Here is a 72,089-nt window from a genome sequence, read left to right on the forward strand (position 1 = left end):
CAGCCAGAAGGAGTGTGCTGCTGCAGCGGTGAACGGGTCATGGCCTGCGGTGTTAGGGAGGCCCGGTGACACTGTTGTGCGATTGACCCTTCACGACTGGCACTCAGTTCGGATGTAGCACTGGTACAGAGGTGTGTTGCGAGATCATCTTGAGCACTGGGAAGAGCGGCGGTACCCCCGCTCACAAAGATCGAACTGCTTATAGCGGAAGCGCATGACGATCTCCCAGCTCAGGATGGTTTGGTTACAGCAGTGGGGCGGTGGTCGCAGTGAGGTGGTTAACCTGTTGGACAGACAGGGTGCTGTTTGCCAAAACCAACAGGCCGAGTGGTATTAGCCACTGCAGGTGGCGGGGAGTAACGAGAGCGCCCCCACAGTGAGTGGCGACCACTGTGATAGGCACACTATGGCGTCTGGGTGCAGCAACTGTACGGTTGTGCAGGCCAAGTTGGAAAAATGTGCCTGGCAAAAGCAACAGGGCGAGGAGCGAGGTGAGTCGTCAGCCTCGAGCGACAGTGCAGAACCCACAAACAAAGATATCCTGGAGGACATCACTTTGGTAAGGACCTCCCTCGAGACCCGGATAGATACAGTGGCTACGGAGGTGGCTTTGATCCGTGAAGATATGAAAAAAATGGCAGACCGAGTGGGCACAGTAGAGAACACTACCAAGGAACTGGTTACGGATACCGCGTTCTTTAAAAGACAGGTGATAGAGTTGCGTACTTCTCATGAGGCGATGGCGCTGCAACTGGACGACTATGAAGGTAGAATGCGGCCCAACAACGTTCGCATTCTTGGCGTGCTGGAGCGCGCGGTAGGGCAGGCCGCAGATCTGTTCGTCGAGTAACTTGTTCTCAAGCACTGTTTTTCCATAGAACATGCTCATCGTGTTCCTGGGGGCCGCCCAAAGCCCGGGGCACCGCCACGGCCGCTCATCGCCTGGGTGTTTAGTTTTCGGGACTGCGATGTTATCCTGCAGATTGCGAGAGCGGCCCCCCGCTGAGCTTCGGGAATAGCAAAATAACGTTCTTCCCAGATTTTACCCTGAGAGTGCAGAAACACCGCCGCAGCTTTTTGGAGGTGAAACGCGCCCTCAGGGACCAGGAGATTAAATATGCTATGTTGTTACCGCCACAAACTCAGAGTTGAAGCCAATGGTAAATCATGGTTTTACATGAGGCCGGAGGAGGCCTGGGACTGGTTTGAGGGATGGCGCACTGTTGGACAGAAGTCACGCAAGATCCCCTCCGCAGCCGATGAAGGAGACAATTGGCGACATCAAAGACGTTCCCCTCTGCATTCTGACTCAGACTCTCAGGGCCATACAGGAGGGTGCTAAAACTGTGGTCTGACTTTGATTTGTTCGACAATTTCAGGGCGAAGGGTGCTCACATGGGTAATCTGATGGTAGGGTGATGGTTGTGCTCTGCACTTGAACCTTGATTGAAGCTTGTACTGCAGCTGGGAGGGCCAGAAGGTACTGGTGAATGTTAAGGAATAGGCCAAAAGTTTTTCTGCTTGGGCCAAGATTGTTCCCAGATCCAAGTTAATTTCGGGGGCGGTGGGGCCGGGGTGGAGTCTGTTTTATTGTTCCGGGGTGGAGGTGCTCACGTTCCCTGAAGTTGTTTAAGGGTGGTCAACAGGCACTCTTGATGTTGGGGGTGGCGGGCGGTTCTTGTCCCGTTGTGTAGGAAGGCAAGGAGGGGATGGGGAGTTCAACAGGATTTGTGGGGTGGACTTGTTGGAAGGTTTTTTGTTTTTTTGCATCGGGGAGAGATAATCTTTAGCCCGCTAATATGTTTCGCGACATTGTTATGCATTTTGATTGCTTTGGCTCTGCTCTAAACATTGGGGAGGCAGGCAGGGACGGCTGATTTGCATATTGGTTGCACAACTGCTGTATTCTGATGGCCCCAGGTCGGGGACTTAGAGTGTCCACTTGGAACGTAAACGGTCTGGGGGATAAAATTAAGAGGGGCATTGTCCTGCAATATAGTCACAGACATTAAGCATGGGCGGATCTAGCGGATCTCGCGTACGCGAAATTGCGGATTTACGGATTCGCAATCCGCGAAGATCCGCGAACTCTAGCGGATTTGCGGATTTTTCCGTTTTTTGTGTTGGCGCGTGTTCGCGCCGATTTTGGGACAAGTTCGCAATTGCGAACTTACTTTTCGGCTTGCAACGGCCGCGACTATGTTGTTTCTACGTCTGGTTTATCATCACAGGTTCACAGCACCCTCTGTTTCACCACTGCCACCCTCTGGGACACCCATGCCACCCTCTAGTACATCCTCACTGGCACCTATTAGGTTTATTTATCACTGTAGATTATGGTGGTTGAAAAAAGCAAGCACACCTGCCCTTCTTCAACTGCCATCAATTAATTTGTGTTTCATTAATGTGTCAGTAATTTTGAAAGTTCCAGTCTGGCTGGCACCTGCTTCCTTCCTTATCTGTAATTTGCTTTTTGTTGCAGTGAAATTTTTTTTTTACAGGACCTTTATGGTGCTATTCTATGAGCCTGCTGTTTGGGTCATAGCAGGGTCATAGAATTGTTGCAAACTCTGGAGGGGCCCATCAGGAAGCACTACCTTGAATGTTACTAATGTTAAGTTTGAACTTTTGCACCTGCTCATTGCTTTCATTTTAGCTAAAATCGTTTTTTTTGCAATTTCGCGCGTTATTTGGGGCGCGAATCCGTGCGAGATCGATTTCGGAAGCCGCGAATACGTGCGAATACAAAATTGTTTTTGTTGCGACGTGTATGTTCGCGTGATCTTGCGCGTGTTCGCGAGGCGCTTCTAGCTATTTGTTTGCCAAGTTACCCTATCGGTCGTACACGGGCGCGGCCATCTTGTTGGCGTGACGTAATTCCGTTTCCGCCCGCTATGTGTAATCTCGCAAAGTGTGCTGCTCGCTAGTACAATTTCGCGCGTACTCGCAAGGAAAATCTCGCGCGAACTTACCCACGCGGTCGTGAACGGGTCCGGCCATCTTGTTTCTCATTCATTGCTATGGTTCTGGGCATGCTTTCTGTATCCTCTCTCAATCTCTGCCATCCTTTGCTTGTTTGAAGTTTTTTTGATCTAATTTTACTTATTATCTAACCCTCTATTTTTCTAGCTCTATATTTTTGTGTTTTCTGCAGCTTTTATTTACTTTTAAACTACTTTTTTAAACTCTTTTCTTTTCTTCTTCACTATTCTATTTCTTCTTTATCATTTAAGTTTATTTCTGCCCAGACCATGGTAAAGGGAGCCGGGAAGCACCCTGAGAAGGGGAAGGGTCCCGCACCCCGTGCCCGGCTCCCGTGCGGGCGTTTAAGGGGGGAGCAAGTGGTCCCGAGGGAGATCTTCAGCGCGGAGGAAGTGGCGGCACTGATCTTCCACGTCCAGCGCCGCCTCCCCAAGACGATCCTGGGAGGCGGCAAGATCGCGACCGGCTATGGCATCCGGGAGCGCCGCCAGCGGTGGGAGAAGGTGTGCCGGGCCATGTACAAGATCTCTGGGGTCCGGCGCACATATAACCAGGCCACCCACCGCTGGACCGATGTCATGGACCGGGAGCGGGACTTGCTGGACGCGCTCGGCGTAGAGGTCCCCGGGCTTGGTGAGTAGTAGTAGTAGTACATTTACTACTCTGTTTTATCCTGCTCTGTTATTTGCAAATCTTTGTTCTTTACCAAGAGCAATAATGCTGCCGATTACATTGAGGTAAATTATATTTCAAAATCTTCTATGCATTTCATTTTCAGGTGCACTGCTCTCCTTCTCAGTAGCCTTGCTTGCTACTATGCTTCTTTGTTTTGTATGTTGTGTTCAGAAGCATTTCATTGGCCTGAGAAATTATGTATGAGTGTACTGTAAAGAAAAGAACTGCGTAATGCTAGACAGTAAGGGTCATATTTTCAATTACCGGCGCATCCCTGCAAAGTAGCAGGGATGCGGCAGTAATTGTGTGCCATGCCACCACCACCCATTGGCCCAAAACGTCACAGAAGCCTTACGCATCTGTGCCGTAAAGGCAGCGCATTGCTGGAGTTGCGTGCCAACGATGGCGCAGCTCCAGCAATGCTCTGGGGTACCCTATCTCCCCAATGCTGCATCAAGCCGTACGTCGGCTTCAAGCGCGCAGGGTTTGAGTCATGCATCATTGTCCTAAAAATGACTGATTGACATCTTGTAGATTTCCCTCAGCCACTTTTAGGATTCGTTCCTGCGCAGGTACGCCCTCCCTTGCGCCGGAACGCCCCCTGATGGCGCAGGGCTTTACAACGTGATGCATCGCCCATATGCCCATATGTGTTTTTTTTTTTATATATACGCCGCACCAACACCATGGCGAGTCTTTTGTTCTGCCGCTGCGTCAGAAAAGGCACGCAACAATGGAGGAAAATCAGCCGCAACTTCCGCAAGGGACTTATAAATCAGCCCCAACAGACTGAAGTCCAGTCCTTCCTTTAGACAGTCACATGGCTATCAGAAGAAATAGTGGCGGTGGTGGCGGGTGGATTGATAGTTTGAGTATTCACTGATCTGCAAGCAGGATGGACTTTGTCTGTCACGTGTTGCGCACTGCTGCCTGCAGTGCCAGGCCTAGGCAAACCTCTTTAGTAGTCTGTTTATTGAGTTACATAGGAACTTTCTAAGTCAACGTTCCGCAAATCAGGCAATACGAATAACGTAGTATACCACATGAGATAGATCCCGTGGAATAGTTGTCTATCTATTTGCTATTTTTCCAAAATATGTTGTTATTGTTCTTTTGAAATGTTTGATTTGGTTGAAAAATCTCATCCATGTTTTCTGGTTTTTCTTTCTTTCATGTTGTACATCAGCTCCCCCCAAGGGCAAGAGGACACAGGAGGAGGGTGCTGAGGATGCAGGCCAGGATCGGGCAGGCGAGGGCTCCTTTGCTGGCCCCAGTAAGTTTACATTTTAATAAACAGTACCTATTTTTTCCTAGCGTTCCTCATTCGATTTTTTCTAAATCGTCTTTGATCTTCTTGTAGACTGGATATAAATTCTTATCCTGCCTCGAATATGACTCCCTGTGGTATTACTAGACTATTCTTATTAGTCTGTCTGTGTAGCTAACTAAGATTGGACATTTGGCAATTCCATTGGACTCCCATTATATTCAGCAATACCTCTATGCACTGTCTCCTTACTGACTAGATAGTGTGGCAGAGTCATTCAGCTCCCGAAGTCACCGATTATAGATCCCCAATGATCTCTAGATTATCGTACGCAGGACAAGAGAGTAGTACGGAGTCACAGCACAGTCAAGAAGTGTCAGAGGCACTCATGCTTGCAAAAATTCCAAAACCTTTAGCTCATCCACTCTAGTCTAGAGGAACAAAAACCACAGAGTCTATTTAAGTGTAAAAGCTTTATTAAAAGTAAACACATTTATTAAAATCTACTTTGTCATAAAACTATTTAACTGTAAACGGAAAAGTGGTTAGTGCTGACGATTAATTGGACACATTTCTTGTGGTCGAGCCGAACTCTCACCTAGTTTGAACTTGATCCTGGTCGTGTTCTTAGGACTCAGGAGTCAAGCTTCTGTCTGTTAGGAGAAAAAGTGGTGCGTGTTAAAAATCAAAAGCAAGCATTCATCAGTTGTGCATAAAAGTGCAGCAAGACAACAGCCTTCCCTGGAAAATGGGACATTTTTACTATGGAGTAGACAGTCACAAATTATTACATTGTATTCTGTTTTTTTTAACATTTCTCCTAGACCAAATATTATATAGTAGTGAGTGGTGTATTCTAACATTCTTAAATGTACTTTGTAGGTGTAACATCTGGTGACGGGGCCAGCGCGGAGGTGGCTGTGTTGGACTTGGACTCGGAGGCCTCTGGGGAGGAGGCGGCGTTAGAAGAGCTGGTGGCCGTTCCTGTGGGGGATCAAACGGTGGTGGCGGAAACAGGTAAGCTATATATTTCTTACTTATTGAGATTGAAGACTGCATAGTGTGCTTTCTGCACGGGTGTATTACAATTACAAATCAACCAGGTAGTAGCCTCCTCGAAATGTACTTCGACTTAGCTGTGAAGTTTTTGGTGAGAAGAATCCCAATAAGTTCTTAGACGAACGTGATGGATGGGATGAACGAAAAGCGAAAGAAGGGTGTAAGTAAGTGGGACGCGAACTTGTATGATGGCTGGCAAAGAAGAACGATATGTGTTTGCTTGGACCCAGAGGTGGCTGGGAAGGAAAGAATATGGTATGGTGCATGGCTGGGTCAATGATGAAGCAAGGATGGGTGGAAGGACAGCAGCCTGGGTGGGTGAAACAGAAACTGTATGTGTGCGTATACTTTGACTGAATGGATGCCTGGAGCATGGTATTCTCTGACTCTTACATAGCACATGTGTATCTAGAGAGAGTAGATGGTCGCCAGGTGAAGTAAGTGTTACCTTGAAGAGCATGTACCACCGCACCCGCACGTCCGTCCCAGTGCAGGGAAGGCAAGGAAAAGAAATTGTAAATGTGTCCAATACTACCATGAATAGTAGCAGTACTTTGTATTGCGTTTGCATTCACAGCATATATCTGGTTATTACGGTGGACACTCCGTACCTCTCTTAATAACTTTAGTTTACTTGTAGTACGTCATTCATGTGTGGGTGTATCACTGTTCACTCAATATTAAGCAAAGCACCTAAAGTCATCTCATCTGTCATTAAATACGTCCCATGTGAAGTGATAGATAATCAAATTAGTTAGCTTCTTCAGTTTCCTTTTCTAGTACTCATTTGCACTGTAGGGTGAAAGGTAAATTAATTAAGCAGTAGCCCTTGTAACAGAGTATTCTCAGTGCCACCCGTAATAGAAAAGTAATAGCTTCACCACCTGCATGTACTGGACCGGTACAGTAACGCAAGTCTGTCTCCATCATCATGGTGTGCAACTTTTTTTCTCGGGTGCAACTTCACTGTGCTGTGTCCATGTCATTCTGCCGGCTTGCATAAGATAACGTACCCATTTCCCTAAACAAGAGAGAAGAAGAAGAATAAGACTGGTGTACTGTCATAGTCGACTGTAATGGAAGTCCATAGTGGTCGTAGAATTAGTTCATTAAACTACCACTACTGTTAGAGCAAGGATGCAGAAGTGGGAGGTTACATAGATACTGTCCTCAATAGTTATGTACTGTGCTTTCAATTTGCTACTTGTACTCTGTGACCCAACTTTCGGCTCAATCACTTTGTGTTATTAATAAGGAGCATTGGTTACAGACTATGTCTTTCTTTCTTCATATAGTTGCTCCTTCCAAATCAACAACAAGGAGGGAGCAGGCTAGATTGGCCCGGCAACGGAGGCTGGAGGCCACAGTCGCCGAGTATCGGCGGCTGGTGGCCCTGGAGGAGGAGGAGGACACGCAGTCGAGCGGGGCAACATCTTCGACTGTGACCACTGCATCCTCCTCCGTGACTAAGCCAGCGGGACCGAGCCGGGCTAAGAAAGCCGACCGCCACCGCCAAGCAACCGAAATACCAGCTGCCCCCCACAGGAGCTGCAAGGAACGCCAACGCCGCCTACGAGTCCGCATGTCCAACCTGGAGCAGGAGGTCCTGAGGTATAAGACCTTGGTTAAGGGCCTCCGCTCCGAGCTTGCCACCCTCCGCAAGGAGTATGATGCCCATGCCGCATCATGCACCAGCACCAGCACCCTCCAGTAGTGGAGTGTCCCTTGCCCTTTTTTTATAGACTTTTGGGGGGTGGGATTTGGGAGTTGGGATCGTTTTGGGACGTTTCAGAGACAATCGTTGGGGTTAGGGTGGGTGAGGGAGATTATTTTGTTAGGGATAAATAAATATATTTTTCAACTTTATCTGACCATACCTGTTTTTTACTGCTTTTCAGTCTGGTGGGTGGGGGGCGGGGGTGTAACAGTAACTTTGTTTTCCTGAACAGTCGTAGGACTTTAGTAGTACAACCGTCAATCTCTTGTCTACTCCGAAATAATACTCCATTATACTACCTCCCACCAAACGCTTATCTTACCTGTAATTTGTGTTAGAAATTAGGGCTAGGCCCAGGGCTGGCTCCAGGTGAAATGGGGATTAACGTTGTCATTCCTGGGCGGGTGACATTTCCTCATTGCGGTGGTACTAGTGGTGTGACACAGTGGCAGTTGCATGCCTATGGAAAAAAAGAAAACGAAACCTTGTTTGTACTCCTTACTGTAGCATTACAACGGTTACGGTACGATCGAGAAAATAGCAGGTGACAGTACACTAGAACAGTGCCATAATGTAGCCTAACAAATGGTAAAGTATTGCAAGTATAACTAGTACTTGCGTTGAATTTATTTGACATTGGCTACTACTACTAGAAGATATAGTACTGAAGCTGAGTAAGTCTAGAAGATATCCTCGTATTCCTTCACCAGCCTGTTGCTGCTATCACCTTATCCTCCCCAGCAAGTGTGTGGAATTATTGATGTCATTTTAGTCAGACATCAAGCAAAACAACACAGCCCGGGGGAAGAGGGTTAGGGTTTGTAAAATGGATGGGAATGGGGGTTTCTTTTTGGGTAGGTTTTGTTGAGAGAAGAAAAAAAAAGCAGAGCATGGACAAACAATAATTGAAGATACAGAGTTTACAGACAATCTTTGGTTACAAACTAAAGGTAAGCACATGCAGTCACACTCATAGAATAAAAGACAACAATGGATACTGTATCTGTATTGCGTATGTTGTTGGAGTTGTCCTGTTGAAATTGGTAAGTAAGTTGCATGCAGCAAACAATTCCTCTTATTGGCGGCACTCCTCCATTCCAGCTGACGCTTCGTCCATCAATGTGGTGGTGACCACTGACAGAAGAGACACCCTGTCCACTGCCTGCCTGGCGGATGTTGACTGAAACCCGGCCTGTAATTATTGAACGGAAAACAGGAAGTGCTATTACAATACCACTGATAAATAAATAAAAGGTATGTACGCTGTGTGGTTCAAAAAGTGACACTTTGATTTCCCTAATAGACAGTACAATATTTTTGAAATTGCGTGCTCTGTCTGAGTCACCTTTTTAAGGATCAATAAGTATGGCCAAAATATTATAGCGGATCTTTCCCCTCAAGGTGGGTGTACTACTGTGTTTTAGAACAAAATTTGACCTTCCCAGCAATGCTCCCACCAAGACCCTTACTAAAGCCAGTCGCAAAAATGTAGAAGAACCCAATCATATCTCCAAAAACGATGCCTAGCAGAAAAATGGTTACAAAACGTACTTTGAAAGTAACAGTAGACCCAAATACAGACCGTGGATTGTATTCAAACCACTTGCCTGCAAGCAAAAGTATCCATAGCCAGCATCGCTCCAACAGTGCTCTACAACAACAGAACCGCGTTGCAATAGAACCCCCCTAAACACATGCAATCCTGCTGCTAGGGCTAACCCTAACGAACCCTAACTTACAAAAAGTGCCAAAACTGGTGTTTCCTTATGGATTTTGTCCAACAAACTTCTAGCCGGTATTAGACCTTCCCAGGAATGCCCCAGGCAAGACCCGCCAACCCACCCGCAAAAAAACACGCGACAACACCCCCAAACAGCGAAAAAGCTAAATCTCATACTTACAATATCTCTCGGCCTTCGGTCCAAAGTAACGCGCTGTGCAGCTAGGTCATCATCAATCATCATAACTCCTGTTTTCCACCACGGATTTCCTGAAAAGCAAATGCAATCAAGATTAGACTGTCGCAGCAGTGCTTCGACAGAGACCCCGGCCGCAACCCACCCACCAACAGCAGGAAGCCCCCCAAAACGCTACATTGAGCAAGATGTCTGAAGAAATGGCAAAAAAAATGCTTTTCCTTAAGGATTTTGTCCAAAACACTTCTATCCGGCATTAGACCTTCCCAGGAATGCCCCAGCCAAGACCCGCCAACCCACCCGCAAAAAAACACGCGACAACACCCCCAAACAGCGAAAAAGCTAAATCTCATACTTACAATATCTCTCGGCCTTCGGTCCAAAGTAACGCGCTGTGCAGCTAGGTCATCATCAATCATCATAACTCCTGTTTTCCACCACGGATTTCCTGAAAAGCAAATGCAATCAAGATTAGACTGTCGCAGCAGTGCTTCGACAGAGACCCCGGCCACAACCCACCCACGAACAGCAGGAAGCCCCCCAAAACGCTACATTGAGCAAGATGTCTGAAGAAATGGCAAAAAAAAGGCTGTTCCTTATGGATTTTGTCCAAAACACTTGTATCCGGTATTAGACCTTCCCAGGAATGCCCCAGGCAAGACCCGCCAACCCACCCGCAAAAAAACACCCGACACAACACCCCCAAACAGCGGAAAAGCTAAATCTCATACTTACAATGTCTCTCGGCCTTCGGTCCAAACGCGGCGCTGTGCAGCTAGGTCGTCATCATCATCAATCATCATAACTCCTGTTTTCCACCACGGATTTCCTGAAAAGCAAATGCAATCAAGATTAGACTGTCGCAGCAGTGCTTCGACAGACACCAAAAATTACACACAAACCCCCGGAACCCCGCCAAAGAGCACCTCAAAGGCAAGCAAGTCAGCAAAAACGGCAAGAAATTTCCACCTCATATTTGGTCCAAAACACTTTTGTCCATTATTAGAGCTTCACAGCAATGGGCCCAAAACCGTCAACTCACCCGCAAAGAAGTACAACACCCCCACAAGTGCTGAGTCTTTCTTCATTGTGCGTAATCCAGCACTCTGCTTGGAGGGAAATCGCAGTCTGGAGGAGGAGGATAGAGGAGCATGTTCTTCAGAACTTGTGAACCTGAGGAATGTAGACTGCGGCACCTTCAAATCAATAAGCAAACAAGTGAAGACAGTTCTGATGATGGTCTTGTTTTTGGGATTAGGTGATTAAAGTTTGAATTAAATTAACTGTGCAAAACAAAGAAAGAGAGACACAAAGCACACAGGAATAAAAGTGAATAAGGACGAAAAAGAAAGTTCTTGATTGATTGTCTCATTTTCAGGGCTCGGTGTCAGGGAATAAGAACAAGATTTCGTCATCATACTCTGCGAATTCAGGCTGGATGAGGTCAGTGGCACCGAACAGAGAAAAAATCCCCTCATCTACGTTGCTGTCCTCCTCGTCTTCATGCGGCGTGCTTTCTCGTACTTTGTAATCTGGTGGTATGAGGTGCTGATTCATCTTGATCATTGTCAGCCGCTCCACATTTTTGGGCGAGAGGCGGCTCCGTTTGGGAGTTACAATGCCACCAGCAGCACTGAAAACACGTTCAGAAGACACACTTGCGAGTGGGTAAGACAAATAGTTTATAGCCAGGTTGTAGAGCTGTGGCCACAATTGTTTTTTGCCATGCCAATACTGCAATGGCTCCTCATTAAGAAAGACCACTGTTGAGTCATTCAGATAGTCCTGCACCATCGACTCAAGGTCATCAACTGTTCCTCCACTTTGCTTACTTTTTGCTGTGCTGGCTGTGACATTTTTTCGAGAACCATACCCCATCAAACTTAGCCAATCCTCCTCCCCAGCCACTGTTAGTGTTGTCATTGTGTGTGGTGCAGATGATCCAGTTGCCGGTGTCTTTAACGGCTGAGAGGTCACTTGTGCCCCAGCCACAGGTGCAGAAGTGGATTCTTGTGACTGCGGATGGCCTGCTGATGCTGATGCTGATGTACTGGCTTCTCCTTCAATAACCTGCCGTTCTTTTTCAAACCTCTTGGCTGACCAGGCTAACCAATGTTTGTACTTTTGAACATCTGCATCAGCGAAAGGAAAGAATGCGTTGTCTGCCAGCGCCTTTTTGTAGCGTGGATCCAGAATAGTAGCACAAATGTAATGCTGATCTGAGTTGATGTTTTTAAGACGTTCATCACCACGTAGGCGATGTAATAATTTCTCAGACAAAATGAAATGGTTTTTTTTTTTTTCATCTTTTTGAAACTCAGAAGAAACCGCCATCAGTTGGTGCTCCAGTATGCACAACAATGGGATAGCTTTTCCCAAATTACAGTCCTCCTGGCTGACTGCACGCGTGAAGAACTCAAAAGGACGAAGCATGTCTGTCAGGCTTTTAACTATGGCCCATTGCGCCTTACTCATCCGCAGGTCCTCCTTCTGAGATGTAGCCTCTGTCAAGAAATAGTGATCGAGTACCGTATACTGCTCATACAGACGCTCAAGCATGTAGAAGGTTGAGTTCCAACGTGTTGCCACCTCCTGGATGAGTGCTTTCACTGGCATTCCACGTTCAAGTAGCAGTCTCCGCAGATGCTTCCGGGCCTTAAAAGAATGGCTGAAATGGTTGCACATTTTGCGGCAGGTGGCCATTACCTCGAACGCTGGACTCTCTTTATCACTCAAGAATTTTTGAACTACCAGGTTGATACAGTGCGCCAAACACGGCACTCTAACATGGTCACCCTTCAACATGGCCTTAACTACATTGGCGCCATTATCCGTGGAAACATAACCAATCTTGCGTTTTAGGGGGGATAGCATTGTCAAGACCTTTTTGTCAAACTCTTCCAAAAGGTTTTCTGCTGTGTGACTTTTCTCCAAGCCAAACATGGCTAGTGTTGCATGTTTCCGAGCAGCTTTGAAAACTTGGTCCGGGTCAACACCTGCGTTTAGCTTTGCTATAACACCTGAAAAAGAGACCCAGTGTGCAGTGATGCACATGTAATCATCGCCTGGGCCACTGGTCCACATGTCTGTTGTCAGATGTATTGTGTGAACAGCACTCTTCTGCAAAGCTGCCCCAATCGCCTGCAGCACATCTTCATGTAGTGCTGGAACCGCAACTCTGGCAAAATAGAACCGGCTCGGAACCTTCCATTTAGGGCAGAGCGTTGCCACTAATTCAAGAAAACCTACCGCTTCTACAAAAGAAAAAGGTAGAAGGTCCACAGCTAGCATTTTAGCCAGCTTAGTGTTATACAGACGCGTCAGTGGGTGGTTGCGTTCATATGGCACGTCTGAAGTAAGCATTGTTCTAATGTTGCCCTGGACCAAGCATTTACGGGCTGATAATGACTTCGTTGACCCAATTTTGCTCGCTGGTGAACTTTTGTGCGTTGGTGTCTCACTCGCTCCAACACTCTTAGTGTGCCTCACATTGGGTGTGCTGCTGACAGGGGTACTGGGTGTAAGGGAAGTGTTTGACACGTCTTCTTCCTGCTCGTCATCATCAGATGAAACATCAACGTTTCCTTGAATTTGGCCTTTCTTGATCGCATCTAGGTGCGCAAACCATTTGACAGTGTGCTGTCTCCTAAGATGACCTCTCTGGCCTCCGGTACCATAGTTGGTACCTGGCTTACCACGACTAACTGCTTGCTTACAAATGGTACAAATGGCAAACTTTGGATTTTTTGGACAAACAGTAAAGAAGTCCCAAACTGGGGACTTGAAGTGTCTGTGGGACATGGAGGAGGCGGCGATACTGGTGGTGGTGGTCATGAAGCTAATGCCAGATGAAGTGGAGGATGTGGATTGCCCAACTTTTGTACGTTTTGCACTTTCACCGCCACTAATTAAGGTCGAGATTGACGGAGGTCTCTTCTTGCCAGAAAGAAATATGGAAGCGGGACGAGTTGGTGTACTACTTAACTCCAATGATTGTGGTGTTTCCACTGCCTCCTCATCGACAACATCATCATCACGCTCAGCAGCTCTTCGGGCTAGGGTCAAAATGTCTGTTTGCTGCATGCCCGCTGGGGCTGCAGTGACCTTTATGATGACTGGGTCGTCGTTGGCAGAGTCTTCATCAGCAGCAGTATCCGCCACTTCTTGTTGAGACTCATCACACTCCATAACTCTGAGACTTTGGACGAGCTTCCTTTTACGCTTAACTACCTTTGTTTGTTCCCAAGTTTGATCCGTATCATCAGAAGGAGGTGTGCTTGAAGAGGATGTAGACACCACCCTTGATCTCTTCCTTGCTAGGGGTGTGGAAGACAATGAAGGATCATCAGGAGGAGTGGCTTCCTCAAATGATACCTCGCCTTGATTGTCGATTTCCTGATGTGCCCCTACTTCGGGAGGAACAACTATTGTGGGCACTTGTTGTGACCCTCCATGCACCTCTGCTTGCGCATCTCCTTGCGCTGCCTCTCCTTCCACATGTACTTGGGCTTGTACTTGCACATGTGATTGTTGTTGCCGCTGTGGTTGTTCAACACTCGTCAGATGAGCTACAACAACCTGTGTTGATTGAGGGACATTGCTGCTGCTTTCTTGCGATGAGCCAACATCACTGGTCGATGGTGATTGAAGAAGTATACTGGCTGCCTCTGCAGCACTCAAGGGCTTGGACTTAAGTTGGCGTGGTGGTGGTGGTGGCACTGAGCCCAATGGAGCGGGGGTGCTGCTGCCAGCTTGGTCCCCAGCAGATCCCGCTGCAGCTGCTGCAGGCATACTTTTTTTTTTACTCACAAAAAAAGGGGCGGGCGGCACACCAGTGTCCTTGGTAACTTGCTTCTTCTGCTCCTTACTGGCACCTTTCTTGCTAGAGGAGCTACGGGTTACTTTTTTTGGGGCCATCTTCTTCAGAGCAGGTCAGCAGGCAGCAGTTGCACGAGTTGCAGAGGGTTCTGTGTCCAGACGTGACGTCGCGTGACGTTATGCTGCACACACCGCTGCAGGACTTCTTCCTGGCACTGGTGGTTCTATTGAGTCTTCTTGTGCACCTAAAAGCAATGGAAGACAGAGGAACATCAGTTCAGTTATACACCCCAAAAAATCGACAAAACACAGAAAAATGAGCACAATCCCATGCCATCCATGATGTTTACATTGAAGACACCCCACAGAAAGACTAGGGACATGCAAGTATGCAACACTCACTACCCCTGGGCATAAGGGATGAAAAGTAGGCAAAATAAGTGCAGGCCTCAGACACTGCCTCTCCTCAAAATGGCCCCCTTACACCCCAAGCACATGTTGCCTGTACCAGCCAGCACTCAAGATGGCCACCACCACCACCCACATGGCCAGTCCACATCAACAGTACACCCCCAAAAAACAGAAAAACAGCCAGAAATCACCACAATCCAATGCCATCCATGATGTTTACATCAAAGAGAGTGAGACCACACCACAGGCACACTCAGTCCATGCACCACCACCACCCCTGGGCAAGCAAAAGGCCACACCAGCAGCCCCCCAAAAACGACAAAAAACAATAAAATAAGCACAATCCCAGCCCATCCATGGCCTCAATTATGTTTAAATTCAAGAAGACACCCCACAGAAAGACTAGGCCCATGCAACACTCACCACCCCTGGGCAAAGGGCCACACCAGCAGGCCCAAAAAAACGACAAAAACCAATAAAATCTGCACAATCCCAGCCCATCCATGGCCTCAATGGTGTTTAAATTCAAGAAGACACCCCACAGAAAGACTAGGCCCATGCAACACTCACCACCCCTGGGCAAAGGGCCACACCAGCAGGCCCAAAAAAACGACAAAAAACAATAAAATCTGCACAATCCCAGCCCATCCATGGCCTCAATGGTGTTTAAATTCAAGAAGACACCCCTCAGAAACACTAGGCCCATGCAACACTCACTACCCCTGGGCATAAGGGATGAAAAGTAGGCAAAATAAGTGCAGGCCTCAGACACTGCCTCTCCTCAAAATGGCCCCCTTACACCCCAAGCACATGTTGCCTGTACCAGCCAGCACTCAAGATGGCCACCACCACCACCCACATGGCCAGTCCACATCAACAGTACACCCCCAAAAAACAGAAAAACAGCCAGAAATCACCACAATCCAATGCCATCCATGATGTTTACATCAAAGAGAGTGAGACCACACCACAGGCACACTCAGTCCATGCACCCCACCCCTGGGCAAGCAAAAGGCCACACCAGCAGCCCCCCAAAAACGACAAAAAACAATAAAATAAGCACAATCCCAACCCATCCATGGCCTCAATTATGTTTAAATTCAAGAAGACACCCCACAGAAAGACTAGGCCCATGCAACACTCACCACCCCTGGGCAAAGGGCCACACCAGCAGGCCCAGAAAAACGACTAAAAACAATAAAATCTGCACAATCCCAGCCCATCCATGGCCTCAATGGTGTTTAAATTCAAGAAGACACCCCTCAGAAACACTAGGCCCATGCAACACTCACTACCCCTGGGCATAAAGGATGAAAAGTAGGCAAAATAAGTGCAGGCCTCAGACACTGCCTCTCCTCAAAATGGCCCCCTTACACCCCAAGCACATGTTGCCTGTACCAGCCAGCACTCAAGATGGCCACCACCACCACCCACATGGCCAGTCCACATCAACAGTACACCCCCAAAAAACAGAAAAACAGTCAGAAATCACCACAATCCAATGCCATCCATGATGTTTACATCAAAGAGAGTGAGACCACACCACAGGCACACTCAGTCCATGCACCACCACCACCCCTGGGCAAGCAAAAGGCCACACCAGCAGCCCCCCAAAAACGACAAAAAACAATAAAATAAGCACAATCCCAGCCCATCCATGGCCTCAATTATGTTTAAATTCAAGAAGACACCCCACAGAAAGACTAGGCTCATGCAACACTCACCACCCCTGGGCAAAGGGCCACACCAGCAGGCCCAAAAAAACGACAAAAACCAATAAAATCTGCACAATCCCAGCCCATCCATGGCCTCAATGGTGTTTAAATTCAAGAAGACACCCCACAGAAAGACTAGGCCCATGCAACACTCACCACCCCTGGGCAAAGGGCCACACCAGCAGGCTCAAAAAAACGACAAAAAACAATAAAATCTGCACAATCCCAGCCCATCCATGGCCTCAATGGTGTTTAAATTCAAGAAGACACCCCTCAGAAACACTAGGCCCATGCAACACTCACTACCCCTGGGCATAAGGGATGAAAAGTAGGCAAAATAAGTGCAGGCCTCAGACACTGCCTCTCCTCAAAATGGCCCCCTTACACCCCAAGCACATGTTGCCTGTACCAGCCAGCACTCAAGATGGCCACCACCACCACCCACATGGCCAGACCACATCAACAGTACACCCCCAAAAAACAGAAAAACAGCCAGAAATCACCACAATCCAATGCCATCCATGATGTTTACATCAAAGAGAGTGAGACAACACCACAGGCACACTCAGTCCATGCACCACCACCACCCCTGGGCAAGCAAAAGGCCACACCAGCAGCCCCCCAAAAACGACAAAAAACAATAAAATAAGCACAATCCCAGCCCATCCATGGCCTCAATTATGTTTAAATTCAAGAAGACACCCCACAGAAAGACTAGGCCCATGCAACACTCACCACCCCTGGGCAAAGGGCCACACCAGCAGGCCCAAAAAAACGACAAAAAACAATAAAATCTGCACAATCCCAGCCCATCCATGGCCTCAATGGTGTTTAAATTCAACAAAACAGTTGTATCATGCACCCATAACCAACCCTGGTCCTACTGGATACTGTGGCTACCCACAATATAATTTATTTAATTTTCTGAAAAAGTTCCAAAATTGTACTTGCAGCAACTGTAATGCCCCAAACAAACTTACTTGTGAAAGTTGATTTCTAATCCAAAAGTGATCCAAAGACAGTCAAAAAGGCCTCAAATCCAAATATCCAGCAGCACCCACAAAAAGTAATCCTTCCAGCTCCAGATCCAAATGAAAGTGACCAGGAGATGGACAAAGCACTGGGAGGAGCCTGCTGGACAGGAACAGGAAGTTGGAGACTGTGGGGCACTTCCTTCCTCCCCCCCCCCCCCAAAATGGACTCCTTGCAAAAAAAAAGGCCATGCAAATGTCAACCTGAGGAGTGATTCTGATAAAAATCATAATTTTCTGAAGGTTTATCCTGTTTGCTGGTGATTTTCTTGTGCGAAATTGCAAAATCTCTATTTCGCAAGTGCGAGATTGTTCCTTTCCGCCGCAACTACGTGTTCGCAATTGCGAACTCTCGCGAGGTGTGCTGTGCAAGGTGGCAAGCCGCGAGTACGTATTCGCGGGCGACAAACTCCCGCGGGAACACGCAGCAAGATCTAAAATGGCGCGTCACTCGCAAAGAAAAACAACTCGGCAAACGCTAAAATGACGGAAAGTGAACGCCGTGCACCACGCCGCGCGCCGCAACCAAGCAAAAAATCCGCCGCGAGCGGATTCACGGATTTTCGACAAATTCGCGAGAGTTCGCGGATTGCGAATTTGCCGAAAATCCGAAAAATCCGCGATCGGAGCGGATTTTACGCCCATGCTTAACAGACATGCCTTCGACATGGTATTTTTACAGGAGACTCACTTGATAGGGAATTCCTACATGGCACTGAATAGGAAGTGTTATAGCATTTTTTTTTGTAAATATATTTTTATTGCAGAATCAGGAATAAACACGTCCAACAGGCCAACCTATACACCGACGGCACCCAACATACAGTGTGATAGCAATACAATACACAGCCGATAAGCCCACATCCCGGAGGCTGGGCGGCGCTTCAATGAGCCAGTTCACTGGAGGTACCTCGGTGCGTGCCCTATTCGGGTCATAGGTCAATTGTAACACATCGTATCTGCTTTTACCCCAGAACAACCAACCCACCCTCTCCATCTAGTCCTAGGCCACTCCAATGTCACTTCTCTAAAGCAGCACGACTACCTCCCAGGGCCACCCAGTTCCGGGAGGCTGCCGCTGGCCGGCAAACCCCCCCCTCCTACGACTCCCTCCCAGTACCCTCCCCCCCAACTGCTGCTAATGCGGGTTCCACCATCCCCCTCCTGCTCTAGGGTGACAACTATCAGGAAGTTCTGACAATCAAGTAGTCCCATGGAATCCCTTCCTATATCTGATCAGTCTCTTCGCCTTCAGTTAAGTAGTCCCTTAACGCCTGCACTACCAGCTCCCAGGACTGCGCCAGTTCCAAACTTTTCTCGTTACCAGTTCTAGTCGCCTGACGCATCCTTAGCACACTCTCACAGCCCGACCACTTCACCAATTCATTCCTCCATCTCCGCACAGACGGCCCCTCTTTAGATTTCCAATGCCAAGTGATTTCACGCTGTGCCAGTATTAAGCCCAACCCAATGAATTTGCTCGTTACCTTGGTCTTTTTGGTGTGCGGGAACCAAAGAAGCAGACATGCAGCCATGTCAAAGTCTACCTCCCGATCCGTGACAGCATTCAGGAGTTCCCCCACCTCAGACCAGTAGTTCCCTAACTTCGGGCATCCCCACAGCATGTGGTCTAGATCCACCTCAGGTTCTAGACATCGTGGGCACACGACATCAAGCACCTGGAAGTGTCGACGTAACCTCTCCGGGGTCAAATATGCCCGATGGAGAACGAAAAAATGCACCTGCTGAAATCTCGCATTCCTCGTCCCTTTCCAGGTCCTGTGCAACACCTGACCCCATACGGAGTCCGGGATTTGTTTACCGATACTGGCCTCCCATCGCGATTTCAACTCAACTAACGGCACCAGTCCTTCATTTAACATTCTATTGTGGAGGCAGGTCACCGCCTTGACGGTGCCCGCTGCCATCACCACATACTGGCACACCATCGTCACCTCCGGTTCCGCCAGTCCACCCCCCCAATGCCTCTGCAGCGCTGTGACAACCGCCGCATGCAACAGGAAGGTACCACTCGGCAGGCCGAATTGCTCTTGTAAAGTCTGGAATGGGGCCAACGTCCCGTCCACATAGAGGTCTCCTACCATCTGCAAACCCAGGTCTTCCCACGCTAATAATTGGGACCAATCACCTCCGTGCGGTAAGGCAGTCAGCATTCCCAGCGGAATCTCCGGTGCGTACGGCCGGCGCTTCCCAGCCCTCTTCAGGTTCCTATTCCAACACAATCTAAGTGTCCTTTCCTCCATCGTTAGGTCCCTACCAGCCAGTCTCTGTTGCATCACGATAGACGACAAGACATGTCTCTGAATGCCGACCCCTCGGCCGTCATCAGGCCCCCTAAATTCTCTGGCCACGTTCTGCGTCAGGACCTGGAGCTGCGCTGCCAGATAATATAACTCATAGTCGGGGACAGCCATCCCTCCCTCACACTTGGGTCTCGTCAAGGTGGTCAATGCCACCCTTCGGCGACCCTGGCCCCATAGAAAGCCAGTCACCAACGTCCTCATCTCTCTAAAGATACCCTGCGGGATCCATACCGGCAACGTTCTAAAGTAATAGAGTAGCCTCGGGAGTGCCACCATTTTCAACAGCGCAACACGACCCAGCACGGACAGCGGGAGAGAGGCCCAGAAGTCCATACTGCCCCTCAGCGCTCGGATGCAGCGCCCCACATTCCCCTCAAGGAGGTCCGCTGCGTCATGGTAGATGCGCACTCCTAGGTAAACAAAACAAGAGGGTTCCCACACTACCGGTCTCGGGAGCTGCGGGCAGAGCGTGGTCTTCCGCAACGGAAACACACAGGTCTTAGTCCAGTTCACCCTGAGGCCTGAGAGCCTCCCGAACCTGCCCAACATGTCCACCGCGCCTTCCAGTGCCCTCCCAGAGTCCGCTAGGTACAGTAACAGGTCGTCGGCATATAACGATATATAATGCGAGTCAGGCCCCTGCGCAATCCCGTCGTAGACAACTCCCGATCTTGCCTGCGCCGCTAGCGGTTCCATCGCTAGTGCAAAGAGCAGAGGGGATAATGAGCAGCCCTGCCTCGTGCCCCTACAGACCGGATAAACCGGAGAGACCAAGGTCCCCAGCCGCACCCGCGCCTTAGCCGAGGAATAAAGCACTCTCGTCCAACCCCGGAACCCTTCCCCAACCCCGAACTTCAACAGCACGCCATCTAGAAAATCCCATTCCAAGCTATCAAACGCCTTTTCAATATCAACCGTCAGCACTACCGGGCCCTGTTCCGCCGTAGCAGCACCATCAATGACCCCGATCAGCCGACGGATATTCATCGAAGTGCTCCTAGAGGGGATGAATCCCGCTTGATCCCTATGCACTAAAGAGGTCATCAGCGGTAGGAGCCTGGTAGCTAGGATTCGGCTCAAGATCTTGTAATCTACGGTTAGCATAGACAACGGACGATAAGAAGAGACATCCAATGCATCTCTGCCCGGCTTCAGCAGTGGCACTACCAGCGCCTCCCTCATAGAGTCAGGCAACCGCCCCAATTGTCTCGCCTCCGCATACACAACCTGCAGCCTGGGCGCCAACACTTCCATAAATTTGGCGTAGAACTCGATCGGCAATCCATCTACTCCAGGGGTTTTGTTCCGTGCCATATGACTAATCGCCCCTCTGATTTCCGCTAGGGTGATGGGGCCCCCCAGATCCCGGGCTTCCTCCCCATCCAGTACCGGTAAAGGGATCTGGTCTAAGTAATTACCTATGTCCGTAGCCGCCGCTTCGAGGTGGCTGGTATACAGTCCCGTATAGTAGGACTGAAAGCGCCCCAGGACCGCTGACTGCGAATAGATCACCTCCCCATCCTCCTGTCGCACACTCATGACCGGGCACCCTCTAGGGTTCGGATCAGCCAACTTCGCAAGGAGCGTGCCCACTTTATATCGCTCCTCATGCACTTTCACAGCATACAATTTATAATCATAGCACCGCAATCTCTCCGTCTCAGTCGCCACCGCCTCCTTAGCATGCAGCAATCGGTCTTGCAACTCCGGCCTCTCGGGTCTCTGCCGTTCCACCCCTCTCAGCACTTCCTCCGCCTTCGCGAGGTCATTCAGCACTGTTCCTCTCACGGTCAGAAACCGTCCCATACACACCCCCCTCACCACCACTTTCATCGCATCCCATTCAATCGCTCTAGTCGCTGTCGACCCAGCATTAGCCGTAAAATAGCTGTCTATGCCCTGTCGAACCGTGTCACAGAACGCCGGGTCATCCAGCGTCTCCGGACGAAGTCGCCACGTAGGGACTGCCGATCTCGCCAGCTGCCATTGCATAGAGAGCAACAGGGGGTTATGGTCCGAAATGGTCCTGGACAAATACTCAGAGTGAGTCACCACATTCGCGAGTGACTCGCAACACAGCACCGAATCCAGTCTAACATGCAGATCATGCAGCGCGGAGAAGTAAGAGTAATCTCGAGTTTCGGGGTGTTGCGCCCTCCATACATCCACCAAGCCCCACCTCTCCTGCCAGTCCCGCCTATGGGTCGCAAGTCTGCGCACTGGGGAGTCCACTAAAGGCGGGTGCGACCTGTCCAACAGCACATCAGAAATGGAGTTAAAATCCCCCGCCAGCAATACAGGGCCCGCCAAATAATACGCCAGTGAGCGCGACAAACCCTCAAAGAAATGTGCTTGATCAGCGTTGGGGGCATAAATGTTACACAGCACCACTTCCCGACCATATAGCCGTCCCTCCACTACCACATACCGACCCTCCGGATCTATTCTCTGACTCGTGACTTGGAATGGCGTGCCCGCTCTGATCCATATCAACACCCCTCTGGCGAATGCCGAGTAAGTCGTGCCAAACACCTGACCTCGCCACCTCCTCTGTAACGCCCCACATTCCTGCTGCGTCAAGTGAGTCTCCTGAAGCATCGCTATCTGAATGCCCCGCCTCACCAAGTAGGCATGTACCTTGTGGCGCTTAACCATAGTTCGAATACCCCGGACATTCCATGTGACACATTTCAGGTTAGGTAACGTCCCCATAGAGCATCAATCCCAACAGTGGTGCATGCCAATAAATGTGACCCGCATTGCAGCAATCGTACAACCCCTTCAAAACATGTCCCTCAACTCCCACCAACCCCCTCCCCAGGACAGGGCCTAATAACCCAGCTTCAGCCCCGTTCCAAACCTTAAACACCCAACACATCACACTAACCTGTGGTCGTCACCACAGAAGACCTTAAGGGTCTGATGAGGGCTATGGAGCCCCAAACCAGGACGACAGAGCAACCACCCCGCGCCCGTAGCCCCACACTGCTAATGCAGCCCCATACCTGGCAGTCCAATAGAAGTCAGGAGCGTCCACGCCTCCAGGCCTCACAAAATGTTCAGCGGCCATAAGCCTCACCCATTAAATATGCCATCTGATGTCTGTGGGGTGACCTCCGGCCCCTGCACTCCTCCCACCTCCGAGTCATCATCACCGGTCTTCTCCCCTTCTCCTTCCGAAGCCGAGCCTCTGGAAGCGTCCTCTCGCTGCGATCCCGTGATGCTCGCCGTGGCCTCCAACGCACTCTGTCTATCGGCCAGCATTTGTGCCTCTCGCTCGGCCCGTTGGCGCCTATTCCGGGAGCGGATGCGCTGTGACTTCCTGACCTTGACCGGTTGTTGACGATCCCTGGCGGGCCTGTGTGCACGATCCGTCCCCGCACGATACAGTTCCAGCCAAGACCATGCTTCATCGGGTGTTTGGAAAAAGTGAGTCCTGTCATCAACGACGATCCGCAGCTTGGCCGGAAAAAGCAAGGAGTATTGAATCCCTTCCTCTCTCAGCTCTTTCTTCACCGACAGAAAAGAAGCCCTGCCCCGCTGCACCTCCTGCGTGTAGTCCGGAAAAATTGTCACCTTGCTGTTATCCACCTGGAAGGGCCCTTGGGATCTCGCCCTTTGGATCAGCAGATCCCGATCTTTGTAGTGCAGCAGTTTGACCACCATCGGTCGGGGCGGTCTGCCCTCCAGGGGCGGCTTGGCGGGCACCCTGTGCGCTCTCTCCAGCGAGAAGAAGGGGGACAGGCCCTCCGGCGCTACCACTGTCCGAAACCAGTCCTCCATGTAGGCCACTGCGTCACCCTTCTCGATTTTCTCTGGAAGCCCCACCACCCGCACGTTGTTCCGTCGGTTGCGTCCTTCCGCGTCCTCCGCTCGACGCTTCAGGATCGCCAGACGGCGAATAACGTCCTCAAATTTATGTTCCACAGTGACCACGGCCTGTTTCAGCTCCTGGAGCAATTGTTCGTTGGATTTCACTCTGTCAGAGAGCTTGGCGTGGTCCGCTCTCAGCAGGCCAAGCCCCGTCGCCACCTGCGCTATGTCCTGGCGCAGCTCTTCCTTTGTAGCAGTGATCGCGGCCAATATCGCATCAAGGCGGAGATTCAGCCTCTGTTCCTGTGACGAGGGCCCTGTCGTGAAACCGTCATCTGCCTCCTCTGACCCCCTGTCTCCCCGCTCCGGCGGCGCGGCGACGCCAGTTCCCTGCGCGGCCATCTTGAGCGCGGGAAACCCTCCGCCCGAACAGCCCCCACTGAAGACGGCCGGTGGCGGCAGCCCCTCCGGTCGTTCCGATCCTGGGCCCACCCGGTGTCGCCCAACGAGATAACCGAGCAAGCGCAGCTCTCCTATCTCCAGGTCAAGCGTGACTATGCGGGGCCAGCCGTCCTTCGTCCACGCTCAGCCGTCGGCCTCCGGTCCAGAGGTCGCAAGCCCCTCCGAAGAGGCGGGCAGCCGGAAGTTCGTGTTCCCGGGTAGACCGAGCCCTCTGCCCCCGGTAGCACCGATCCTTGTGGGTCTCAGCTAGGGTGATCAGGCGTCCCCGTTGTGCCAGGACGGGCCCTGTGTTAACCTGTTGTTCCAGCAAGTTTAAAAAAATTCAGCTCATGTCCCCTTATTTGGAGAGGGTCGATCGAAAATGGTGGGAGGTGTTTTTTATGATTCACAAAACAGGGATAGTCAGCTGTTTCTCCAAGAAAGCAAGTCAATCAACCGGCAAAATACGGGGCATAAAATGGCAGTCTATGTATGTTGCTACCGCATGTCCCGTAAATCTCTTCTGGAGAGCGTTCCCATCACCTGAAGTAAAGATGTAGCCCTCCTTTCATTTTCGTGAAATGTCCCTAATTGGGCTGTAAAGTACTGGCCACCCTAGTCACAGCGCACGTCGGGGTCTAAAGACCGCGGTGCCAGTCCAGCGCACCCTTGCCTTCTACCGGGTGGGCCCACCTCCGGCGACCGATCCTCCAGCCGCCGCCCGGCCTGCCCGTTCCTCGGACTGACCAAGCGCCGTGGGCGGCCGCACCTCCAGCGCCCCGACAACTCGCTGCTGTCCTCTGTGCCTCAGCGGCCCCCGCTGCGGTGCACTCAGCGGCTGGGCGGCCCCGCACGCCAGCAGCACCTCCGTCTGCGCAGCGCGAGCTCAGGTCCAGTGCTCCAGCCGGCCGGGGGACAGGTGGGGGAGGGGCGCCGCTATCTCCAGTTCTCCGCGCCGACCTCTGCCGCCGCTCAGGACCCGCACCCACTGTCCGCTCATCGGCTCACCGCCTCGCGAGGGTCCTCCAGGCGCCTTCAAACGGCCCGCACCTCTCTCCGCTCAGCTCCCGGAGCTTCACTCCGTCAGCGCCGCCATATTGCCTTCTTGGTCCAGCCAAGCCGATCCGGTCGCCAGGTCCGTCCCCACGCGGCGCTCAGGGTCCCGACGGGGGCCAGACGTTCCCCTCCAGGTCAGCGACCCTCCAGGACCTCGGTCTCAGCCGCCAGGTGACACGGGGCTGGGTTTCGCAGGAGAAAAGACGGGACTCGGCGTGGAGCAACTCGCTCACGCAGCCATCCCGGTCGGCGCCGAAACCACGCCCCCAGGAAGTGTTATAGCATGATCTTACACTCCGGATTTACCACAGGCTCTAGAGGGGTTCGGATACTCCTGCGCAATCGTGGTCCTTACGTGGTACAGAACACCTGTGTAGATGTGCAGGGTAGATATGCAGCAACCACTGGTATGTGGGAAAGAAGGGTGATCAATGTGGTTTTAGTATGCCACGCCTGGACAGCAGCGCCTAACACTGCAGGATGTGGGGGCGCTGATGTTGGCCCTACCAGTAGGATCATTAATACTGGGGGGAGACTTTAATTTGACTATAGACGGGCTACGAGACCGACACCCGCCTAGACCTGACCCAGTGCATGGCTCACAACTTCAGGGATTTGCAGATGCCCTGGAGCTGGTGGATGTATGGAGGTGGTCACATCCTCATCACACACACTACACACACAAGTCGGGTGTCCATGGCAGTCAATCACGGATCGATTATATGTTTAATCATGCCCAAGAAATAAACAATTTCACTGATTCCACAAATCTGGCACAAGGTATTTCAGACCACTCCCCCGTTTTGGCGGTTTTTGGCACCCAACCCACTAGGCGTCCAGGCCCAATAATGATACAGCCGTGGGCACTGAAGATACCCCACATTAAGGAAAGCCTCTGTCAAGACACCGATTACTATTTTGACGAAAACGTGGGATCGGTCACGTCGGCGGTTGCAATTTGGGGGGTATACGGGGCGGGAATTAAGGGCAGGGCACTATCCTTGATGGTAGGCCTTAGATCCAAGCGTAACAGGAGGGTGGTCGAACTAGAAAGGGACATTTTGGAACTGGAGGGGGCCCTATCTCGGGATTCTAATCCCGATACCCAACACAGGGTTAATGCAAAAAGATTGGATTATAGACAACTTTTATTGGAAGAGGCTACTATGCGCTCCCTGGCTACGCATCGGATTTATGAACAGGGCGAGTGTACGGGTAAACTTCCGGCATGGCTTGAACGAAAGGAACAGGCAACAAGATGGGTGCGAGCAATTAACGGCCCTGACAGCGTCCTGATAACGGACCCCCATGGTATTGCAGAAGCCTTTGCGTTATACTTTGAGGAGGTGTATCGGGTCCCGCAAACATCGCAATCCTCAATGGCTGTCGACCTACTTGCCACCATAGAGGGAGTGTGCCTCGCGCCTCAGGATAGAGAGGTACTGGAAACGGATTTCTCTGTGGAAGAGGTCTACAAAGCCATACTGGATGTTCAGTCGGGCAAAGCAATGGGTCCTAATGGACTACCTATTGAGCTTCTTAAACCGATGGCAACAAAACTAGCACCCCGCTTGTAAACTTATATAATGAATGCTTAGACTAGGGGCTGCTGCCGGCTGATATCCGTAATGCTGCCATTTTAGTCATCCTCAAGTCCGGTAAGCCAGCGGAGGATTGTAAATCTTACCGCCCAATCTTGCTGCTTACAATGCAAGCGAAAATTCTGGGCAAACTCCTGGCCAATCGTCTAGTCCCGTATCTTAATGATTTAATACATCCTGATCAATCGGGCTTTACGCCCGGTAGAAATACGGCTAGAAATTTGCAACGAGTACCCCGGGTACTGGGGCGACTTGACACTCTAGAGGAGGAGGCGATTTTGCTATCACTTGATGCCACCATGGCATTTGATACAATACAATGGGAGTATCTTTTTGCTGTTCTGGCTCACATGGGGTTTGGACCCAAACTAATTGGATGGATCAGGCTATTATATACGCAACCCACGGCGCACGTCACAGTTAAAAATCACTGCTCCGCCTCTTTTCCCCTCCGTCGGGGTACGAGGCAAGGTTGCCTGCTGTCACCACTCCTCTTTGCCATGGTGCTGAAGCTGGTGGCCGTTTGGATCAAGGGAAACCTGGGTGTAAGGGGCATTAAATGGACCAGCGAACACAAGGACCGAATAATGCTCTACGCAGTAGATATTCTGCTATATCTGGCCTCTCCATCACGTTCGGTGCGACGGGTGTTACACATCTTTCACATCTTTGGTGCACACTCTGGGTATCAGATAAATTGGTCCAAATCCCAGATGTACGCACTCTGGGGGGAACTCCCATATAGCCCTAGAGGTTCTGACATACCAGTGGCAGTGCAAGGTTTTCGATATCTCTGCATTTTTATCACATCTGATGTTAATCTTTTTTATGAGTGAAATCTGAAGGTGCCCTTGCGACGCTTGAAGTCGAATGTTACACATTGGAGGTTGTTGCCCCTTACTCTTTTGGGACACGCCTCCTTGTTTAAAATGCTCACCCTTATGCGCTTTCTTTACGCGTTGGAAAATGCTCCTAATCCTGTCCCTGATTCTTATTTTTCGCAAATTGAGGGGGTGGTGCGGGAGTTGTTATGGTAGGATCGACCTTTACGGATCGCCATAAACAAACTCACCATGGGGTGGTATGATGGTGGTATAGGGTTGCCGGATGTGCGCCTTTACTATCAGGCATCGCAGCTGAAGGCCATTAACAGATGGGTGTATGGACTGTGCGATGATCCTAATTACAGAACGGATCATTGTCTCATGGGTAGGGGGGATACAACAGGGCACTCAACATAAATCACCAGAAGTTACAGTTAACGGGCCCCACGGCTCGTACGGTGGAAGAGTGGCATGGAATCAAGCGTAAGCTAGGGTGGTGTAATCGTCTAACTAAGGTGAATCCATTGTGGGATCCAGATATATTGGGCCGCCTCAGCATATTTCCAGGATTTGATGAATGGGACATGATAGGGATCTCCAAGGTGGGGGATATGTGGGTGAAAGGAAAAAAGGCCCCATTTGCTGAATTACAGGCCAAATACCATCTTGCGCCGTCGGAGACTATTTGTGGTAACCACGCACGCGCTGTAATGCATGCGTGGTTAAGGTTATGCGTGGAAACGACTGCGTTGTAGTGGCCGTTTCACCATCAGAAATAGGTAGTGGTTGCTATTTTCACTACTTTCTGGTGCCTAAGAAGTATGGAGGACTTCGTCCTATTTTGGATCTGTGCCTTCTCAATCTCATCCCGAGAAAGGAGGAATTCATGATACTCACACTCTTACAAGTCCTGTCTGCCCTGGATTCAGGAGACTGGATGGTATTGCTGGACTGCTAGGACGCTTATTTTAACATTCCTGTCCTGTCTGCCCACAGGCGTTACCTGTGGTTCACTGTAGGGCAAGATTACTTTCAGTTTGCCGTGCTCCCCGTTGGCCTTACTGGTGCCCCTCGGGAATTCATGATAGTGATGGTGGTGCTTGCAGCTCATCTGCGAAGGTCAGGGAATCCAATCTTTCCCTACCTTGATGATTTGCTGTCCCTCCCTTTCAATCTGTGGCGAACCTTCTGTACTCGCTGGTGTTCACTATCCCAGTGCAAAAGTCAAACCTGACTCCCTCTCAGAATCTCCCCTGTGTCGGAGCTGTTCTGAACAAAGTGCCATTTCGAGGCTATCCTCCCAAGGGGCACGTTATGGATATTCTAGGCTATAATACCGATGTTGTAGCCTCTATCCTGGATTACAGTGAGACTGACTCTCAGGCTGTTAAGCCTCATGGCCTCCTGCATCCTTCTTGTGACACATGATCATTGGCACATGAGGGCTCTGCAGTGGGACCTGAAGTTCCAGTGGGCACAGCATCAGGCGAATCTCTCCGAAATAATCCAGATCTCAGGGGGAACTGCAAAAGACCTGCAGTGGTGGCTAACGAACCGCGGTTGGGTCAGTGTTAGACCCCGCTTCCTTCCCAACCAGAGCTGACTGTCGTGACAGATGAGTTCTGGGTTGGGGCCGCCATCTGAGAGAAGCAGAGATCAGAGGACTCTGGTCTCCGTTGGAACATGGATTCCACACCAACCTTTTGGAGCTCTGAGCGATCCGGCAATGCTGATCTATATATATACAAAAGACTTTGTCCCTTTCTATCTCGGCGTGGATGACACTGTGCTAATCCTATGTTAAAAACTTTGATAGAAAAGCAGACATTTGAGGTGAGCAGATCTAGAGTGTCACTGGTGTTGAGAGTGCTCTATACAGGAGCTGCTTTCCACCTAAACTTGAGAACTACCCAGAGTTCTCTACTTCCTTTTTTGCATAATGTATGCATCACTCTATGCGTGAAAGGGTATTCTTTTGACTTATACTGGGTACTCCCTTGTGTCTGGACAAAACTATACCTCTATGAAGAGCTCTAATGAGAGCGACACACTGTGTCAGGGGTTGCTTTTACTCATTTCAGGTTGGCTTGGTTGGTATTTCACTAATTCAAAGCTGTAATACTGTGTCTGGGGTGGTAGATGGCTTTTGTCATTTTACAGCTCGGCAGGGACAGCACTGTGCTAGTCCTATGCTTATAGACTTTGCTGTAGAAATGGCAAGGACTTTGTCCCTTTCTATCTCAGTGTGGATGGCACTGTGCTAATCCTATGCTTAAAAACGTTGATAGAAAGGCAGACATTTGAGGTGAGCAGATCTAGAGTGTTGATGCTGTTGAGAGTGCTCTATATAGGAGCTGCTTTCCACCTACACTTGAGAACTACCCAAGTTCTCTTCTTCCTTTTTTGTATATATATATATATATATATATATATATATATCGGATTTGCATAATCAAATAGATTCCGGCTGACTTTGATTAGATTTTGGATTGAATTAATTATTCCCAACTTCTACCATTTTCTGTCATCCTCCACTATTATCCCACATCTTATAAAGAAACATGCACCTTATAGGAATTCTAGTTGCAACTAGCCTACGAATATTTGAATGAATTATTTTGGCCTTGGCACTTCTTGCACTTAAATGTGATATATGATAAATCTATGAACACAAAAAAATAAGAAAACTTTTGTATTATGCACTTTTGCACTTTCCTAGTACGTTTTAAAACTGTACTTTTCTATAGAAAACAATAATTTTTACCTTGAAAAATAATTGTGAATTAGCGCAATTGCATAATAATGACAAAATAGATTCCAGTTGCCTTAGACCAGGTTATCGGATGAATTAATTACATCTAATTCTCATTGTTCACCTGTAATTCATATAGATATAAAAATTATGTACTTCACATGAATTTGAAAGTAAGGAGGTTGCAATATTTGCATGAATTCTGATAGAGTTGGAGTTTAAAATATTTATAAAAGCGCACTTTCACCAGCGGTTTCATGGCTCTGCAACAGACAGATCCCCAGAGGAGGAGTAACTGCAAAGCAAGAAGAAAAGAAAAAATGAAAAAAACAAGCGACCTAGTTAAAAGATTTAGCAAATAGATGGGCTTTGAGTTTTTTCCGGAATTGAGAGTAAAGAGTTAGAGATCTAAGCTCTAAAGGCAAGGAATTCCACAGGATAGGGGCAAGGGTCGCGAACTTCGATCCTCCCCATTTCTTCCTCCGGAAACGGGAGACTGACAGCAGGGATTGGATGGATGATCGTAGTTCCCTGGTTGGAACATAGGGAGTGATCTCAGATGTGATGAAGGCCGGAGCCACGCCCAGTCGTGCTTGAAAGGTGATAGAAGCAAGTTTAAACTGGACGCGTTCACGGACAGGGAGCCAGTGTAAAGATTTAAGGAGGGGTGTTACGTGGTGGGATTTTGGAAGGTTGAACACCAACCGTGCCGCCTGGTTCTGGATCAACTGCAGGCGCCTTAGACAGTATGCAGGAATACCTGCATATAAGGCGTTGCCATAGTCCAGGCGGGAAATAACCATCGCCAAGATGATCAGTTTCAAGGCATCGAAGGAAAAAAAACGGGATACCTTGCGGATGGTGCGTAGTGACAAAAAAGAAGAGGACACCACAGAACTAACCTGGGAGTGAAGAGTGAGCTGAGAATTAAGTTTGATACCTAAAATTTTGACTGAGGTAGAAGGGACCGGGGGAGAACCTAGGGAAGGGGGCCAAAAGAGAGGAGACCAGGGACTGGAGCAACCACCCGTCAACACCAACTCGGTCTTATCTGGGTTAAGTTTCAGGTGGTTGTGGTTCATCCAGTCCCGGATGAAAATCATAATAGACTGAAAGTTAGAAATGGAAGCGGAGGAAGAAGACAGATTGAAAACAAGTTGGAGGTCATCCGCATAATTATACACGCTGACCTCCATTTGCTGCAACGAAAAAATAAGGGGGGCGATGTAGAGGTTAAACAGAAGAGGTGACAGGGAGGAACCTTGGGGGACCCCGCACTGAACTTTCCGGAAGTCCGCAGAAAAGTCACCCAGGCGCACAGCCTGGGTGCGGTCCCTCAGGAAGGAGGATAACCATACCAATGCGGTACCCCCGATCCCCGCCGCCCCGACACGGGAGAGTAAGATGGTATGGTCAACCGTGTCAAAGGCAGCTGAGAGATCGAGGAGGACCAAGGCCTGGGCCTGGTTGGTGTCCATTCCCTCCCTGAGGTTGTCAAGGACCGAAAGTACTACGGACTCCGTAGAGTGTGCGGGGCGGAAGCCAGCCTGGCGGGGAGCCAGCACCCCATACTCCTCCACAAACGTGCTCAAAGACTTGGTGACATGACGTTCGAGCACCTTAGCCAAAAATGGTAGGAGGGAGATGGGGCGATAATTTGCGGGGACCGCGGGGTCTGCGCCAGGCTTCTTTAAGATGGGAACAATAACAGCTGTTTTCAATGAGTTGGCTACAACCCCCTGGGAGAGGGAACTGTTAAGGAAGTGGAGAGGGGGATCTGGACAAGTTGTATAAATATGGCGGAGAATGTGCGCGGGGCAAGTATCCAGGGGGGAGCCAGATTTGACCAAGGGGATTATCTAGGTCAAAGATTCCTTAGTCAGGGGGGGAAGGGCATCGAGTTGTCCCTTAGGCGGAGGACACTGAGGGTCAACAAAAGTTGGGGAGGGTAAGGGAATGTTGGCTTTAATAGTAGCAATCTTGTCAATAAAGAAATTATTTAGGGAGTGACAGAGGTCCTGGGAAGGGGTGGGTTTTAGAGATGTCCTATCAGAGAATGCCAAGTTGTGGACTATTGAGAAAATTTCCATAGGCCGATTCTCAGCTGTAAGAATCTTAGAGGAGAAGTAAGCCGTTTTTGCCACCAGAATGGCCTTCTTGTATGGAGCCAGAAGAGTGGTAAATTCAGATTTGAGTGAGGGAGAATAATTCCTCCTCCAGGCACGCTCGGCTCGGCGTACCGCTAGTTTGGTGGTCTTAAGATCCTCGCTAAACCACAAGTTGGCCTCCTTCTCCCGCTTTGATGTCACCCGCTTCAGCGGGGCAATGGAATCACAGCCGGAAAGGAGCCAGTGTTCAATAGCAGCGGCCTGAGATAGAGTGGATAGGCCTTGTAGGGTAGGATAGGAAGAGATTAATAATGCGGATAACTTTTCCGGATCCACTCGGCTCCATGAGCGGACCCAGACATTCTTCGGGAGTGGGGGCCTAACTGTAGGGTTAATGGGAAGGGAAAACGAAATCAAGTGATGGTCAGACCAGGTGCAGGGTAAGATGGACAGGGAGTCTACCGGACAGTTCAAGGACCAAATCTGATCTAAGATATGTCCTTTGACGTGGGAGAATGGACGTGTGACACAAAATTGAGGGATTGAAGTGTGTCTGAAAACTGTTTAGAGGATGGACATTCCGCTGGGTCTGAAGGCCAGAAATTGAAGTCTCCCAATAATAGAATGGAAGAGTTGTTGACCGTAAGCGTAGCCAGTACCTCTTGAAAATCAGAGAGAAAAAGTAAAGGCGACTGAGGGGGCCGGTAAGTGGGGAAACAGGTAAGAGGGGGGGTGGTAGATGTAGTACGAATGGCAAGGTACTCTGTTGTGGCGATATCTGGCAAGGATAGAAGTTGGAAAGGGAGGTCGGCCCGGGTGATGACCGCTACGCCACCCCCAGTCCTACCAGCAGAACGGTCTGTTAGTAGAGCATAGTATGGAGCAGGGAGAGTGGCCAATAAGGTGGGGAAAGAATCATCACTAAACCAAGTCTCGGTTAGAAAAAGATCAGGTGCGTGGAGGTCCAGCAGCACTGACAGTTCGTGCGAGTGTGCCACTGCTGACCGAGTATTGAGATAATAGGCCGAGAAAGTCCTGAGAGGGCCTGGGCTGGCATCCTCTCTGGGGAACTGAAGGGGAATGGGGGGAACGAGAGTGCGGGGAAATAGAGAGACAGGGGACAGATCAAGTGAAGATATGCAAGAACGAGTAGAGGCGGGCAGAGGCCACGGGCCATGAAGACTGCGGAGTTGGGAGGAAGTGTAAGTGATGATTTGGGCAGAGTGACGTGCCCCTAGCCCCAGTCGGCCGCGGACGGGAGCAGACGGGCTTGCCTTAGGCGCGCCCGCTGCGCCCGTCCGCTGCGCTTCCGGGCTATGCACATTGTTTTATAGGAGCGTTAGGGGCAGTGATAATAAGCACTGTGCACTTTAATGTGATAAATTGCAAATCAATGAATGTCTCCTTTTATATATATTTTTGCACTTTGCACTTCTTTTTCAAACACATCACATAATAGTACTGTACTAGATAACAACGATGATGGAATTGAAAATCAAGTGCAAAATGGCGACCATAATGTGCCTTGTAAATATGCTCAGGATTGGTAGTCTAGTTGTTTTTAAATGGTATGGAAACTGACGCGGGTACTAACACAGAGCACAGTATAAATTGTCTAGACACATAGGACTCTATGGTCCAGTTGAAGACTAAGTATAGTCGAAACGTGTAGGCCGTCCTGTTGCTATTGCACATGGTGTTTTGAAGAATAAATAATTTAAACTTACTGCTGCTGTGGTGCTGTGACTTCTGTGAATAGATTTGGAAACCAGAAGATTCGAAGCAATTTATGTGCGGAGTTTGGAACGCACCTCATTGGCACTCGCGAGCGAGGTGAAGCAGTCCCCAAACATTATCCAGCAAGAATCGATTTTTGAAAGAGACGGGACTGATGCCTCTACTTGGATACATTGGAGCCTGACCGGCGTTCTTACGGAGCGGACAACTGAAGCAGTACTCCGGAATCGGACGGTGAAAGCCACGGCGGTGAGTGCGTGGGGCGGGGGGTGGGCGGGATTCACACTGCTCTGCTGTGCGGCGGAGGCGGCGCGGGAGTGGCTGTGACTCACAGCTTCCGGCCCTTGCACGAACCGCCGGGGGAGTAACCCGAGGTGGCGGAAAGCGGCGGAAAGCGGCGGAAAGCGGCGAACGGAGCCCTGAGTTTGAGCCTAGAGCAATCGGACGAATAATAACACACAATCGCAACAAATGCACCACGTCCCATAATAGCCCAATGATAAAAGCGGTGTCTTCTAGAAGTGAAACAGAAGGCATCTGTAAGGAAGAAACATCAAAAAGTTTATATTGACAAGTATATCGTGAATCTTCAACTTTGCAAACAGCAAAGATAAGAGCAGCAGCAACAAGAGGATACTGCCAGGCTTGGAAGCAGCAGGCAGACAATCCTTTATGAGTAAAAAAAAGTGAAAATAACACCAGGTGCATAAAAGCAAATTTGATGAAATATACCGACCTGAATATAAAAACATGGCTGATAAATTGAGAAATCGCCAACAAAGGGCAAGTGAATTGTTGAATGACGAGGTAACACCCTCCACAACTATGAACACGGGTTCAAACACGAGGGGTATTGCAGGGGATAAAGAAAAAAGAACCATATTAAATGTCCTGAAGGAACCTCAACAGAATAGGATACTGGAAGTGAATAAATGGTGGGAAAAAACAACACTTGAGAAATACATCGAATTCAAAAGAGTCCCAAGGGTCATGCCCACATTAAATGATTTAGATCCAGACCTAATTAAACAGTGGCAACAGGACACAAATGAATGCTCTTTTAAATTGATGAGAACATTAATCATACATGCAGAGAGGAAATTGGACAAGATAACTGCCATTATTCAAACACTGGATTCAGAACTGGCTAAATTTCCAACATCTGAAGAAAACAAAGAATTAATTGATAACATGGAGAAGAAGATAAATAAACATGAAACAGAAGTGGAAAAGAGAAAAGCGCACAAATTCACGAGAGACCGACTAGATTATGCCAACGGTCGTATTTATACCTTTGCCCGAAAATACGATACTCTGAGAAGCAGGGTAGTGATGGATAAATGCGCAGGAACTTCTGCAACAGCAATAGACAATGTGGATAGCTCCGAGGTGAGCTCTGCGGATGAAGACTCAAGCGCAATGCCACTGGATTTTCAGGGGTAAATACAATTAGCCCAGATGATAACGCGACAACGAGGAAGAGGCAGAACCAACACGTGGGGGAGAGGACAGCCAAAAATACCAGAAGGGGCAGGAGAAGAAGCAAAACCAAAGAGAGGAAGAGGAAAACAAAAATAGCTCTCCAGAAGATGGAGACAAATTTGAATAACAACTTGGTTATAAGCATCTCCAATAAATCCTTGACAGAGCCCCAACTGAAATTACTGAATAGAGGCTTATCATACTGCCCGAACAAGGAAATGGACTACCCAAATGCACGGATAGACCTCTATAAATTTTGCAGAAAAGAAAAACTCAAAAAATACCATCTGGAGAAAAAACCTTTACCCGAGAACCGCCATAAAGAAAAAGCAGAACCGTCACTAATCTTGCAAAAAGAACTCCCAGCTCTCAGAACACTAACCTCACTAGAGACAGGAGCATTATCCAACATTGAAGAGATCCAGGATCCAATAGACTCAGACATAGAACTCTGTAACAGAATAGGAATAACCACCAACAGAGAAGGAGAGAGCGGACTTAAAAAACAGCCCAGATTTTGTCCACAGCTACAAACTGGCAATAAAATTGACCTGTTTCAAGAGATTATGGTGGAGGAAATTACACAAATGGCGGTGAGATCAGCCAAAAGTCAAAATCAAAATAAGAACAAAACCCAAAGAAAAAAGGACTGGTACCTAACACCTAAGGAATATAAAGCCATGACTGAACTAAAGAATGACCCCACAATAATAATTAAAGCCTCGGACAAGGGAGGCAACATCGTGGTCCAAAACATTGCAGATTATGTGGAAGAAGCTAACCGTCAATTGGAAATTGTAGAGCATTATGAACTCTTGAAAGACAATCCCAGTGAAAAATGGATGGTAGAATACCATACCCTCCTACTAGGATGGAAAGAGAGGGAGCTAATTGATTTCGATGAATATGTGTATTTGAAAACGGCTAATCCCATCACGGCGACAAAATACTTTCTACCGAAAGTACACAAATCAGTAAATAAACCACCTGGCAGACCTATAGTCAGCTCGATTGGCTCCCTGCTAGAAACAACTTCAAGGTTCATAGACATATTCCTAATGAATTATGTGACGGAATTACTCTCATATCTACAAGATACTATGGACTTCGTGAACAAGTTGGATAACATAAAATGGGACACGGGTTACCTAATGGCAACAATAGACGTCTCTTTGCTCTATACGTCTATACGACATCAGGACGGTATAGATGTGGTTCAGACTTTCTTAAAAGAAAGATCAGTGAGATTTCTGGAACACTGGGCCATGCTAATCGAGATGTTAACCTATTGCCTGACACATAACATCTTCCTCTTTCAGGGCAAGCTGTATCTACAGCGACAAGGGACGGCGATGGGGACATCTTTTGCCCCCACGTACGCGAATCTACTTATGGCCATCTGGGAAAAAGAGGTGTTATTGGAAGAAAACAAAAAACATTGAAAAATCAAAAGTTGGTGTCGCTACATCGACAACCTCTTTGTAGTCTGGGATGGGAACCAAACAGAACTACAGGCTTTCATAGACTCGCTGGAGAACAACCGGTACAATCTACACTTCACATCAACCATCAGTAACACCTGTGTGATTTACTTGGATGTAGAAGTAAGCATACGGAATAACAAACTATGCCACAAGATGTACTGCAAACTGACATCCTGTAACAGCATCCTCCATGCCAACAGCGGTCATCCTTCAAATTTAAAATGGAATATACCGTACGGAGAGATGTTAAGAGCGAAAAGAAACTGCTCGGAAAAAGAAGATCTGGATGCAGAAATGGAGAGAATGGTTAGCCGGTTCCTATCTAGAGGATATCCGTTAGAAGTCCTAATAACAGCGAAATCCCGGATGCATCTGAAGAACAGATCAGACCTCTTGATCTCACGGAAAGAACAAAAACAAACGTCGGGAGCTCAAGAGATTGCGAAAGATCCACAGATGGAAGAATCAGAAAATTAAACACGTCTCATTATGGACTTTGATAACCAGAGTCAAAATCTCAAGAGGGTTATAAAAAAGAATTGGGATATTCTCCTATTAGACGAAACCCTCAAGGAACACCTAACACCCTACCCGAGTATCACCTATAGGAAGACATCGTCCCTAAGAGACATTTTGATGCAAAGCCATTTGGAGAGTGTTAGACCTGGCATCATTGGCATGAGTCTCTCCTCCATTTTTTTTCTGTTTGCCTCCTCTGTTTACGATGTTTTTGCTGGTATATGCTTTGGGCACTGTGCCACTGCTGATCAGTGCCACAGTGCAAGTGCTCCCTATGTGAAATTGCTGTATTGATTGACTTCCATGTTTGGCTTATTTGGTTTACTATCAGTCCCTAGTAGAGTGCACCAGGAGTGCCAGGGCTTGTAAATACAAATGCTGCTAGTGGGCCTGCAGCACATGTTGTGCCACCCACAAGAGCGGCCTAGTAAAAGTAGGTCTGAAGGTCTGCCATTGCCAGACCACGTGCAGTCTGACTGTCACGAGGACTGCGCAAGTACACCTACTTGCCAGTCCCTAAACCTTCCCTTAACTTCATGTTAGTCACCCCTCTGGTAGGCCCACGGGCAGGGTGCATTGTAAGCATAAGGTAGGACAAGCCTGACAAGGTTGGCATGTCCTAATAGTGAATTACATCCATAGTCGTTTTTCACTATTGTGAGGTAACCTGCTCTCCATCAGTTAGAATGGGCTGCCAGGATTATTAATGCTATAATCCTAGCGGGCTCGGGGAGCATGGTGCAATGTCGAGTTTGGTATCCCTGAACTCAGGGTTTAATAACGCATCCGGTTGTGTGGATGGTTTTTGGACTCTGTGTTTGAAAATAGCACTTTTAGAAAGTAGCTATTTTCTTGTCTAACTGTCTACCGGTCTCTGCTGGTTCTGGTGTGCGTGTGACAGGAGCTGGGTGGCTCCAGAGAGTCTGAATGAGTCAGTGTGGGATGAGTGGGGCATTTGCATTGAGAGTAGGGGAAGAGTAGCTCTTGATAGCCTGCCCTGCCTGATACAATGTTGGCTCCGCCCCCCTGCCAGGCGACTGATGACTCTGTGCTTGCCTGGGACTTTCCTGGCCCGCCTCCTGCCGGGCAGCTGATGGCCCTGCCCCTGCCAGTGACAATGCTGGCTCCGCTCCTGCTGAGCGGCTGAGGACTCTGCCCTGCCCAGTGAATAGGCCAGGTGCTTCGGCCTGGCAACACCCACAACAAACCCCAGATGGGGGGAAATTCCCCTGCATGGACAAAGGGATCAAAGCCAAAAAGGGGTATAAGAGAAGGACCCCTGAACCAAGAATTCAGATCACTTCTGACAAGGAAACCTGAACCAAGGACAAGAAGCCTGCTGATCTAAGGACTGCCTACCCCTTCTGCCAGAGTGCTGTTTGTTGGGGGAATCCTGCATTGCTTCTTTATTTTTGCCAAGGAACCAGGAGAGAGGAACTGTGTGTGTACTCTCACTCTTTGCTGAGAAAATCTCCAAGGGCTGGAAGAGTGCCAGTCTCCTGTTGAAGTCACAGGGCTAAAGGACTTCATCTGCTTAAAGTGCTATTTGCTGGAGTTTGTGAATCCAGCACCTCTGAAAGAATCCAGCAATCTCGACGCCGACGGACGCCGCCGAATCCAGCTCGACATCGTGAGTAACGGCTCCAGTGTCCCGCTTCCTCGACGCCGGCCGCCGGGCCCGATCGACGCCAGCAGCAACGCCAGTGAGTAGTGAGTTCGGCTCCAGCTCCAAGTGACCCCGTGTCTGCACCGCTGCTGATCGCATCGACTTCGAGCCCTCTCGACGCCGTGAGCGCTGCTCACTCTTGCAACATCGACATCGACGATGCCGTATCCTGCTTCATCCCGTGAGCGCTGCTCCCGCCTGACTTCGGTCGACGCCGCTGCAGATCGCCCCGACTCCGAGGCCCGATCGACGCCGAAGACGCGACGCCGGACATCTCGACGCCGCTGATCATCGAGTGCTTCACTTTTTCCAAGGTACTGTGTTGTTGGGGTCTGTGCGACTCCGGGCTCGACGTAGCGCTCCTCGCGGTCGACGCCGAACCTTTGGATTAACTTTGCCTCGACGTCGTGTGACTCCCGTGTGGGTTACATTGTTGCCAAGAACTGTGTTTTAGAGAAGAAGAGTTGCTTTTGATACTAAAGACTTTGTGCTAAGAAGAAACCGTGCTTGAACTATTATTTTTTCCTTCCAGGAGTATTTATTAAGATTGTGGTATATTTTTGTCGTTATTTGGTCTTGTGCTAAACCTTATATAAAAATCCATATTTTTATAATACTACTGTGTCGTGTCCATTTTTTAGTGTATTCACTTCATTACTGTATGTGGTCATAAATGCTTAACGCACTGCCTCTGAGATAAGCCTGTCTGCTTTGCCAAGCTACCAAGGGGGTGAGCAGGGGTTATCTAAGTGTGTGATCTCCTTGCCCTGACTAGAAAAGGTGTGTCCCTATTTGTCAGAAGTGTATACCTCTGCCAACTAGAGACAGCCGCTTCTAACATTGGTGGGTCAGCGGTGGGATTTTGAACTTTGCATTTATGACCCATGTGCAGTGATTAGTGTGCACTACATAGTGAAAGCAGACCATAGCGCAGCCACAATCTGTTTTGGTTGGATATTCTATTCTTGTTCTCCGCTTTTCCTGAAGCTTGATTTTTTGAACACTGCCAGTTTTAACCATGAGTGATACCGGAGTCACTCCCCTTGTTGTTGTTGAGGAGGAATTTGATAGGAGTAAGATAAATGATTATTCCTTAAGGGAGCTGAAATCCTTTTGCAAGCAATTTAAAGTTCCTACCCCAGGCTGCAAAAACAAACCAGAATTTCGCAAAGCATTGGAGGCCTGGTTAGAGGCCAGAAATCCCTCTGCCCCGGTGGTGGTACCGACAGAGGAAGGGGAGGAGGAAGTGCCCGTGACTGGGCCTGTATCCCCTCCTGGCAGCAGTGTTTCCTCCAAAGGTCTTTCCCCTGAAGAAAGAGAAGAAAGGGCGAAGGAGCGAGCCTACAACATGGAAATGGCAAAACTTAAGATAAATGGGCAGTTGGAGATAGAGAATGCAAGAGGCAGGAGAGAAGCTGATTTGGAGATCAAAAGATTAGAGTTTGAAAGAGAGAAGTTAGCTTTTGAGCGTGATACCAAGTTGAGGGAGTTGGAGCTCCAAGCTAAAAAGTTAGAATTGAATCCCTCTGGTGGCAGCATCCCATCTGTGCCTGCAGAAAGTAGGTTTTATTTTCCCAAAGATGTGATCAAAGATTTTCAGAAGAATGAGGATATTGGTCAGTGGTTTAAAGCATATGAGTTAGCATTGTTGGCCCACCGGGTCCCTGAGAAGGATTGGGGAGCGGGGTTGTGGGGCCGCTTTGTGAATGAGGGAAGAGATACCCTGTTAGACATGCCTGTTGAAGATAGGATGTCTTATGCTCATATGAAGGATGCTTTAATGTTAAGGTATGGCCTAACCCCAGAAAAGTACAGACAGGCCTTTAGAGAATGTAAGAAGTTGCCTGGTACCACGTGGGTGGAGTATGTGTCATATTTTTGCAGAGCCATGGATGGTTGGGTAAAGGGCAGCAAAGTGGAAAGTTATGATGCTCTTTATGATTTGTTTGCTTGGGAGCACTTGTCTAATAACTGTTTTCCAGAGCTGCGCCAGCACCTTATTGATAGCAAGATATCTAACCCTAGAAAACTTGCTGAAGAGGCGGACCGCTGGGTCAGTACCAGGGTCCACAAGGGTCCAGTGGGAGACTCAGCCAAAGGTGGGCAGGGTCCCCAGCAGAAGAGTGGGGGGGACAGGGGTAAACAGAAGGAGTCCCAGAAAGGGCCCCAAAGTAATCCCCAAGGGAACCAAGGGAAAGGTTCCCAGCCTCCCCCTGTGAAGAAATCAGAGGCCCCGCCAGGTAAACCTGGTCATAGGGGCCCACTGACCTGCTTCGTTTGTAAGCAGGTAGGACACCGTTTTTATGACCCTCAGTGTCCCTTGAAGAAGTCTGGTGCACTACCCAGTGCACCACCCCGTCAGTTGGCTAGTGTAGCTCTGGGAGGGGAGGAGATGGTTGCCCATGGTGGGGAGGGTCCCGCAGAGATGTCCCTGGTCTCTCTAGGAGACATGGAATTGGTCCCTCCACCCCCTCTGCCTAGTAACACTAAGAAATATAGGCAGTGGGTGACCATTAATGGCCATAGAGTGGAAGCTCTCAGAGACACCGGAGCGAGTGTGACAGCTGTCAAGTGTCACTTGGTGTCCAGAGAGCAGGTTGTTCCCCACGCATTCTACCCTGTGATAGCTGCTGACAACTCCCAGAGAGAGTGTGAGGTAGCTCAAGTTTCCTTTGAATGGGGGGGAGTTTCGGGTACTCTTCAGGTTGCTGTGAGGCCCGCCATGCCTGTTGATTGTCTCCTGGGCAATGATTTGGAAGACTCCCCTTGGGCTAAGGTGGAGAGGGAGACACATTTGAAAATGTTGGGTGTGCCAGAGTGGGTGTGTGCAACCACTCGATCCATGACAGCAAGTAAGGGTGTTGATGGGGTTCTGGAGCCTGAAAGTATGGCCCAGGACCCAGCGGTGAAGAGAAGAGGCAGGGGGCGCGGGAAACCGTCCCCCGTAGTTCCCGTGGTCCAGGAGGAGGCAGACCTCGAGGGGGATGCCCTGGAACCCACAGGTGAACAAGTTGCCGAACTGGGAGACCTGCCCGAGCTGACCCATTGGCAGCAGGATGGTGGTCCCTCCAGGGAGGAATTCTGTGCAGAACAGAAAGTGTGCCCTTCTCTTGTGGGTATGAGGCAGCAGGCCTCAGCCCAAACCTCAGGTGATCAGTCAGGGTCACATTTTGTTTACTGGGAGAACGACCTCCTGTATAGCGAGCCTAAGGCTGCTGAGCCTGGGTCAGCCCGTGTGCTGGTGGTACCCCAGCGCTTCAGAGCCTTCCTACTGGGTTTGGCTCATGACGTGCCGTTAGCTGGACATCTGGGGCAGGACAAGACCTATGACAGGCTTGTCACCCATTTCTATTGGCCTCAGATGCGACGGGACACAGATGTCCATTGCAAGACCTGTCAAACTTGCCAGGCAAGTGGGAAAAGCGGGCGGAAGCAGAAGGCTCCCCTCCAACCTTTTCCCGTGGTCAGTACCCCCTTTGACCGGGTGGGGATTGACATTGTTGGGCCACTGGATCCCAAGACAGCCCTGGGCAACAGGTTCATCCTGGTCTTGGTGGACCATGCCACATGGTACCCGGAAGCCATCCCTCTCAGAACAGTGACTGCCCCCGTGGTGGGAAGGGCACTGATGGGTGTTTTCTCCCGAATGGGGTTCCCCAGAGAGGTGGTGTCAGACCGGGGCACCAACTTCATTTCCAACTATATGAAGTCTCTGTGGAAGGAGTGTGGGGTAACTTATAAGTTCACCACTCCTTACCACCCTCAAGGTAATGGGTTGGTTGAAAGATTCAACCGTACCCTTAAAGGCATGATTATGGGTCTTGAAGAACCAATGAGGCGTAAATGGGACGTCCTCTTGCCATGCCTGTTGTTTGCTTACCGTGAGGTGCCACAGAAGTCTCTAGGGTTCAGCCCCTTTGAGCTTTTGTATGGTCACCCGGTAAGAGGACCTTTAAGTCTGGTCAAAGAAGGCTGGGAGCAATCTCCCAGGAAACCTCCCCAGGATGTATACAGTTACATGCTGGCCTTTAGGAACCAGACTAGGCGCTTCAGAGATCTTGCTCAGGCAAATCTGGAGGCCAGCCAGGAGGAGATGAAGCGGTGGTACGACCAGAAGGCCACTCTGGTAGAGCTTCAGCCTGGACAGAAAGTTTGGGTCATGTCCCCTGTGGAACCTTGTGCGCTCAAGGACAGGTGGACTGGACCATTTGAGGTTGTGGAGAAAAAGAGCGATGTCACCTACATGGTGGACCTAAAGTCTCCCAGGAACCCCTTGCGGGTCCTGCATGTCAACCGTTTGAAGCCCCACTTAGAAAGGTCCGAAGTGGGCATGCTCCTAGCTACAGATGCTGGAATGGAGGAGGAGAGTGAGCCTCTTCCTGACCTCCTGTATGCAAAAGAGCAAGATGGGTCAGTGGATGGTGTTGTCCTCTCTGACACACTGACCCCTGAACAGCAGCAGGATTGTCGCCATTTGTTGGGGCAATTCCCTGATCTGTTCTCCTTGATTCCTGGTGTCACTCAGTGGTGTGTCCATGATGTGGACACCGGGGACAGCACTCCTGTCAAGCACAAGGCTTACAGAGTGACTGACAAGGTCAGAGCATACATCAAGGAGGAGGTCTCCAAGATGTTTGCCTTAGGGGTGGTTGAGTCCTCTAGCAGTCCTTGGGCCAGCCCCGTGGTCTTGGTACCAAAGGCTGCAGCGCCTGGTGCCCCCCCGGAACTTCGGTTCTGTGTGGATTACCGAGGACTCAATTCAGTCACCAAGACTGACGCGCACCCCATCCCCAGAGCTGATGAGCTCATAGATCGGTTAGGGGCTGCCCGGTACCTTAGTACGTTTGATCTAACGTCTGGGTACTGGCAGATCGCCTTGACCGATGGGGCAAAAGAGAGGTCAGCATTCTCCACACCCGATGGGCACTACCAGTTCCGGGTTATGCCCTTTGGGATGAAGAATGCCCCTGCCACCTTCCAGAGGTTGGTCAACCAGGTCTTGGCTGGACTGGAGGATTTCAGTGCCGCCTACCTGGACGACATCGCAGTGTTCAGCGCCAGCTGGGAGGAACACTTGTGCCACCTCCAGGAAGTGTTGTTGGCCCTGCGCAGAGCAGGCCTCACAATCAAAGCCAGTAAGTGCCAGATTGGGCAGGGTTCAGTGGTGTACTTGGGGCACCAAGTAGGGAGCGGCCAGGTGGCCCCCCTGCAACCCAAGATTGATACCATCCTGGCATGGGCACCGCCCAAAACCCAGACTCAGGTGAGAGCCTTCTTGGGTCTCACGGGTTATTACAGGAGGTTTGTCAAGGATTATGGTAACATTGTGCACCCCTTGACTTCGCTGACTTCCCGGAAGCAGCCACGACTTGTGAACTGGACTGACGCCTGTCAGACGGCCTTTGACACCCTGAAAACTGCAATGTGCACAGCACCCATACTCCAGGCACCCGACTTTTCTAAAGAATTTGTTGTCCAGACGGACGCTTCAGAGCATGGCGTGGGGGCTGTTCTAGCTCAGGTGAATGAAGAGGGCCGAGACTTACCTGTAGCCTTCATCAGCAGGAGGTTACTTCCCAGGGAGCAGAGGTGGAGTGCGATAGAAAGAGAAGCCTTTGCTGTGGTCTGGGCGCTAAAGAAGCTAAGACCCTACCTGTTTGGGACTCACTTCCGGGTGCAGACAGACCACAGGCCCCTCAGATGGTTGATGCAGATGAGGGGTGAGAATCCAAAGCTGTTGAGGTGGTCCATTTCCCTACAGGGGATGGACTTCACGGTGGAACACCGCCCTGGCACAGATCACGCCAATGCTGATGGTCTGTCCAGATTTTTCCGCCTTAGTGATGAGGACTCCCTAGGGTAAGGGTAGTTCTCCCCACATTTCAGCTGGAGGGGACACGTGTTAGACCTGGCATCATTGGCATGAGTCTCTCCTCCATTTTTTTTCTGTTTGCCTCCTCTGTTTACGATGTTTTTGCTGGTATATGCTTTGGGCACTGTGCCACTGCTGATCAGTGCCACAGTGCAAGTGCTCCCTATGTGAAATTGCTGTATTGATTGACTTCCATGTTTGGCTTATTTGGTTTACTATCAGTCCCTAGTAGAGTGCACCAGGAGTGCCAGGGCTTGTAAATACAAATGCTGCTAGTGGGCCTGCAGCACATGTTGTGCCACCCACAAGAGCGGCCTAGTAAAAGTAGGTCTGAAGGTCTGCCATTGCCAGACCACGTGCAGTCTGACTGTCACGAGGACTGCGCAAGTACACCTACTTGCCAGTCCCTAAACCTTCCCTTAACTTCATGTTAGTCACCCCTCTGGTAGGCCCACGGGCAGGGTGCATTGTAAGCATAAGGTAGGACAAGCCTGACAAGGTTGGCATGTCCTAATAGTGAATTACATCCATAGTCGTTTTTCACTATTGTGAGGTAACCTGCTCTCCATCAGTTAGAATGGGCTGCCAGGATTATTAATGCTATAATCCTAGCGGGCTCGGGGAGCATGGTGCAATGTCGAGTTTGGTATCCCTGAACTCAGGGTTTAATAACGCATCCGGTTGTGTGGATGGTTTTTGGACTCTGTGTTTGAAAATAGCACTTTTAGAAAGTAGCTATTTTCTTGTCTAACTGTCTACCGGTCTCTGCTGGTTCTGGTGTGCGTGTGACAGGAGCTGGGTGGCTCCAGAGAGTCTGAATGAGTCAGTGTGGGATGAGTGGGGCATTTGCATTGAGAGTAGGGGAAGAGTAGCTCTTGATAGCCTGCCCTGCCTGATACAATGTTGGCTCCGCCCCCCTGCCAGGCGACTGATGACTCTGTGCTTGCCTGGGACTTTCCTGGCCCGCCTCCTGCCGGGCAGCTGATGGCCCTGCCCCTGCCAGTGACAATGCTGGCTCCGCTCCTGCTGAGCGGCTGAGGACTCTGCCCTGCCCAGTGAATAGGCCAGGTGCTTCGGCCTGGCAACACCCACAACAAACCCCAGATGGGGGGAAATTCCCCTGCATGGACAAAGGGATCAAAGCCAAAAAGGGGTATAAGAGAAGGACCCCTGAACCAAGAATTCAGATCACTTCTGACAAGGAAACCTGAACCAAGGACAAGAAGCCTGCTGATCTAAGGACTGCCTACCCCTTCTGCCAGAGTGCTGTTTGTTGGGGGAATCCTGCATTGCTTCTTTATTTTTGCCAAGGAACCAGGAGAGAGGAACTGTGTGTGTACTCTCACTCTTTGCTGAGAAAATCTCCAAGGGCTGGAAGAGTGCCAGTCTCCTGTTGAAGTCACAGGGCTAAAGGACTTCATCTGCTTAAAGTGCTATTTGCTGGAGTTTGTGAATCCAGCACCTCTGAAAGAATCCAGCAATCTCGACGCCGACGGACGCCGCCGAATCCAGCTCGACATCGTGAGTAACGGCTCCAGTGTCCCGCTTCCTCGACGCCGGCCGCCGGGCCCGATCGACGCCAGCAGCAACGCCAGTGAGTAGTGAGTTCGGCTCCAGCTCCAAGTGACCCCGTGTCTGCACCGCTGCTGATCGCATCGACTTCGAGCCCTCTCGACGCCGTGAGCGCTGCTCACTCTTGCAACATCGACATCGACGACGCCGTATCCTGCTTCATCCCGTGAGCGCTGCTCCCGCCTGACTTCGGTCGCCGCCGCTGCAGATCGCCCCGACTCCGAGGCCCGATCGACGCCGAAGACGCGACGCCGGACATCTCGACGCTGCTGATCATCGAGTGCTTCACTTTTTCCAAGGTACTGTGTTGTTGGGGTCTGTGCGACTCCGGGCTCGACGTAGCGCTCCTCGCGGTCGACGCCGAACCTTTGGATTAACTTTGCCTCGACGTCGTGTGACTCCCGTGTGGGTTACATTGTTGCCAAGAACTGTGTTTTAGAGAAGAAGAGTTGCTTTTGATACTAAAGACTTTGTGCTAAGAAGAAACCGTGCTTGAACTATTATTTTTTCCTTCCAGGAGTATTTATTAAGATTGTGGTATATTTTTGTCGTTATTTGGTCTTGTGCTAAACCTTATATAAAAATCCATATTTTTATAATACTACTGTGTCGTGTCCATTTGTAGTGTATTCACTTCATTACTGTATGTGGTCATAAATGCTTAACGCACTGCCTCTGAGATAAGCCTGTCTGCTTTGCCAAGCTACCAAGGGGGTGAGCAGGGGTTATCTAAGTGTGTGATCTCCTTGCCCTGACTAGAAAAGGTGTGTCCCTATTTGTCAGAAGTGTATACCTCTGCCAACTAGAGACAGCCGCTTCTAACAGAGAGTAAGCAACAAGAAGAAAAAATCTCGTGGCTGAACACACCTGGTTTTTGGAAATGTGCCAAGTGCAAAGCTTGCGAGCATGGCAAGAACATCAAAGAGTACGCACTGCAAAATGGGAAAATTGAGAAGATCTTAGATCACATTACCTGTGAATCAAAGTTTGTAATCTACAGACTTAGATGCCCTTGTGGAAAAGATTATATCGGGAGCACCATCAACAAATTAAAACTGCGTATCCTCCAACATCTGCGTGCGATAAAGAACAACGATTCGAATTACCCCATGGCAAAACATTTCAACGAACAACCTAAAGGAGATTGCACCAAATTAACATACTCGGGGTTGAAACTCGCCAAAACATCCAAAAGAGGAGGAGATCGCACCTTGAAATTAAGAAAGATGGAAAGCAGAATGATTCTCGGGATGGGAACTGAATTCCCACATGGTCATAACCTGGATGCAGAGTTACATGTACACTTGGAGAAATAAAGAAACAAACAACTCGCATAGTTTGACCAACAGCACTGGTAAGACAATTCTCTCGAAAGCAATGTACACTTAATGAACTCAAACCCCCTTCCCCCTTTTCTTTGAAAAGGAAGATAAACAAAAAGAATTTCATCAACAACAAAGCCCTTCAGAAGTGCACAAAAAAATGGAGACGTTCAACAAATCTTAGAAAAAGACTATAAAATTGCAGCAAAAGGAACGAAGGTTGGGATTGACATGAATGAAGGTCCTTCATTGTAATAGGACAGACGGCTGGAACCATTGTTCAAATGAAGTAAGAAGGAAGTGGAATTGAGTGCAAACTTTGCAAAAGTGGGAAATAGTGCAATGATTACCTTTTCACACTATGAAATGAATCCCAATGAAGCAAAAAAGCAAAAATGAAGAAGACACTCAGTAAAAGCCATCCTGAACTTCTGAAAAGAACAATATTCTCTACTTGAGAAAAGAACCATGAACTATCGGATTTGCATAATCAAATAGATTCCGGCTGACTTTGATTAGATTTTGGATTGAATTAATTATTCCCAACTTCTACCATTTTCTGTCATCCTCCACTATTATCCCACATCTTATAAAGAAATATGCACCTTATAGGAATTCTAGTTGCAACAAGCCTACGAACATTTGAATGAATTATTTTGGCTTTGGCACTTCTTGCACTTAAATGTGTTATATGATAAATCTATGAACACAAACAAATAGAAAAACGTTTCTATTATGCACTTTTGCACTTTCCTAGTACGTTTTAAAACTGTACTTTACTAAAGAAAACAATAATTTTTACCTTGAAAAATATTTATGAATTAGCGCAATTGCATAATAATGACAAAATAGATTCCAGTTGCCTTAGACCAGGTTATCGGATGAATTAATTACATCTAATTCTCATTGTTCACCTGTAATTCATATAGATATAAAAATTATGTACTTCACATGAATTTGAAAGTAAGGAGGTTGCAACATATGCATGAATTCTGATAATAAGCACTGTGCACTTTAATGTGATTAATTGCAAATCAATGAATGTCTCCTTTTATATATATTTTTGCACTTTGCACTTCTTTTTCAAACACATCACATAATAGTACTTTACTAGATAACAACGATGATGGAATTGAAAATCAAGTGCAAAATAGCGACCATAATGTGCCTTGTAAATATGCTCAGGTTTGGTAGTCTAGTTGTTTTTAAATGGTATGGAAACTGACGAGGGTATTAACAGAGAGCACAGTATAAATTGTCTAGACACATAGGACTCTATGGTCCAGTTGAAGACTAAGTATAGTCAAAACGCGTAGGCCGTCCTGTTGCTATTGCACATGGTGTTTTGAAGAATAAATAATTTAAACTTACTGCTGCTGTGGTGCCGTGACTTCTGAGAATAGATTTGGAAACCAGAAGATACGAAGCAATAATCAAATATTGTTACTTCCTGTATATTGTACTTCCTCATGTTGTCGTTATGTTTTCTGGCTACTATGCTTACCTTACACTTTTGCCTTTTGTCCCTATTTTTTTGGGAAATAGCGCTTTTATCGACTTTAAATTCACTCACCTGCTTTTGGCGCGTCATGTGACCAAGCTCCGTCCGCGGAGCGAAACGCGTCAGGGAGAGCACTTGCTTTATGATTTTTCAATAAATCTTCCACTGCTGACACGATCTAAGTGTTGATGGCGTCTTATTGAAGAAATTAACTGCTAAAGGGGGAGAGAGGTCCGCACCTGCTTAGGTCCATGTGAATGGCGGACAGGATCGCTTTTGATTTCCATTAGCGGCGTTTGGCTGTTTCCGGTTTTGCAGGATCCTCCCAGTTCCAGAGGCACACCGAGCTTCCAGCCTTCTACGCTTCGGTGTAATTTGGATTCAACTCGGATGAGTTTAGCGTGTGCTGTGCCCTCCGCTTGCCAACGACTTTGTGCTTGTGAACGCATCTGTGAGCTGAACGGCGGGGTGTCCGTGGTCTTTGCAGGGTCGGCTGACCTTCGTGATCCCTGGACGCCGTATCCGGTAAGGCACTCAGTGCAAAGAAGCACTTTATTGAACATTTAGAGCGGGATTTGGGATAATTCTCCCAGGATATCGGACACTATATTTAGCCGTCTTGCAGTGAAGCGGCACAATTTTGAGCTAAGCCATTTAATTGAAACTTTGAAAATATGCTTTCCAGCGACGCACTCAGAAGCAGGGAGACAGCGGCTGAGGCTCTCTATGAAAACTTATCGGTGGCGAATGATGCACCGCTCGCGACTAATCGTGTGACAACTGTAAACAGCAATGTCAAGGACTTATTGAAAAACCTGGAGAAGCTTCTCCGCAATAAGTTGTCAAAATGGTGGGAGAAAAAAATCGCTTGAAAAGTACCGCGATGCGAACCGCGTACCAAGGGGCCTACGAGTACTTATAGTTCCTACCTATGAAAACCCGACCCGAAAATGTTGCAGGAGTGGGCCGACAACAATCTGCAGGCCTCTAAGAACATGCTGCACATTTTAATCAAATACGTCCAAACTGACAGGGATGCTCTGCTTTAAGAAATAGACCGTATTAATGGACTGCTAGAGGCTTCAGGTGAGACCGATTTAATTAATAAAACCAGAAAAGAAATTGAGGTCCGTTTGAACAAACTTGAAGAATCAATCAAAGAAGGCAAAATTCTGAAGTTTGCAAGAGACCAACGAGACTATGCCACAGGTCGCATCTTCACATTTGCGAGGAAGTATGATTCTTACAAACGTAAAGCCATGTCAGGACAACAGAAATCAGGGCCAATTGCCGGACAATCCATTACCACCACTGTGGATCCGACAGATCCTGACAATGTATCCCTGGCATCCTCTAGTATATCGGATGACAATCAATCAGTCACCTCTTTGGACCCAACTGAGCTGACGAATTTTTCAGTTATAGATGAACTTAATTTTATCAGCGAGGACCGGAGGTACTCCCTGCGCCCCCGCAACCCTCATCAACCACAAGGCAGAGCAGCAGCCAAAAACGTCGTATCAGGAGGCGCAGTACTAAAAAGAGGTATATCACGGGGCAACATGCGCAAGAACTGGAACAGATACGTACGGGGCAGCAAAATACTGTGATAAACTTGACTGACTGCGTATTAACTAAGGCGGAGGAGCAGCTTCTTTCCTTGGGCCTGTCATATTGTCCACCTAATGATTTTTCTTACACACAGGCACGCATAGACATTTTTAAGTTCATTCGCAAAATTAAGTTGATAAAATATTTTCAACTTCATCCTATGCAAAAGGTTAAAGAACCCATTTTCAAGGGTAATGTTACTGCTGCAGCTCCTCTACAAGTAAAGAATCTTGAAGGATTTCAAACTCTTCTATCATTGGCACATGAAGAAAGTTCTCAGGAAATGCCAACTGTCAGTCAAGTCATTCAAGTGAATAAGCCTGCACCAAGTCCTTTTCGTGCCAAATCAACATTCCTACCCCTAATGCCAAAGGAAGCAGTTGACGTCTTCAGTGATAGAGTCAACACTGAATTGAAAAATCTGAACAGGGTAGTTTTGGGAAGAAAAAGACAACAGGATTATAATAACACACAATACCTGTCATTGATAAAGAAAATTCAGGGTAATTCATCAGTAATTGTGAAGAATGCTGACAAAGGTGGTAATACAGTGTTGTGGGCAAAGACTGACTACCTTGAGGAGGCGCAACGACAACTTGGTGATCCCACATGTTATCACAAAATCACCAAATTCGCCATGCTGAAAAGCAATGAACTTACTCGAAAATCCATTTATCAATGGCAAAGGAAAAGCCTTCTCACTAAGGAGGAGGCGAAGTTTTTGAGTGTTGACCATCCCATCACTCCAGTTTTTTATCTTCTTCCAAAAATCCACAAATTGGTCACCCCTGTCCCTGGTTGTCCTATTATTTCTGCACGGGGAAGTATGAATGAAAATTTGTCTAAATATGTTGATTTTTTCCTCCAACCCCACATGACCTCACTACCTTCTTATCTTAAAGACACTACGGACTTTTTAGTTAAAATTGCAAATGTCAATTGGTGTTCTGATTTCTGTTTTTTGGTGATGGATATTGAGTCGTTATATACGAGTATTCATCACTGCCAAGGTTTGGAGGCTACTAAACACTTCTTAGATACCCGTGATGCAATCCTGCGAGACAACAACATGATGTTGCTGGAAATGACAAAAATTTGTTTAACAAACAATCATTTCCAGTTTAACAATGACATTTACCATCAACAACGGGGTGTCGCGATGGGGTCCTGCTTCTCCCCCAGCTATTCATGTTTACATGTTGGCTGGTGGGAGGAGCACGTGCTTCATAAAACTCATCGCCAGTGGTTACCACATCTAGCCTACTACTGGCGTTTCATTGATGACATCTGTGTCATTTGGAAGGGTTCGCAGGAATTAGCCCAGGCATTTGTTGACGATATCAACAACAATGACCGGAATTTAAGATTCACTGCCTCAATTTCATCTAACTCGGCTGAGTTTTTAGATGTACATTTATGTATTGAACAGGGCTCATTGCACACTAAGCTCCATAGGAAGACCACGGCTGGGAACTCTATCCTCCACGCCCGTAGTGCCCATCCATCACACACCATCAGCAGTATACCCTTCGGCGAATTCATTCGCATTAAGTGAATTTGCAGTGATGCAACTGTTGCTGATCAGTGCCTGGCTGAGTCAGTTCGGAGATTTCTTCAACGCGGCTAAAAGTTAGATCTCTTGAACCGCGCTCTGTCTAAGGCTGCTTTACGTCCGAGGGATGCTTTATTGACACCTAAGTTAAAGGACACCACTGATTCTAGCACCATTGGCCCTGTCCGTCTTATCACCACTTTCTGTTCACAGGAACGGAGAATTAGACGGCTGATTAATGCTGAGTGGCCAATTGTCCTCACGGATGTGATTTTAGGCCCAATTATGCCAAAGCTACCGGCCATAACCTTCAGGAGGGCACCCTCCATGAAGGATGCACTAGACAGAACAATGCCTGAATTAACACCTAAACGTACTTGGCTTTCAAAGACAGGCTTTTTCAAGTGCACGTCATGTCGTGCGTGCACTTTTGCTAAGAATGGCACGCATTTTAAATCAGCGTTTAGTGATAGACCCATCGCCATCAATGAATACTTAACTTGCCGTAGTGAGTTTGTGGTCTATAAACTGATGTGCACCTGTAATCTAGAGTACATCGGCAGCAAGAAATTGCCAGCGAATCAACGCATTCTGCAACATATACGAGCCATAGTAAATTCGGATAACAACTATCCAGTGTCTCGCCATTTCAGAGCTGTACATGATAACAAACTCAAAGATCTACAATACACACTTTTGGGTTCAGTCCCTAACCCCGGACGGGGCGGAGACCGTGAAAAGGTTTTGAGGCAAAAGGAAACTTACTTTATTCTGTTGCTAGACACGAGGGCACCCAATGGGTTGAATACCATTGATGAACTGCATAATTTTTTGTAAATTTAAAAATCTTCTGTAAATTTGACTTTTCTTATTCTCTCTGATTTATTTCCGGAGTGTATTTTTGATAATGTAGTGTGACAAATAGGCATAGCTGTTGTAAAGACTGTATCTAGTTAATGTAAATAGTTTGAGTTTCATTTCTGAGCCTCTACCAAAACCGTTGTTTGTTTTTTATTATTATATATTTTTTGCACCTATTAGGCACTAGCACTTTAGTAGTTATTGCATGTAGCCGCTTACATTTTGAGAATGAATTAATTTAACTGTATTGAAATGTTTGGAAGTAATGGTTTGATCTCTACATTGCACTAGCACTTTATGATTCTATCTGGATGCGGTACAGCACAGTATATTCAAACTTTTATGAAGTTCTGCATCTGCACTTTATTGCCGCTGACAGATATTATAATGTAAGTTTTTTTTGAAGTAGTTGATAAGGATTAGGCACTTGCCAAAATGTGTTAACAATTTCACGTGTCAATGAGATCAACTCAAGATAGGAGCACTATGCTCGTATTATAATCAAATATTGTTACTTCCTGTATATTGTACTTCCTCATGTTGTCGTTATGTTTTCTGGCTACTATGCTTTTCTTACACTTTTGCCTTTTGTCCCTATTTTTTTGGGGAAATAGGGCTTTTATCGGCTTTAAATTCACTCACCTGCTTTTGGCGCGTCATGTGACCAAGCTCCGTCCGCGGAGCGAAACGCGTCAGGGAGAGCACTTGCTTTATGATTTTTCAATAAATCTTCCACTGCTGACACGATCTAAGTGTTGATGGAGTCTTATTGAAGAAATTAACTGCTAAAGGGGGAGAGAGGTCCGCACCTGCTTAGGTCCGTGTGAATGGCGGACAGGATCGCTTTTGATATATATATATATATATATATATGACAGCTCCAGTCTTTTCCAACCTATACCCAGCCGGGTCAGGGACAAAGACAGCACTCCCGGGCTCAAGTTATACAGCGGAGGTGTTTATTCAAGCAAACGCGTTTCGGGACAGCGTCCCTTCGTCAGTGGTTCAACAGTGAATCATGCAGTTTCATGTTTTTAAATAAGACGCCAGAATTGGTCATGAACATCGAAAACGGACTGATGCGTCCACAATAACACAGCGCCATCTTGGATTGGTTTCGATCTGCGTTTTCAACATAATGCATCGCAATGTATGATTATATTTAAACATTTCGCCGTGTATCGGCCAATGCGACTAAGTTCATCATCGCAGAGAGACTCGTTTTTATGTTTTTGTATATGCATGAGGGAGTATGCTCTTTTGATAGGGATTGGTAGTGTGTGTTGTTCTATAGTCATAATGACAATCATGGCCAATCGACCATGAAATACCTTGAGCTGAAGTTTATGTTGAAAACGCATGAAACTGCATGATTCACTGTTGAACCACTGACGAAGGGACGCTGTCCCGAAACGCGTTTGCTTGAATAAACACCTCCGCTGTATAACTTGAGCCCGGGAGTGCTGTGTCTTTGTCCCTGACCAGGCTGGGTATAGGTTGGAAAAGACTGGAGCTGTCATTTTGAAACGCGATGCACCGACGCGTTTTTTCGGCACCCGACACAAAGAGTGACCCTCGAAAACGTTGTAAACTGGAGCCATAATATATATATATATATATATATATATATATATATATATATACATATATATAAATATATATATATTTATATATATATATGTATATATATATGTTGTGTGGGGCCGCAACCTCCCCGGAGCTGTGTGTAAATGAGACATGTGAGGGGGCTCCACCACCTCCTGGGGCTACAATATTCAGCCAAGCACCCCCCTGCTGTCCCAGGGCCCACCATCTCCCCCAGGGAAAATTTCAAGATGGGAAGGGGGCTGCATGGTCCCCCTCCTGGAGCCATAAAGGGACCGCCACCCCCCATGGCCGGCTCCATTAATGTTTAGGGGTACCCACACCCTGGACATTGCAGTTTTCTATGAGATGGCGGGAGCATCCCATAGCAAACAAGTGTGCTCCGCTTTGAACTTTGCTCTTGCTTGTTCAAAGCCAGCACACTTTGCTTTTTACATCCAGGGAGCTGCATGTCAGCAGCTCCCTGGGTGTAAAAGGCAATTCTGGCTCCCGCAGGAGGCGGGAACCATAAGGGTCCATGGAGGCTTCAGGTTCCCCTCGCTGTCCCCAATTTGAAAACCAAGGCCTGGGGGATGGGGTCCCTGGGGTAGAAATCGGCCTGGGGAGAGGAGCCGCGTAGCCAACCTCCCATTTTCATTCAATGTAAAAGATAAAAGAATGGCTCAGACGCCAGGGGGGGAGTCTCCTTGGCCCAAAATGGTCAAAGGAAGGAGGCCACACAGTCCCCCTTCCTAAAATGAAAAAAAAGAATCCAAAGGCGGCAACTCAACAGAAGCAGCGCCCCTTTCGCCATTACTCTGCAAACACGCCTCCTGGCGTGCTCTTGCTTGGGGGATGAAGTCCCCTTCGCTGCTGAGGGTTCTTAAGGGGCCAACTGGCCTTCATTTTACCCCCAGTAAGCCCCACACAGTGGGATTCCTGAAAGGTGGTCGCAGGCCATGTCCTTTTCTCCACCACTCTGCAAACGCGCCTCTCCGCGCACTGCTGGTGGGTAGATGAGGTCCCCTTGCCTCCTGAGGGTCTCAGGACTAAAGTGGACTTCATCCCCCAAGCAGCAATGCACCAGAAGTGGGTGTGTTAAAGATGCTGTGGATGATGTCATCAATGATGTCATTTGAAATGTCATCAGAGATGTCATGAGGGATGTCACTGACCATGTCATGAGTGATGTAATATAAGAAGTGCATTGCAGGGGTGCAAGTTATAGTTAACTCAAGTAACTATAACAGCTGAATTGTTCTGTTTTTATTATAAGTAAAATCTGACCCTAACTATGAGGACCCTGTAACCTTTGTTTTTTTGTGTGAATTTCTAAGGTTTTTAAATTCTATTTGCTAACTATAACGTCCTTGTAACCTTTGTTTTTTTCAGTGAATATATATATATATATATATAAATATATACATGAAGACCCACTAAGGTAAGACTAAACAGCACTACAAATACCATGATGCTCAGGAGCCCTCTGAGGGGACGGAGTATTGTTATAAAACGAACTAGTGACTGCCATTGACTATTGAATGCAAGCTGAGCCTGTGACAAAGGGTGTTCTCGCCCAAAACGTGTCGGCTATAATTGGTGGTGTCCCGTTGTGTGGCTTTGCTGGTTGCACCCTCATTAAAGAAAATAAGTTTACCTGTGAGGCTCTTTCCTTTGTGGACACACTTTTTTGGTATATATATATATATATATATATATATATATATATATATATATATATATATAGCTTCAATCCCGGTTTGTCCTCGAGGCTGTCAGCAAGGGCGGTCTGGACAGGGTTACCGGGCACCCCGTAATTTTTAGCAAATACTCACTTTATCAAAAGAGAGAATGTCCAGATGCTCGTGGATGTTTCAAAATAGTCAGTTTAATGTCAGTCAGTCAATCACTTTTATTCGATTTTAAAAAAAAATCATAAAAAGACACAGGATACATTTCAGAATTACACATACAGAAAATTAAATGATCACTAAAAGAATATTTACATAATATATAAACGTAATAGTTCATCGATCATAACATCAAGGTATTGTAAAGTGGCATATGCGTGAACAATTTATATTTACAATCAAAAAGATTAAAAAATACATTTAAAAACATTTGAGACATCAATATATCTATATTCATATAGAGGTTACATTTAAGAAATTTCGTTTATAATCAATCCATTATTGCTTTTACTGCGCTTCTTATTAATGCGTACTCCTGCTGCTAAAAAATGTGCAACATGGAAAGTGACATGTGCATTGTGCAAAAGTTGCAGGAATAGAAGTGCAGGCCTCACTTGTGAGAAACGGGCCTCTCTAAGGATGGGGACAAGATATTTCCTCCTGATTTTATCATAATGTTCACAGAACATGATAAAATGTAAAGTGTCCTGTGGTGAAAAATTGTCACAATCACAAGGTTTGTTATTATCAGGGGTATCCCATCTGTAGTATGTGCCCAATAAGAAGTGAATTAAATTCAAACGAAATCTAATTAAAAGAAAGCGGTGGAATGAGTTATTTACAAATACCAGGTAAGGTTCTGGGCCTGGAACAGTTTTGAGTGTAAAATTCCTTCTCACTGTAATTTTCTTAAGTTCAGTTTCCTCTCGCTCTGTGATAAAAAGGTTAATCAGTGATTCCTTGATTATTTTAACATCCTCCTTCCTTATGCTCTCTGGGGAATTAAAAAGGTCGATGCGTCCCACCTGTGCTAACATGTTTTTCACATACAACATCCATGGGATCTTTAATACTCCATCCATATTTAAACAATCTTCTAGAATTTTGTGATTTAGAGTAATCTCTTCATTTAGCCAGGTTTTTAACCAAAAAATAACAGGGGCAGATTGTATGACGTCAGAGACGTACCCAACCCCCAGTTCTGAGTGAATAGTGAAAGTGGGGGTGGACTGGTGAACAGAAAGTAATGATCTTAAAAACCTGTTCTCTGCCCTTTGAATAAGGACGGGCTCTATGTATCCCCAGATTGAGGCCCCGTAGTTGGCAATTGCGATGCTCTTAGCATTATATACTTTGAGAATCGCGCTCGTCGGTCTTGAACCCAGTTTTCTAGCAAAATTCAGGATGGCTCCTGCCGATCTACTCAGAGCGTTGGATTTTGCCTTATACTGGGGACACCACGTGCCTTTGTCGTCAAATAGGACGCCCAAGTAGGTGAAAGAGGGAACCCTCTGAACCTCCTTTCCTGTGCAGACCAGGGTTATGGGTTTCCTTCTTTTCCCTTTGTGACCCATGATCATAACATGGGATTTGTGTGTGTTTACTTTTAGGTCTAAAGAGGTCATAAAATCCCCAAAAGAGGCCAAAAGTGTATTCAGGGCAACGCCAGTTCTTGCCAGGAGAACCGCATCGTCCGCGTACAGGAGGACCGGAATATTAGTCTCCCCTGCACGTGGGACGTCGGTGCCCAGGGCGTTAAGTACCGGCTCCAAGGTGTTTATGTACAAAGTGAAGGGGAGAGGGGCAAGGATACATCCTTGCTTCACTCCTCTCTCGGAGCTGAAGGATTTGGTGCATCTACCGTCCCTGGTTACTCTAACTGAGGCCTCCAGCCCCTGATGTAGGTCAGCCAGAAACCCAACTAAAGATTTTTCAATACCCATGTCCAAGAGGACCCCCCACAGCCTTGACCTGTTAACCAGGTCAAAGGCTGAGGAGAGGTCCATGAAAGCCATGTATAAGGCTCCTTTTTTTTAACTAGGGTGTATTTGGTAGTTATCCGGTATAAGTTTAAACACTGATCCAATGTGCTTCTTTTAGCCCTAAAGCCATATTGAGCATTTGAAAGAATTCCCCTGCCCTCCAACCAAGATGTTAATCTCCCCAAAATGACTCTACCCAGGATTTTAACAGCAGAGTCAATTAGGGAGATAGGTCTGTAACAGGCAGGGTCACTCTTGAGGCCTTTTTTAAAAATGGGTATGATGACGGATGTAGCCCAAGACTGTGGGATCACACCTGTTCTAGCAGCATTAAACACATTTTTCAAGATTTTTGACCAAAATTTGGGTGCTTCTTTGTACAAATCAGCCGGGACCCCATCAGGTCCCAGGGCCTTATTTATGGATGACTTATTTATTGCATCTTCTATCTCATCTGTTAGAAAGGCTTCAATTGGGTCAGTGTTAAGATGGTCAAACCTATCCTGTAGTTGACTAGATGCGGTATGTTTATAAATGTTACCAAAGTGGGATAACCACAGGTCATCGGGAATGACACACTCTACCGAATGGCTATCTCCTTCCGAGAAGTAAGGGTGATTAATAACTTCCCAGAATTTGGAACTATCCCGGAGGACCTCTGGCGATTGAAGGTCCAACCAGGCCTGGTCTTTAATGTCCTTCTTCCTTTTCCAAATGGCCTGTTTGTACTCCTTCCTTAATTGGATTACTTTGGCTTTGTTTCTTGGTGACTCTTATAGGGCATTTAACAAATCAGAGTGAGCCCTTGAACAGTTAGAGTCAAACCATCGTCTAGCTATCGGTCTCCCCCTTTTTGCTTTAAGGGTTAAGTCCTTATTGATTTGTTGGCATAGTCTATTAAAAGCCTGTACAATAGTACTATTAGTCGAAAGGGGGTCTAAGCAAATACCGACTTCCTTTTCTGCTTTAATTAAAACTTCCTGTAAAAAAGTAATTGGTGTTATATTAGACCATTTCAGCCTTCTCCCTTTATCTATGGATGTTAAATTTGTCACAGATTGTATACCTCGTTCATTAGGGTCTTTAAAATCAATGAATCCAACTTGTAACACCTCTAATGCCACAGGGTTGTGGTCGCTAAAAATGGAGTCCACGACTCTGTAGCTTAGAATATAAATCAAAATAAAAGATGAAATGAAGATAAAATCTATAATTGTACCTGTGTCTTTCCCTTTGTATGTTGGTGGTCTCGGTCCTAACGGACAACAGCTAGATTCATATAAATTGTGAGTGGCCAAGAAATTTTCCAAGCCCTCCCCTCCTTTTGTATGTTCAAAGTGTACTGAGAGTGCATTGGGTGGGCCATCCTCATCATTGACCTTACAATTCATACTACAGGGGTGGATATTAAAATCTCCTGACAATATAATCTCGTAACCGTGATTACTTAATTTGTAATTTTCTAAGAATTCATCAAGTAGCAACAAAACTTGGTTATTATTAACAAATTCAGGAGAATTATAAAAATTAACCAACAAAATAGTAATTGAATTTGACATTGTTAGCTCGACAACCAAGAAATGCGGGGAGCACGACTGTAACTGTTTGGCTTTCCCTTTCAGATTAAGTGAAATAAAAGTGGATAAGCCACCTTTTGCTCTACCCGATGTGCTTGGCGTAGCTAAAATATTAAAATGCATAAATCCATCTACCTCAAATTTGTTATCAGTGTCCCAGGTTTCCTGTAATATAATGATATCAAAAGATGAGATAAAACGTAGCCAATTTTCATCCTCAGCCTTAGATCTTAATCCTGCAATATTCCAGCTAAGGATCTTACAGGTCTTCCCGTTAAACACACTAGGGGTCTGATTAATGACATTTGTCTTCTCTAGTCAAACCAGATCTTCTGTTGGCAAAAGAGGGGAAAAACGGTTAGACAAAGGGACACTTTCACTATGTACATTAATCAGTTGCGATGTCATTGTGGTGGATCGAGTGACATGCTGGTTGGTAAGTACTGAAGGTCTAGCCTTAGATTGCATTACAAAATCACATGGTCCTAGAGTTAAGCTATGTTTTCCCCCGGCTAATTTATGTGGAGGAAAGTTAGATTTTTGGGCCCCCCTTGGTGGATAGAAGTAACCCAGAGGTAGTGGTCTTATATCATTGTTAATTATGGGTGATCCATCCCATAACAGTTTATCAGCCACTCCTATGTCTGAGAAGTTAACAACTATACAATCTCCTTTGATGTTCTTAATTCCATGTCCAACCCACCCTACCCTTCTGGCCATGATAATGTAAGGGGTGATATCTAGTTCGCCACTTGAGTATTGCTTGCACCATCCTTTAGATTTATCTAATAGATCTGTAGTAGACTCTCTCTCCTTATGGAGCAGTGGTGGAACTCCGCATATCACTGCTAAGTACGGAACTGCTTGAGGAGGAAGATGCAATCTAACAGTGTTGGTTGGACTATGGTTGTGCAAACTACTATGGCTTATTAGAGTTTTACTCTGTGTGATAATCTGAGAGATAACACCACCGTTTGGCACACTGTCTGTGGCTAACGAAGAAGTTGGTGGGTCCGTAATATGTTGAGGTTGTACATTAGATGGAGTAATTTTAGTTGTAGTGCAGTCCTTAGGCTGCACAATGTTAGTAACATTAGACTTGGACTTAGTAATATCTTTTGACAGCTGCTCTTTAGCCCGAAAGTCATTTATGAATGTATCGATTCTCTCGCACCTTTTTAGGAGTCCTGCCAGACAACTGTTCAGGCAGTCCACGATGTCTTTGCCAATTTCTTCCAGTATTGGCTCAAGGCGAGCAGTAACCAAGTCCTCCAGTTTATCCCCCATTATTAAACAAATATCTTTAACAAGATCCTGATGGTTGGGAATAGGGGCGCCTTTCTTTTCAGTTTCCTTAACTTTCTCTGTGGGACTGTTAGGAGTCATCGACCGACCCAACTCCCCATTTTCAGTATGATGCTCTACTAAGTTTATTATATTAGGGTTGTTGGGTGGCAACTCCTCCGCCGGCGGAATCACCGCTGTGGGGTGTTGGGAATGCTCAGTGTCAGTAACAATGGAATTAGAAGCTTTACCCAGTTCCAATTCTTTCTCGGCATTAGCGATTTTTTGATTAATGGCTCCTACCGCCGATGTAAGATAGGAGATAATAGCGTCCGCCTTGCGTGGTACTTTAGCATCTTTAACCCCCTGTCCCACTGGACCCAAGAATTTTCGCTTACTCATTTGCCGTGCCAAGAAGGATGGCCCGGCCTCTTCTGGCCCCTGACGGCCACAGACGGCCCCGCCCTTGTCCCGGGCTTCTCCCGCGCGCGACTCGCGGGGCGAGGGGGGTGTCAGCCTTTTACTAGCGCCTCCGGGCGCTTCTGGCGCGTCACGGGCGCGCTGCCGCCCCAGGGGCTGCTGGGGAGTGTGGTCCGGTCCGTCCCGGTGTTGCAGAGTGACGCGCTGCCGCCGTTTCCCTCACGGCTCTGCCCGGTGGCCTGGCAATGCAAGTGAAAGCCTTCTGGTGTCCCCCCTGGTCTCGCGGGGGTCAGCCTTTTAGTAGCGCCTCCGGGCGCTTCTGGCGCGTCACGGGCGCGCTGCCGCCCCAGGGGCTGCTGGGGAATGTGGTCCGGTCCGTCCCGGTGTTGCAGAGTGACGCGCTGCCGCCGTTTCCCTCACGGCTCAGCCCGGTGGCCTGGCAATGCAAGTGAAAGCCTTCTGGTGTCCCCCCTGGTCTCGCGGGGGTCAGCCTTTTACTAGCGCCTCCGGGCGCTTCTGGCGCGTCATGGGCGCACTGCCGCCCCAGGGGCTGCTGGGGAGTGTGGTCCGGTCCGTCCCGGTGTTGCAGAGTGACGCGCTGCCGCCGTTTCCCTCACGGCTCTGCCCGGTGGCCTGGCAATGCAAGTGAAAGCCTTCTGGTGTCCCCCCTGGTCTCGCGGGGGTCAGCCTTTTACTAGCGCCTCCGGGCGCTTCTGGCGCGTCACGGGCGCGCTGCCGCCCCAGGGGCTGCTGGGGAGTGTGGTCCGGTCCGTCCCGGTGTTGCAGAGTGACGCGCTGCCGCCGTTTCCCTCACGGCTCTGCCCGGTGGCCTGGCAATGCAAGTGAAAGCCTTCTGGTGTCAGTTTAATGACAATCCCAACGCGTTTCGACTTTACGCCTTGCATGGCAATAACGTTTTTACAAAATACTACTCCATATTTGAATACACATTCAAAAAGTGAAACAGGACTACATACAACACCACGTAATTTCAGTAAAGGGTGTCGGCCATCTTAGTCTGATGTTTACTATTTCAATTTTAGCCTAGTCATAGTTGTTTATGTACGGCAACAACACAATGTTCATCGGACAATTAACAATACATAATTTCCATAGATCTTGATGCATCAACACAGTCTCACAATAAAGTAATCTTCAACATTTTCAAAATTTTAGTCTAGCCACGCCATAACTCACAGATGACTAAAGCTCAATCCTGCCCCAGTGGGCGTTTGTACAGTTCTCTATATATAAAATACAATAATAAATCTCATTAGTCCGAGCTTATCTAGACTTTTGCCAAGTAAAACTTGTATTAGTACATCTCCTAGGCAACAATAAACATTTTTATGATTACAATGCATTTCCTTCAATATTAGTCGACCCTCAACAACAATTGATGTTTTGTTTTGCCAAAGACATAGATGACAAATCAGATGATTTCTCCAATATACCCTTTAAAACGAAGGTGAAAAGTGCCTGTAAATTTGTGAAAAATGAAAAAATTGAGAAAAAAAACATCAGTGAAAGTGACGTATCGGATGGGAGTATGTCAGATGTCTCTACTTCAGCTTTGAGCCAGGGTACCACCAAGGACATTCTCTCTTTAAATAAAGTGAGTGTTTGCTGAAAAATACCCAACAAAAAAAAAAAAAAAATATATATATATATATATATATATATATATATAAATATATATATATATATATATATATATATATATATATATATATATATATATATATATATATATATATTCACTGAAAAAACCATAGGTTTCACACCAGTTATAGTTAGGTGGAAATTTTACTCGCATAAAACCATTGAAATTCCCACGTTATAGTTAGTTGGACTCACTATAACTTGCGCGTGCAATGCACTGCTGATGACGTCACATATTACATCACTCATGACATGGTCAGTGACATCACTCATGACATCACTCATGACATCTCAAATGACATCACTGATGACAACATCCTTGTGACAAAGTGGCAGACCTCCTATCAGCATAAAATAACCTTTGACACACACATTCAAAAATAGAAACTAACATTTTCTTAAAAAAGGAGAAACCAATACCAATTACAACAACTTATTAGGTAATTCCAACATCTACATACACATCCACTCATTCACCAACAGTTCTATATAGTCACTCATGCATGTACTTACTCATCATATGTACTCATACACCTATACATCCTGTTACACACTAATACTCATCCATATAGTTACTCACACACAAATTCACACATGCAAAAAAACATTTACTTGATTATACTGCTATATACACACCACTACACATACTTCTACAGAAACTGAAACATATTTACTCTCTTAAACAATCAATTATAAAAACACATACTCACTAACCCACCCATACACACAATCATCCACCCATACAGTCTTGCACACATGCTGTCTTCAAAATACATACAAATAGTGAGTCACTCATTCATGCATCTGTGCTCTAAGTAATATCCCCCACCGAACCATACAGACACTGATACTGATACTCAAAAAAACAACTAATAACTCATATACACACTCATGTAGCTACTCACCAACCCATGCAGCCACTTATACACAAAGTGAGACACAGATACAGATATTTAAATATTTAAACATTACTCGCTAATATATGTATTCACTAAGATACATTTAATAAGTCAGTTAACCAATCAATTTTACACTAAAAAACATCCATTTAGACATTTATTTACCCATTTATTCTTCCATCAACCTTTAGATATACATATATAAAAAATATTTATTTTTCAGAAAGATACACATTCACTGGATGATGTCATCAGTGATGTCATTTGAGATGTCATCTGTGATGTCATGAGTGATGTCACTGACCATGTCATGAGTGATATAATATGTGACGTCATCAGCAGTGCATTGCACGCGCAAGTTATAGTGAGTCCAACTAACTATAACGTGGGAATTTCAATGGTTTTATGCAAGTAAAATGTCCACCTAACTATAACTGGTGTGAAACCTATGGTTTTTTCAGTGAATTTAATAGGTTTTTTAAATGCTAATTCCTAACTATAACTGGTGTGAAACCTATGGTTTTTTCAGTGAATATATATATATATATATATATATATATATATATTTATTTATTTATTAGTATTTTGTAAAGCGCCTGGTTTCACTAGCAAGTGTGTCCCCGCGCTGTAAATGCTAATATACGTTGTTCGTTGCTGATGCTTCATTCGATTTTAGTTGTTAGGGAAGAGTATTGTTTTCAGGTCTTTCCTGAATTTAGTTTCTGAGGGTTCGGTGCGCAGTTCCACTGGCAGTTGATTCCATTTCTTAGCCGTTTGGACTCTGAAGGATTTTCCGCCCATTTTGGCTGTCTGGACCCTCGGGACATGCACCTGTCCCGTCCCACATGACCTCAGTTGTCGTGTGGGTTCATACCATTTCAGAAGGCCGCGGAGGTATCTAGGACCTTTGTCATGCAAAATGCGATGACCTGTACATAAGGCCTTAAAAGACACCCGTTCCCTAATCGGGAGCCAGTGGAGGGTTGTCAGAGCTGTTTTAGATGGAGCTCTCCTAGGTAGTTGTAGTATCAGACGGGCCGCTGCGTTTTGTATTCGTTGGAGTCTGGAAAGACTTTTTTCGTTGGCTCCAAGATACAGAACGTTCCCATAGTCCAGTCTAGATGTTATTAGGCTGTGGACTATGGTCTGGCGCACCGATACAGGCATAAGGTCGAGCGTTTTCCTGAGGACTCGTAGTATCCCAAAACAGGTTCCTGCTACCTGTTTGGTCTGGTGGTCGAGCGTGAGGTTTTTGTCTAGCCAGACCCCTAGGTTCTTTACTAAATGGCTAGGTGTGGGCAGATCACCCAGCTCTTCCGGCCACCACGCCGATGTCCATACTGATGGGGCTTTGCCTATGATCAGTACCTCTGTTTTGTTGCCATTTAAACGAAGGCAATTGTCTGCCATCCAAAGTGCTACCTTCTGCATGCAAGCTGCAAAGTTGGAGGCGCTTTGCTTCTCAGGTTGTGTTAGGGTTACAGTCAATTGCGTGTCGTCCGCATACGACACTGTCTCAACCCCAAACGTCTCAGTAATTCCTCCTACGGGGGCTACATATAGATTGAAAAGAGTGGGGCTGAGACTGGAGCCCTGTGGCACTCCCTGATTGAGTTCTATTTCCTTAGATTTGAACTGTCCCTGGGCGACCTGGAAGGTTCGGTTGGTTAGGAAGGATTTCATCCATTCCCAGGCTTTCCCTCTCACTCCTTCATTTTTCAGGCACTGTAGCAGTGTGTGGTGGGCTACAGTGTCGAAGGCGGCACTAAGGTCGAGGAGAATCAGTGCCGCCGTCTGGCCCTTGTCAGCATATCCTCGTAGGGCTTCTGTCGAGGACAACAGGGCTGACTCGGTCGAGTGATGGGCTCGAAAACCCGACTGAGAAGGGTGGAGGAGTCCACTAGCTTCAGCAAATGCTGATAGCTGCGTATTCAGCATATAATGCTGATAGCTGCGTATTCAGCATATATATAAAATTTCTATGGCAAAATGAAACCCCTCATTTTGTTCCTTTTCAAATTAAATGTATTAAGTGTTACCACTTTATTCCAATCAAGATGACTTCAGGTGTGCCATACTTTTGTCATAAGTAAGACTGTTAGCGTTCTAGTTGTTCTTTAGAACACTCTGGGACATTCTGTCATTGGGCTATAGTTGGGCTACATCTGGCTGATATTTGGGCTACATTTGGGCTCTTTTGTCTCTGGTGGCCATCTTGGGAGACTGCATATCAGAATTTTTTTAATGAAATATAAGAGCATTTGAGAAGTCACTCAAAATGTGCCCTAATTTTTCTTTCTTCAGCACTAATCATAATTTCTATGGCAAAATGAACCCCCTCATTTTGTTCCTTTGCAAATTAAATGTTTTAAGTGTAACACTTTATTCCAATCAAGATGACTTCAGGTGTGCCATACTTTTGTCATAAGTAAGACTGTTAGCGCTCTAGTTGTTCTTTAGAACACTCTGGGACATTCTGTCATTGGGCTATAGTTGGGCTACATCTGGCTGATATTTGGGCTACATTTGTTTTTTTTTTGTCTCTGGTGACCATCTTTGGGCTACATTGGGCTACATTGGGCTACATTTGGGCTCTAACATATATATAGCCCAATGTAGCCCAATATATATTTTTTCAAAGTTAATTTTCGTAAAAACCACTGGAGAATATATCTTGAGACATAGCAAAGGCACATCGGGGTACCAGTTCCTACAATTTTGCCAAGTTTGGTGGAAATCCATTCAGCCGTTTGGGCTAAAAGTGAGTCCAACCGCCCTATGGAAATTAACATGGGGAAAACACGTTTTGGGACCCCCCTTTTATCTCGGCCCCCGCTTGACGGATCCCCCCGAAACTTTCAGGGAAGGAGCGGAGCGCAGCGAGGCAAAGTTAAGGAAAATTACAGGCAGATCCCTCATTCGGCGCCAAAGTTATTCCCAATAGAATGTTGCAAATTTCCTATGGAAAACGATCCTAACTATAACTACCTACTGGCGACCGCCAGTAGGTAATATATATATATATATATATATTCACTGAAAAAACCAGAGGTTTCACACATGTTATAGTTAGCTGGACCTTTCACTCATACAAAACCATTGAAATTCCCCCGTTATAGTTAGTTCAGCTAACTCACCCTTCTCTAAACAATATTGCAAGTGTGTGTTGTGTGCAAAGCAGAGCAGGAAAACAAAAATGGTGTTTAAGCTTCTAATAAACCCATGCTAACTTAACACGGTGTGAGTGCAAGGCTCAGCCCACAACACATTTCCTTGACCAAAGTACATAATATAAACGTGGGCAAAAATTCGAACGCACAGTCCAAGCCTAAAAAGCAGAGTCAAGTTCACATTTGCCCAAAAAAGTTATTCGCTCTTTGATAGAAAGCAGTAACTAAATAATAAAGAATATGTAGAAAAATCAAAGAGTCTTAATCCAACAGCGTGTAAGCACAGTATGTAGCAACAGCCTCCAACAGGAACTCACTGTTCTCATCTGAAAACATTTCAGCCATCCAATTCAATAGTGGGAATGAACATACATGTTCCTCAACGCCGGAGACTCTATCACCATCGGAGGAAAACTCGGGTCATCTTCGATGTAACTGTGTGCCAAGAACTCAACCGCTGCTGCAAAAACATTCCAACGTCCCATTATTCCATGTGTCACTGCTAAGGCCATAATCCCGCCGCCAGAATTAGAACACGTCATGAACCACTAAGGGACTCATCAGCTGGTCATAATCCGCGTTGAGAGACACCGTACTGCAGAGACACAAATCCAGGGCCCAGTCGAAATCTCAGCTCAGGCAATGGAAGACAGGCTGAACGCATGTGAAAAAGGAGAATCGAAACGATAATCCATAAGCTGCACTCAACGTTGCAAGAGGCAGCGCTCCATAGTAACTAAGCATTCGGTTGCGGACCAGCAACAACCGAGAAATATTGTCGTCTGCTGCAAGATGTGCATCCATATTTAAGTAAACAAATTAATACAAGCACACCGGCAACTAATGTGAGCATTAAGCACAATTCACCAAAGATGCTGGAAAAAATCGAATGAAAAAACACAGACAAGACACCAAATATATTTTCTACAGAAGTCACAAGGCCAATGCTTATAACTTTAAAAAAGTAAGGTAACCCCCTACTCGAGGACGCATTAAAGATAGTGTAAATTAACTCCCTAAAATTCCAGGGCACGTCTGTATTTAATAAAGCATACACTTCTGTGCGGTGTTTGCTACATGAAGGACAAATGTTTCTCTAGCAGATGAAAGAGCGACCTCTTTTTGAGACAATAGCGCTCTTATACGGCTCATTTGGTTGACTCTTCTTTCAAGGTCGGAATCGACAGCCAGATGGAAACATCCAGCTTCCCATACAGAGGAGTAAACACAACTTTTTTATAGCAAACCACACGCTCAGTTACCGTAATCATGTAAGCGATACCTGCTAACATTGCACAATAAGCCACACAGCTGAATCGGATCTCCAATAAGTGACCACTTCTAACTATTCTCATAGCGTGCCCTGTGCTCTGATTTGACAGTGAGAGAGTGATCGCACCATAGTTTCTACTGCTAATCATTCTCAGCATACGCTACGAATACGATAAAACGGTCCTTGATAATATGCCCCGAATTTCGTAGCGCTAGGAAACTGCCAATAAAGCGGCGATAATGGGCTTGATAATAGGCCCTTGTGAATTCCCATAGCAGCCCAGGTTCTGGTGTTAACCTGGGCTGCTATGGGAATTCACACGGGCATATTATCAAGGCCATTATCGCCGCTTTATCGGCAGTTTCCTGCTGATAAAACTGGCGATAATGTATCGCCTTATGTTGTTGATAATATGGCCCGAAAATCGTTTTATTAATTTAATTGTTTACTTACCTACAATCATCCAGATTCCGTTGTTTATCACCCCCCACCCTGCCCGCAACTCCCTCCAGGGGCTGCGTCTGGGCTTGATAATAATCCCTTGTTAATTCCCATAGAAGCCCATGTTAACACAAGAACATGGGCTTCTATGAGAATTAACAAGGGCGTAATATCAAGACCATTTTTGCCGTTTTATCGGCAGTTTCCTGCCCATAAAACGTAGATAATTTTAACACCGGTCCTTGATAATATGCCCGTCAGTGCCATATTATCAGTAAAGGGCGATACATTATCGCCGCTTTTATCGGGAGGAAACTGCCGCTAAAGCGGTGATAATGGGCTTGATAATAGGCCCTTGTAAATTCCCATAGCAGCCCAGGTTATAGTGTTAACCTGGGCTTCTATGGCAATTCCCAAGGATATATTATCAAGACCATTATCACCGCTTTACCAGCAGTTTCCTGCCGATAAAAGCGGCGATAATGTATCGCCCTTTATTGATAACATGGCCCATAATCCCTTAATGTACAGAGACGCACAAACTGATTTTAAACAAAAAAACATAACGTCATGCATTATAGCAAAACACATTTACTACTATAAAACGTTTAACACCGGACGAATATAGGGGCATATTATCAAGACAGGCGATAACATTATCGCTGCTTTATCTGCAGTTTTCTACCCATAAAGCGGCAATAATATTATCGCCTCTCTTGATATACCCCATAATTCCTTAATGTACAAAGATACACCGCACACACCTCCATACAACTTATTAACTCACCTTTCAAATTGATTTGTAGATTAAATAAGAATACCACTCACACAGTGGATATTCTTGTACAGAATCTCTCTAGTTCCGTGTTTGCAGCAGAACCGTCAAATGGAACATTTTCCCTCTCATTTTACACATACATACATATAAATAACCAATTAAAATCCTGCACACATTAATTCCAAACAAAACACACATTTCTATTGATTTAACATTCCAAACCTTTCCAACTGACATGACTTTCCACCCTACCCCCAACAGATCATGCAAAAGTCAACTGTCAAAAGAGGTCAAAAGTCCAGCACTGTATAAAACACTGCTCCTCAACAAATTTAGACTATGTATAGGCACTTACTTATAAGTACCGATAAAGCAAAAACATCTAATTACAAGCAACAAAGATATAAACACATAAATATGATAAATATCTGTAAAAGATTTATTTTTAATTCATTTTTCTTGCTTACGTACGCTATTGGAACAACTTTCAAAATTCGCACTGTACGCACACAATAAATATACCGTAAAAAAAATAACTAGCATACATCACTCATTTTTTACAATCACCGGACACCCCATCCACCAAGCCTCAAATATAACGTTCAAGACCGTAGGTAGAGCCCCAAATCCACCACGGTACCAGCCAACTCCCTGCATCATTCGGGAGCCGGAATTGCTTTTCGTCAGAGAAACTACCTTACATACTGCTCTCTCAGACAAAAAACAATCTGCTTTCCTACTTCAAAGAGAACTCTTGCCCAACCATAGCAAACAGCAGACTCCCACGAATAGGCACCCTATAACACTACAAGAGCCGACCCTCGGAGACGGTGCTCCCCAGGGCCATCAAAGGCTCAACAAAGGCCATCAAAGATTTTGAACTTGGACATCATTGTAAATCCCCCTAAGCAGTCCTACGGGATCAGGAAGTTCTATAGCAAGTAGCAAACTTTTCTGATCAAACTACACACTCAATCTACACACATATACAAATAAATAAAAAATCACATTTATTCCCACATTAAATTCAAAACGAAACACACATTTATATTGCTTGAACTTTTGCACCCTTTCCAACTGACAAAACTTTCAACCCTTCCTCCATTCCACAATCTGCCAGTTACCATAGAAACACTTCAGGGAACACCTAACTCAGGACACAGGTGAAAAATGTATCATACATTGTTGCAAATTAAAACAGCAAGTATGCTTCACTTGAGAATATACCAGCTTATTTTATGTAAGGTTCTTTGCTAACACTTATTCTTAATAAACAGTAACAGGCCTGTCCCACTGGACTTAAGATTAATATGACTAATAGGTAACTATTTACCATTGAGCGCACAGCTAAGTATAAGGTGAATATACACAGTAACAACGGTGCTCCAAAATGATAACTAATCGGTTACCACGACTAGATCAATAAGCTCAAATGGGCTCAACAGGGATACTATAATCATCGAGCACTCAAAAAAGTCCAGTATCAGTGTTCCATTTATTGGTTTCTTGATTCTTGTCACAATTAAATCTTCATTGAAACAGTCCTCGTATTATTTTCAACAAAACAGCAGCCAACGCACGTTTCGTCTGGTCTGATCAGACCTACGACTTCCTCAGGGCTGCAACCCAAACAAATTAT

This window comes from Lissotriton helveticus, chromosome 5_1 (assembly GCF_964261635.1).
Source record: "Lissotriton helveticus chromosome 5_1, aLisHel1.1, whole genome shotgun sequence".
NCBI lineage: Eukaryota > Metazoa > Chordata > Amphibia > Caudata > Salamandridae > Lissotriton > Lissotriton helveticus.